We start from the raw sequence: 67,845 nt of genomic DNA on the forward strand, positions 1-67,845 counted from the left end.
CTTAAGCATTGGAAGATTTACAAACTTTGTAAATGAGTCTCGATCAATATTTTCCTAAATGAACCCATTTGAAAGTTTAGACATTGTTGCTTACTGACCGGCCTTTGATTTTGTCTTACCTTGTCATTTTCTTTTGCCTCTTGTTGTGAGATACTGTGAAGACCTCAGGTAGCACAACACACTTAATGCTTTCTAATATGTAAAAAAAAAAAAAAAATATGTGTTTGATATATTTACAGAGAGTTACAAATTAATGATAGTATAGTATTAGATATAGATATCCAATGCGTAATTGAAAAAAAATGCAAGGCTATCGAGTTGCTAAATGTAACTAAAACTAGGGTTGACTATAAAACGTGGTGGTCTCATCGCCCCGATTAAACAACCTGCCCGCGTTGAGGAAACTTCGTCGCAATCCATCGTTGAAGAGGAGAAGCCTGACGTGGAAGATCTTCAAGAGTTCGAGAGGTTTGAGAATACCCCACCCCTCCAAAAATACCAAAAAACCTTGCAACTTTGAACTTGTATTCCTGTTATTGTCCCAATTTATAGTTGCTTTTATCGTCCCCTGCTCTAATGTCTAAAAACCTTAGTAACTTTCTTTGCTTAACAGACCATGTTTTTCAAAATCTCACCAAATTCAATGCTTTCCCAAATCTTGGGTATTTTGAAGTAAAAAAATTGTAAACTTTTTATCTCAACAGAAAAATATTCCAACCAGATGATCAGTGGAGTCTAAGACAATCTTTTATGGAAAGAAATAGAGAGAGAATGCTGTCTAACAAGAGTCTTCTTAGAATTTCTGATAAGCTTGTTAACATGGCATTTATGGGACAGTAGTAAGTATCTTTATAGTATAGACTATTGCATCTGACTACTTAAGGTTCTTATAACAATTAAACTTTAGATACCTTTTATCGAAGATCTCCAAAGAATCACTAAGTTATCTGTAAACTTATTGGTGCAGTTCAGAGACGAGAAAAGACTAATGCGAAGCAACGGAGGTAAAAAGAAAAATTAAGCAATTGAATATCAAGTATTATCAAAATGTTATCTTTATCGTACTAGAATACTTGGTCAACAGTGGACTAGATAACCTTGTTCTTCTAATTTTTCAAAAAGATTGCGATAATATTGAATCTGGTCTTGGTTTGGAACATGATCTCTATAAAAACAAATATTCAAGATTCAGCCAGGCTGTGTGGAGTCTATCTACAACTGAATTTCTCCTCGTCCCCTGCTCTAATGATGTCTATTGTCTTTGCTTTTGTGACCATGCTTTTGAAAATCTCGCCAAATTCAATGCTTTCCTATATCTTCGGTATTTGGAAGTAATTTCAAATTCCAGGATAACTAATGAATGTGTAGGGGAGACCGGACCCACCATGGACTGCCTACCAAGTTAGAAAGCGTTAAACACACTATTCTAGATATTTAAAATAAAATATAAAAAATACATAAATTTTGTATAGAATTTGATTCTACGTCTAATAGACTAAGTAAAAATGATTGTATTAAATTTTTTCATAGAATTTTTTTTAAATGTAAAAATTCGTAAATTTGTTCCTATTGATTTCGTCAATTGCGAGTTAAGAGCGTCCTAAAAGAAACCTTGTCTGGCACCATTCACGGACGGCAAATGATACCATGCCAGAATCGTCACCTTCAGTGGTTCCACAGCCCAAGTCCACTATTTCGATTATGCTAATCATTACACAGTCAACACGAATGGCCTGCGAACACTACCGCTGAAGTTTATTGAACACCCGCCCCTTGCATTCAAGTGTCGCGTTGATGGAATTAACGAATTGTCGAGGCCTTGTTATCAGCTTGCGGGAAGCGATTGTTTGACCGTTTTTGCCTCAAGGTCGTCTGTGGAGTAATTTATGTCCGATTCTTATACCCGGGTGACGTCAATTTGGTCGAGAAACTATGCGTGGATCGAATCCCTAAAAGACCTTGTTTAAAAGAACTGCTCTGAAACTCCGGAAGATCTTAAAGAGAGAGTGAAAAAAGTGTGAAGAAAAATAGTTTTCAATTGGGACTCTATGTGGAAAGCTTCCACCATGGGTGATGAGAAGAATGGTGAAGTCACGCCATACAACAGAACTGAAGCGTATGCTGAGGCAGGCCACTACGGTGCTACCGTCGTTTCTCCCGGTTTCAAGAGCTCTTATGGCACATTTACATGTAACGGGATTTGAAACATTTATTTTTAATACTTAGAAAGGTATAATGGCAAATTTACTTAATAAAAAGTAAGTTTATTTATAGTACAATATTTAAAAATAATCAAGATATTCTCCAAGTCATAATGTAGAATTTAAGTTTGAATTTTATGATTTGATGAAATCCGAAATCAATGTCATTTTGGTTATTTCAGATTGGATTAAATCCAGAAATGTGGCATCTAACCAATCAACATAATCGGAAGATTTATAATTTCATGAAGGAGGTATTAATTCAGATAACGATAACGAAATGCAAGATAATCAATTTCATTTGAAGGAGGATGAATTGTTTTCAATGATGCGTGGTAATAGGGCATCCCGTAATTAGAGTACAGAGAATAAAACTGAAGAGGAAAATTATAATGAAACATCCTAGTTTTAATTTAATGGTTACATAAACAACGATAAATGGAAATCACCTGTTATACAATTTTATAGCGGGTTATCTTTCCATGGTGTTATTATGATTGCAACATGTTTCGCTTGATACTCTTTCACAAATAATGCTTTGCAAAATTTATTAAATATATTAGGATAAATTTTTCCCAAGGATTCACAACTTTCGCGCCTACAACCTAATTGTTAAAACAAAATTCCAAAATGCTATATTGAAAAAAGTTCTTTTGCCCATCGGAATCATTGATTCATTGTCATGAACAAATTATGGAAGAAAATAAAATGTTTAAGTGGCCATTCATTGGGGTGAAGGAACATACAAAATCTTACTTGGCCCTCAACAGATGTTTATATTTCTTCATGTCTGTGGCTGATCAACTGAAGTGTAAATAGGAATTTTTTGGACTTGGGAAGCATATAAAAAGTATTGCAGGAAAAAATAATCCTGAGAACGTAATATCTGACGTCTATGATGGCTTGATAATGTATGCTGCCCAGTATTCTGAAAGACAAAGGGGCAGTACAGAACTTGGGATCCACTGATCCACCGATGGGGTTGTCAGTTTTAAGACAACTAATACGGCAATTTGGCCAGTTCAATTCATCATTCTCTTACTTCCTCCCTCAAAAAGAAAAAAAATCCCTGTTTGAGTAGTGGTTTGCCAAAGGTTAACCTAATTGCAATGCGCTTTTAAGAGGATTTTGCGAAGAAATAAAAAATCTCCATTACCGTTTTCCATGGAAAAGGAATAATCAAATTATGACTTCAAGTCTTCAACAGTTTAACTGTTAGGCTTTTGCTGTGATTGTTCGTGCCTCAGTTCAAAACTCTGTGAAATTTAGTGGCTTTTTTGGATGCAGTCGTTGTGAAAATAGTGGGACGAGGGTAGAAAATAAAACAATTTACAATTAAGAAGAAATTTTAGTATTAAGGGATAAAAATTATGTTGAAGAGTGTGCAAGAAGAGCAAATGAATGTTAATACCAAACCGGGGTAAATGTAAATTCTGTTTTGAGTCTTCTTCTAGCTCAGTTTGACATAATACTTAGAATACTTTTTGATTCTATGCATTGTCTAGACCTTGGGGTTATGAAGCAACTGACATCACTTTGGTTCGATTCCAAAAATTGTGATGAACCGTGGTACATGGTATTATCAATAAAAGATATTAACAATAAATTGTCTAATGTATTTCCGTCTTTAAATGTGTCCCGATTACCTACCAGCCTAAGTCTACGTCCAAGTTAGAAGTTCTCAGAATAGAGAAATGAACTGCTGTCGACAATTTATTTTCAAATGATTTCTTCCAGAACCGTTTTACAATAATTTTTTTTTTGTTCAGTACCTCCATTTACCTACTAAATCAGAAATCTGTTATCCTTTATGAGTTAAATATCCCCCCACTAAATTATTTACTTATTCGTCAAGGATTTCCAAAAATTATAGGGCCTCGGTAATATGAGTTTGAATGTCCATCCCAGAGATAAGGAGATGGGTCACTCTGTGTAAAGTTCTTTTCCCCCCTCCTCCTCCCTAGCCGACGAATTCGACTGCCCTGCTCCTTTCGGCGAGCTCCGGAAGCATTTCCCAGTAGTTCTCCCCCTTCAGGACCGCCCCTACCGCCAAGTAAGGTAAAGCTTCCGGAACTATCAACCAACTAACTATCATCAAGCAATCAACAATCCGAAAAACAAACTTTGTCTATTCAAAAATTTAAACTAAACAAATCAATCTAACTTTTTTTCTCCCAAACACTCAAGATGGTTCTCCCAACAAACGAAGCCTCTTGAAGAGGTGTCAAAGCACACGTCACATGATGGGTCAACCAAATCAATGACGACGCTCCAGTCCCAGCTTCCTCTACAAAGTTGCCAAAACGACAAATCAAGCTCCATTTAAAGGAGATGTACTTGAACGGACGTCCTTCTGGGAAGGGTACAACGCCACTGTCCATAGATTAACAATTCCGGTCAGCAACAAGCCCACTTCTCAATATAAATCTCTTAGCAAAACCAGAAGAAAAGACAGCTCACCTCCGGGGAGAGAAGCAGTATCATCTCCAAGAAAGCCAGCGCTGCCCCGTGTGTTCTGCAAAGAAATGCATTGGACAACAAATTTCCCAATGAAGCTAAAAGAGTAGAAGGCAATCATTACCAATCAGAAAAAGATGCTCCAACTGCTTCGGTCAACACGAAACAATTGAAGGCAGGCAGTTGAAGGCAGGCTTCAGAAGATAGGCAGGAGCCTAGCTTCAACAGAAGAATAGAGCTCTTCGGGGTAGGGCTGTGGCCCGGGCGATGAAAACCCGGGCCACCGCCCGGGCTGAACGAAAAAAAAAAACAACCCGACTCGACCCACCGAGGCATTTTTTTTAACGGGGCGGGCGACGGGTTGAACCCCCGGATCCACGGGCCAACCCAGCGGTGGCGCCATCTAGTAGTCACATAGAGAAGCTCGTTATTCTCTATGCCTGCGGCCTCAAGAAAGACCTAAAAATATTGCCACCAAATGCTCTACGAGAATTTCGTAGCATGAAAAGTAGGATAAGTGGTAGAAAAGGGCGTTCAGGGGTGTTCAGAAGACAGAATTGACGTGTCACTGTTGGAAGAAGAAGATAATTAAGAAATTTAGAGAATTTTTTAAAGTTTGTAAAAAAAAAGTGTGTTTGAACCGATTTTTTACCCGGGCCGTTACCCGGCCGGTAAAAATTTTTTGACCCATGGGTTGGCCCAGGCAAAACCCGTTCACTCAGTTGGCCCAACCCGCTCCGACCCGCGGAAGAAGAAAAACCCATAAAAAAAACCCGCTAAAAACGTCCCGGGCCACAGCCCTACTTCGGGGTTGCCTTTTCACTTACCGAGTACTTTGCAACGCAGCTGCCAATGTCACAGCGCGAAAGCTGCTAGCCAATGAAAAGAGCGCGAAAGGGGGGTCAGCTATGGTGGCAAAATCCACCCGTTAGGGAGGAAGTGTTAGGTTAAGCTTCAAGTGACTTCGCGCACTTCTCTCTCTGTCTCGCGTTGTGACATTGGCTACCGCGTTGCCAAGTATTCGCAAAAGAAAAGGCATAAGGGCTCTTCGTGGTGTGTTTTATTTAGCGAAGCAGATACGGCATGTGTTAGGGATACCAAGGGCATGAAGTATAAATAAAGAAGTGCTCTTGCTTCTTTATTCCATAAAGAAAGGAGTACTCTTGCTCCCTTATATCCCTTATATGCCCTTGGCCTAACGGCTAAGGCCTAACGGCTAACACATGCCGCATCTGCTTCGCCACGCTGCGTTGCCAGATAAAACGGCTAGATAAAACAGACCCCGAAGAGCCCTATAGGCAGAGCCATTAACTATGGTTACCCGACTCAACGTTAAAGGCTTCCATAAAATTTCTGACGACAATCACTGCCACCTGGTGGGTGTCTTACACAAACACTACGTGCCAGGTGCCACTACAACCATTTGAACTACCATTTGAAATTTCTAAGTTCTAACAACGCTGATACGTTTTGGGAAACTATTGCTTTACTACTTAGTCTTTATAGGTTTGATTTACTGTCTTAATTGGTTTCCTCTCAATATTTTGCAAGCTAATTAAAATTAGGTAGCTTTAAATTTAAAATAATAAATTTGTCCTCGCTCCCAGCGAAGACAGCACCGTCCACTATCGATAAGTAGAGTTTTATTATGTACAAACATAAAGAACATTTACTTTAAAACGCTTTTATACATCCATACGCAACGCAACTATACAATATATTTCAAAAAAAATTAAACTTGTAGATTTTCCGAAGAAACTGCAGAAATTGGTGTAGTCGGTGCTGTTGGTACATTTAGTCTGTCGACGCCGTTATCCACGACACGGAATACAGGAAAGAAAATGACTGCAAATATTAGAGCCTCGACCAAACAAAGTGCTGCCTCAATAGCTGTAAAAAAAATAACCATTAACATCAGCTTATAACGTCTAACTTAATGTTTTTTTTTTTTTTGTTTGGTTTTTTTTAAGAGAGTGCATACATTTTCTCATGACGACCGGAGAAATATAAGGTTCAATACAGGGAATAGATCCACCGACTCCCAGGAGCAGCAAAATAAGTGTTTGCACCTTCAAGAGGACCACACAAAGGAACAACACTCTGGCTTTCAACTGACGAATAAAAAATTTTATAACATTAATGTTAAGACTATAGAATTGGCTAACGTCCGAAGTTGCCAGTTCGACTTGGACGAATGGACGTTGACGATTGGACGGTTGACGTCCAAAATCCAAAAATTGGACGTCAACCGTCCAATCGTTAACGTCCACTGAACTGGCAACTTCGGACGTTAGCCAACTCTATTAATTTGTTTCAGTAAACATTCTAACACTCATTTACCGGATAGTTTTTCCATTCCGACAGCTGAGCAAAGCCTACATTTTTTTCAAATAAAAATATTTCATTTCTTGTTGAATCTGTTAAAAATAAAACTAACCAGTAGTCAGAACATTGTAGCCATACATTCCGATAGTAAAAAAAATAATATTGGTTACTCCGAGGACGGCAAAAGCTACATTTCGAATCTAATTGAGAAAATTTCAAAAGCCATTCTTATAAATCTTACAAATAATTAAAACCTTAAAAGTAATCCAAATAGGCCTAGGCTAAATCTATTATAAAATACTCACTACTCTCTCGAGAACACCAGCTGACTCTAGAATGGCCATAATCAAATTAATAACCAATTGAAATAGTGGTGTCTGGTACACCAAGCCCTTCATAATGCGCAGATTTTTTCTTTAAAAAAATTTAAAGGGTTATTTTTTTTAATAAAGAAAACGACATGTTTATACTTGTTATAGGTAATGTTCTTATAGCACAGGCCTATGCAGCACCATGGTGGTCTACAAAAATTTATTGGAATATCTTTATTGGTTAAATCCTGAATGGTATCCCTGTGTCCTCCTTCCATTAGCAGTGACAGGTCGATGAAATGCATCAACACAAATGGCAAATATCTTTTGAAAATAAAAAAAAAAATACAAATGTAATTCGAAAAATAAATAGAAATTAGCTTAAAAAGCCTCATAGAAAAAATTAGCAATACAGAGCGCATAAAAATCTTACGATTGTTTGACTGTTTCACACAATATAGCTGCTCCAGGTACAATGAATGTTATCAAAGACAAGATGGAGACAATCATGGGCATCGAAACAATCCAGGTAAGGAGTCGCCTAATAATTATTTGTACCGGTTTTTAGTTACAACGCTAATAAGAGAGCTAGCTAAATAATCATCTGAACGTTACCTCCACTGCGGTGTACTTTTTTTAACCACATGAAAGATGCTTAACACGAAAATGGCCGTTACCATTAGCGTTGAGACGATTCCAAAAACACTAAAAGCGGTACCGAATGCTCCCAACGCTGCGAATAAATTTCGATCAGTTAAACAATTTGCTAATTTGGTAGTCAGAACATATGTGAAGGATACCTGCGAGATGATCTGACACCGAGACTGGCCCATCGATATTGCTCTGCATAAAATACGAGCAATTGTGTGGCATTGTGTTTTCGGTTAGTGTAGTTCAGGTCTCGGTTCAGAATTTTAAAAAATGGAACTCGCCAACTTCTGTTAGCAACAGTCAAGGCAACAGTGGTTTGGTGAAACACACTTGGTAACAAGTGAACCGTGTCCGCACCATGGTCTTGGCTTTTATATAATTTATTCCTTTTTTTTTTTTTCGCTTGTGTGTGGTAAATGTGCAATAGCATATCTATTGTATACACCATATACTCTAATCCACAGTCGGATATTCACTTTGTTCAGGCGCCGAAACGAGAATTTATTTTATGAAGAGGCCAATCAACGCTCGGCTCATAAGCTCCTTTAATTAGGTTCTTTGTCTAGTGACCTTTCTCCTCGAGAATACAGACAGAATTAATGGCACAATGATACAGAGGTAGACGTTATCGCAGATGTCGTAAACTCGGTGAAACTGTGTGGGAAATCTGTTGATTAATGGCAGCTATAACTTACTTTTGGGCTCGTAATAATTAAACTATGTGCAATTGTCATGGTTGAAACATGGAATTCTCATGTCACAATAGTCTAGTGTCCATAAACAAACTTTTTATTAGCTAGAACAACGGTCGACACAATAGAGAGATTCAGCCGCCTTGTTGCTTCTCCGCTTATTTCTTTTATTTCGATATTTATTGGACCCTATGCATTTAAGCCGATAGAACTTAGACCGAGGGACGGCACGTGTCAACATCCTTTATTATGATGCTCGACCATGTAGCCATGTAGGGCTGAATAATTTACCGCATTCCGACAAAGAAAGGGTGTCGCAATCAGCCGATCGATCGTATAATGGTCAACACCTTTGCATTCTTTTGTTATTCGGAAATGGTTTTTTTTAGTGAGAAGCTTCCGTCAGTCGATTGCCATAGCTACGAAAAGAAAACAAGACACACTTAGACAAATGAGAACTCTGCTGAAAAGAAATGACACGACGTTGTTCAGCAAAAGCCGGAAGTTCGTATGCGTGGGACGTTGCGGATATTTTTACAAAATTACTATTCGTATAATTTGTATTTGGTTATTCTGTTACAGGCACTGACTGCAGTAGCGGGAAACATGTCCGAGTCAAAGGATCGTCTCCGGGTCGCTGTTCGCGTCCGACCTTTCATATCCTTTTCTAAACTAATTCTAATTGTTTGCATGTATTGAATTAAATAGTTTTTGGCCTTAACTTAATTTCTGTGCACAGTCAACGAGAAGTTGCTAGGGGATGTAAGAGAATCGTCGACATGGATGGCGTGACAACGTCTCTGACTCATCCGACAGACCTGGCCGACCGTAAGAGTTTCTCATTCGATCATTCCTATTGGTCGTTCGACGGATTCAGTGAAGACCAGACTAGCGGCAGGAACGTTGCCGATCCTAGTCATCCTAGAGGCCATCAGTACTGCGACCAGGTAAATAATATATACTCTAATTTTAGATATACGTAGGCTAGTTTATTTCTTTTGTTTGCTAGGCTTTATACATATGTGTTTTTGTTTATGCAAAGATTATCCACGTGAACGCAGTGAAGGATATTTCTTTTGTTGTCGGGTATTTACTTTCTGATAAAGGAGCGTTTGTTTGGCGATGTGGGACGGGTAATGCTGGCCGACACTTTTGAAGGTTACAACACCACTTTGTTTTCGTATGGGCAGACGGGATCTGGGAAATCCTACTCGGTTATTGGGTACGGCTCCAATGAAGGTGATTTAAAGTCTTTAAAAAATTCCCCATTTCTTTGTCAAGTTTGATAGTTCCAGAATATACTGGTTATTTTATGGGGGTGCCTACTGTGAAACACAAATCTAGGTATTATTCCACAGTTCTGCCACGAGATTTTCCGTGCCATCGATGAAAACTCGTATACTTCGCCTGTTGATCCTATTCAATTTGAAGTCCATCTCTCTATGCTGGTAGGAAAACACTTTTAATATTTTATTTCTCTTCGTTTGACGCGAATTTTCCATCTCTTAAGGAAATTTACAATGAAAATGTGTACGACTTACTCACACCATCGAAAACCGATAAGGGACTGAAAGTGCGTGAACATCCCAAAAAAGGATTTTATGGTATTTATCTTTTCGTATTTATTTTTTTTTTTTTTTTATGCATGTTCCTTAGAATTCTTAAATTTTTATGTCAAGCTGATGGGCTCTCGAATTTCGTGGTGACCAGTTATGCAGACATAGAACGGCTAATAAAACACGGCACGCTCAACCGGTTAGTCCAAAATTGCGTAAATTTATGTTTAAGGATATAACTGTAAACCGAATGAAGTCTAATTTACGGTTAAGAAAATATTGTGAGCTTTTGGAAACTATTGCTGTAGAAAATCTGATAAAAGTGAATTTGAAAAATTAAATTTTCTGTTAAATAGTACTGTGGTAGCGACAAACATGAATGCTACCAGCAGCCGATCGCACACCATCGTTTCCATTGGCCTCGACCAGAAAAGAACGACTCAAATTGGCGAGGTTACTATTACATCCGTCGTCAACATTGTTGATTTAGCCGGAAGGTACGTCACTATTCCAAAATAAACTCACTTCCACGTTCTGAAAATCAAATGACAAAATCGAATATTAGTTTACTTGTAACCAACTTAGTGATAACTAGTAGTAACTAACCGGTAAAATAAGCATGCACAAATGATGTGGTAGGATAGTTCTGCTTGAAACTGGAACGTATGCGCCTCCTTTAATTTAAGATATATTGTTCCCTTATCATTTAAAGCTTTATTCACACCAAGCTTATTTTCCTTTTTATGCTTTCTTATGCAAATAGGATCTATTTTGTACCAGCTATTTACAAACAGTCTATTCTTCTCAACCATTCTCAACTGTAGTGTGTTGCACAACTATTATTACCTTATCTAACGGGGAACATTTATAACACCTAGCTTGTGTGCTATTGCGTGGTTATGTCTGGGTGTGACGTGTTTGGAATAGCGGAAAATAGATTGTCTTTTTCCCCGCACTTAGCAACAGATAACCAATGCGGAGAATTTTTGGCTTCATTAATTTTAAGTAATAATGATACCTAATGTTTAGTACAAATATTACATTTTTATACCGAGTCTAATTTTATAGTTACTCGCTCGTTAAAAAAACGGAGGATTCACTGGAACAGCATGTATTGAAAAAGACAGTATTTAAACGCCATCAGTAAAATGTTTTGAGAAAAGTTGACTTGATAATGTAAAATTATGTTAACAAAAATAATGGTTGTTATTTGTAGCGAGAGGGTTAGCAAAGCTGGGACTGGAAACACGAGCGGGGAACGTTTCAGAGAGGGTGTGGCCATTAACCAGTCACTTCAATGTCTTGGCCATTGCATTCACGCTCTAGCGGAATCGTCGTCGGCGTCATCATCTAATTTTCCAATGAATAGTCACAGCAAGAACCAACGAATCCCTTTTCGCGATTCTGTGCTCACTAAGTTGCTGATGAACGCTTTGGGAGGTAACAGCAAAACTATCATGGTAATAAAATTAAATTCTAAAATTGTATTTTTAAAAAATATTTATCTTGCAAAATAATTACTTGGAAAAACTTTTTCATTATTATTTAGGTGGCATCGATTAGTCCCGCTGATATTCATTATGAGGAGACGTTGTCAACGTTACGCTACGGTACAGTGTTTATTGATTTATAATTTCTATTTATTATTTATTGTATACTTTTTTTTAAATTCAACGATATAAGCTGATCGAGCCAAGCAAATTCGAACGCGGGCGACTGTCAATGAGAAACCAATCGAAAAAATAGTTCGTGAGCTGAAAGGAGAAAACCAGCGCATAAAAGCTGCATTGACACGCGGTAATATTGATCCTCAGTGGGTAAAAACTGTGGTAAATGGTCGACAGAGCAATCCCAAAAGTATGTGAAATCATCTGCACACATCTCCATTTATGTTTACATTTCCATTAATAAACAAAAAATAAATTTTTGAATTATTTTCAATCTAGCTCTGAAAGATACGAAAAAGAAGTGGGAGGACGAACTTCGAGCTCAAGTAACGGAGAATGAACGTGAAATACAACGTATTCGATCACCGAAACCAAAGGAATTACCAAAAGCAGATGAAGTCGTGACTGATATGGTATACTGCTGCATGATGCTATTCTTTTTTAAATATTTCTAAATGTTTATTTATATAGATTCATGACGTGTTAATTCAATATTTTTAGTTATTCGAAAGTAAACGAAATCACGAAGGTGGCGGACCATATTTACAAAATGTCAACATGGATCCTTTATTGGACGGACGATGGATACATTATCTCAAACGAGGCACTACTTTAATCGGAAAAGCGCAGCCCAGCATATCGGGTATCGAAATGATCGGCCCGGGGTATTTATTATTTTTCAATCGATTCATTATAGTGTTTAATATAGCCAACAATGCGTGATTTTCCTATGGAACTATGCACGCACTTAGGATGCAGCAGAATCACGCAGAAATATCATTCCACGAGAACAATGACGTGGCTCTCCACTCGTTGACGGAAAATGGACGAGTTTTGGTTAACGGTGTACCAATCAAACCGCGGGTTGAAACGGTTCTGCAGCCCAACGATCGGCTGGTTTTCGGTGCCACGCAAATGTGGCTATTCCGGAATCCAGCACTGGTGGACCAAGCGGGTGTTTCTGACAGTCCAATGATAAATTATGATTTCATTTTACATGAAATGGCAACCAAATCAGGGATGGATATCCTTTCCAGTTCCTCGGACGGTAAAGGTGAGCTTTCGTTTTTCCATACTAAATAATAATAAAAAAACAAAATGTTATAGCACCTAATTTTCTTGGGTTTCAGACTCACTACAGGAAGAGCTCGTGGCCGTATTGCCGTCGGTTGAAGAGGCTAATGAGATCAGCGCTGAACTGAACAAGCCAGTCAAGTTTGAGATTGTTCTTGTCGCACCACAAATCTACAATAATCCAGCCGAAAAAATGGTTCCTAGTCAAGTAAGTCGTTTTCAATCAGGCATTTCAAACGCATAAAATAAATTTGCGATTTTTATTCACTCAGGTGTACGTCAAGATGAAGAACTTGGACCACGGAACTGAATACATTTGGTCCAAAGAGAAATTTTTCACGCGTTTTGATTTCATGCGAGAACTCTACAGGCATCACCAAATGGAAATCAATGGAGAAGAAGAAGACGGCAGAGAAATCAGGATAACAGACGTAACAAAAAAATCCTCATTAAAAATAAATCAATTTAAACTTTTCATTCGTGTAGGATCGTGATCCATTTTCTGAATCATCTGATGCTGTCGTAATAATAGGGATGACAAGAATAGTTCTGCGATCGCTTGCCTATTTGGTAATAAAAAGAATTACTAGAGACCAGTTTTTTTTTTATTATTCATTAAAAATTTCAAAAATAATTCCATGTAACATAGGCTACATTGAGAAACATATTTTAAATTCGAGTTTATGTTCTTCCTGGGATAAGGTGGAGATGCAGGATCACGTTCCCATCACTGATTTACGCGGCATTAAGATCGGAGTAATGAAAATTGCGCTGGTTCCTTGCGCCGATAGTTTGGGTCATCAACTTCAAGAGGACGATTTGGTCGATTCATCAGACCAATTGATCGGAAAAAATCTTTTCTTTAAATTCCACATTATTGGTTGTCGCAACCTACCTCCTAAATTTAGAGTTGTATTTGAAATTATTGAGGCTCATTAAGATATGTGTTAATCTTCGAATGGTTTATGTAAAAAAACAACAGGATCTTCACTGCAAGTACAGATTTTACGGCGACAAAGATGACAGTAAGACAAAGATGTATCCTTACTCGTCTAATTTACAATTCAACCACAGTCGGATCTTGAGCTACGAACCAGTAACGAGAGAGGTTAGTTTCCCATTAAATTGTCACCAGTAACTGTTTAATATTGATATCTGTCATTATTCTAACGATGGCACCTGGTTATCGCCTATATTAATTGCTAATTTTCCTAGTTCGTAGATTACCTGAATCACGGGTCGGTAGTAGTAGAAGTCCTTGGGAGACACATCATTGAGCAGAATCATCCTTTTAATAATTCCTATCCTACACCTCACCTCGTGGATAGTAGAGAATTCCTCGACGAAGAAGATCAAGGAGTCTTGTCAAGGTGATAGTATCATTATTACGATGCAGTATTTGTTAAATGTCATTTCGACTAACTAATTATTGAACGCTACTCAGGACGGGCGAAATAATGGCACAGAAGCCCTCCATAAACAATTTCGAAAGTGCATTCAAATCAGTGGACGGAAGAAAACAGGAATTGCTAGCCGAACTGCAACTAGTGAAACGCACACACGTGAGACTTCAACAGCGATTGGATTTCATCCGCCAGATGACCGACCGTTGTCTTCTCACCGGGCAGGAAAGCATTCCAACGGCGTTGCTGGATGCGATGCTTAACGCCAACGGATCGGAACAGGCTCGACGCATCGTTCAACAACTAGAAACCGGAGAAGGTACCACATCTTAATTCATACATTTTCTTTTATTGCCGGATTTTAGTTTTATTTGGTCCCCAGATGGTGACGAATGGGTGGACTGGAACGTAACGAATCAACCAAAAGAACACAGAAGCAGCGTTTGCGTCATATCATAAAACAAAATGAACACAATTGCTGCCCACCCATATACATAGACTAAATTAAACAACTTCTATTACGTGTTAATACATTTCTTAGTAATTCAATTGCCCATGATCAATAAGATTAAGATGGAGACTGACCACATTATCCGTCACATTTATTTTTTCTTAAAGACAGGGCATTTAAACATCACAAACGTGAAAAGATGATTGAAAAAAAAAGAATGGATATTTACAAGTCCGCGTTCTTAGGCCTATGGCAGAAAAAAAGGTCAATCGTTATCTAATAAGGAAGCAGGTTCCAACATTTGGCTTGTATTTTTAGACGATCCTAATTAGCTAATACGCGATCCTTCAACAACAAATCAACAGATGATTTGTATAAGCTCAAATCGTCATCGCAATATTCGATCACTAACTCGCGGACAGGTAAATTGCACAGACTCCTCCTGAAGAAATAACAAAAAAGTTAACCAGTATTCTGAGTAATCATTGATTGGGTATATATCTAACCTGAAAGAGAGATCCATTCGAGCAGAAAGGGCACGTCGAAAAAGTGTTGAGCAGTCGAACAAGGGTTTCCTGTCTACCACAACATTTGTCGACGTCGGCGACTGAGCCTCTCTAGAAGTAATTCCTAGACGAGCTAAGACAGCTTTACCCTCCCAACGCTGGCGTGCTCTGGCAGCTCCAGATTCTACTTTCTTCTCCCGTTTGCACGCCAAACTTGTCCAGTCGACTTCAAGGGCATCTATAGGGGCTGTAAATCGATTCGACACAAATTATAAACTTATTTGTCAAAATGGTCAACTAAAATCAAATACCGCTTCTAGCCTCATCCTCGAGTTCTTCGTCAGAGATTTGTTCGATATCCATCCCGCCTAGCAAATCTTCGTCCGTACTACGACTCTCAATGGCCGAGACAACAGGAGACACCATTTTTGGCGAAGGCTGAATGTCGAGTACTTGAACAACTGGTTCTACGTTTACATTCAATTCTATTTCGGTTGGGGTTTTTACTGGTTCGGACTCCGGCTCCACCGGCACGGCTTCTTCCGTTTTCACACTTTCAGTATCCTGTCAATTTTATTCAACCATGCAAATATTAAATATATTGAGTAAGCTAAAGTTTTTTTAAATAAACGGTCAAATTTCACTAACCTGAAGATCACGATTGAGAATTTCGTCAACATCATCACTGAAATCGCTGAAATTTTCTTCGGCTTCTACTTCTACAGCAGACGAAGACGGCCGAGTTTCTTCTATTTCTTCTACCTTCGGTGCGACAATAGCAGTAGGTGGTTCACTCGCAACCGGTGAACGCAATTCCTCCGTGCGAGTTGCCGGTGTTGGAGGCTTGACAACGGGATCAGCAACTCGGCGGTTTGAGTCACGCGAACGTCGGCCATCTCCGCCGATACGCCTTTCCCGATCTCTTTTGTTATCATCCGTTCTAGAAGATGATTTTGATAAAGGATCCCACGTCGTATTTCGGTTTGAATGGATCTGCTCAGGATAAGAATGGTTGCCTAGAGGCGGTGGTGAATATGACTTCTTCCATGACATTTCTGTAGAGCTCAAGGTTCTGTTCCAACTGATATCTACATTTTATAACAGAATGGAGGAACTTTTACATAAAAGCTTCAAGCATAAAAATTATTAAAGTAAACAAACCGTCAATAGGTCGATTGCGTCGTCGAAATTCAGGATGATCCCAGTCGGGGATTTTGGTTTGATCAGAGGCTGGCCAATCATGTTCGTAATCAGGGTAATCTTTTGCACGGCCACTAATTGGCCGTCTAACTGGTTCCGGAGAAGCCGGTCGCCGAAGTCTACTATCATACAAATCCTCTTTTCTTTCAAGTTTGGACAAGATAGGTTGGGGACTATAAACACGTCTTGGAGGCTCGTATGGCTCGGCTCGTGCTCGTTCCCTGTAGGACGAGCCGGTTGGAGAGAGATCACGAACTGGATAAGGTTCACGATAGACCGGAACTGGTGATCGGGGACGGACAAGATATCCTGGTTCCAACAATCTGTCGCGAGGCTTATCGCCTTTCCCTCGCACGTCGTAAGTGCTGCTACTTGTTGCGGGCTTGCGTTCACGTGATCTACCTCGCAGGGGCGAATGATCATCAGTTCTGCGTCGAACTACTGGGGTAGTTAATTTTCGTTTTGCTTCGGTAGGAGAAGATTCGGGAGATCGTCGCTGCCTGCGATCCCTGCTAGGAGGTTCTGGATCTTTGACACGCGGAGAACGGCTGCGGATCATTGTTGAATATGTGGGAGAATCTCGTGAATGTTTTGCGCTGGTGCTCGGAACTATAGAGAAAACGAGGAGAAAATTAAAACTTAACCACCAAAAAAATTCGTTTAATGAATTACCATGCTGACGTTTGGGCGAGGCATTATTTCTGATTTGTTTCTTGTTGGCAGAAGAAGGATCCTTCTTTCTGGTGACTTGACCAACAGGGGAGAGTTTAGCAATTTTCCTGGCCTTGGCTTTGGCCTTTTCTTTGGCTCCCTGATTCCTGCTAGAAGAACTTTGACTTCTTTTGGTAACCTGATTCACTTTCTTTTTGGTTTTCTTCTCCTTCACCTAAAAAATAAACAATTCTAGTTCAGATTCAAGTTCATTTGTGAATATACTTAAAATTACTTCGCCATCAGAATCTGAAGAGGAGGAAGAACTGCTTGAGGAAGTGACACTAGATGTTGATGATGAATCTGATGATTCTGAAGAAGTTTCTGAAGAGGAGCTACTAGAAGTTGATGAAGAACTTGAGCTTCTTTCTCTTTTCTTAGCTACTGGTTTCTTTGCTTTTCCTTTATGTTCCTGTTCTTCCTGCTTTGCCAGTTCTCTCTGCAGCATTTGTAGTTTTCGTTCTAAGGCCATCTCATCTTCATGCTCAAGTGATTTCTCCCACTCTCCACTGTCAGCTGATTTAGAGCTCGGTTTTGTGCCAGCTTTGAATTTATTGCTGGCCAAATCTTTCCGGTTAGGTGGGCTCCGGCTTCGACTTTTCTTCCTGCCTTCTTTCCCAGATGAGGTTACTGGTTTAAAGTTCTTACTATTGTGTGTATCGAGAAATTTACACTTATTTGAATAGGAGCAAGTACCTTTGTGAGCCCATTGCTTACAATAGTCCTCCGTCACCGATGACGGTTTTGATCCCAATCTTTCGAAAACACTGGGCTTTTTACCACCATCACGATTTTTCTTGCTAGATGAAGACATCAAGAGTTCAAAACAAACTGGATATATATCGCTAGGAGTGTGTGTGCGTGGGTTAACTGTGGTTCTCTTATATTATTGTTGCAACCTAAAAGCTAACTCAAATCTTAATACCTGATAAAACTTCCAATCATCAATCTGAAACTAAACAATTAGGTCCCTAGCTAGAAAAGCTGAAAAAAATCATAACAAGCGTGGAAAATGGCAACGTTCATTTCATCGATTCAAAAATCTTATTTACTGTTTATTGCGTAAACCGATATTTAACTCATTATTATTATTCTTCATTTGGAAAAAAAATATATAAAAAAACTTGAAATATATTTTCCAATAACAAAATGACAAAAACATAGTTTTAAATAAGTATCCGCTATTTCATCCGGCACCTCTGCAACATTGCGTTAAGATTGTTGAGGGAGGGATAATCAGTAATCACAGCTGTTTATTATTTCGACTGTTTCTTTTCAGGTTCAGGTGTATAACAATATTTTCCATTAATTTTTAAAATTGTTTGATTAATTGTATGTATTCAATATTAGGGTGAAGAATGTGGTACGAAGCAATGACTAGTTTGCTGTTGACGACAGTTTTTGTTGGCCTTCCGTACGGAATTATTCCGTTAGTTCATAAGCTGGCGAACAACGGGAATGTAATTTGCAAATCTAGTTATTCATAAATGGAATACACAATTTTAGATATTAAAGAATTTTCTCTTTTAAAGGCTTTCTCGAGGCTGCAAAACTCGACACATCAAAGATTTCTTTACAGAAGAGACACTCGATTGACTGGTAACCCATATGTCTTGAAGGTAACATTGCAAACAACATTTACATGTTTTACAAAAATATACCAAAAATATTTATATCCTAGGGTTTGGAATCTATCCCTGATTAGACAAATCACTCTTGAATTATCAGTATGATGTCTTAGAGGAATTTGAAGAAATAAATTGTATAGTGGAAGTAATTCAGTTCTTTGTCCTTTTACATCTTATCTTAGCAGGGATCTAAACAACATGAGAATTATCCTGTCCCTAACTATGTGTCTACTGTCTAGGAATTTTATGGAAATATCCCATGAGGCATCAGCAGTAAAAATTATGTATGGATAAATGTAAATCCTACAACTTATATATGATGTAGGACTTACATCATAAATGGACTTACACTTATATATGTAAGTCCTACCTATATAATCCTTATTATAAGTAAGTGATTTCTTCCCATTAAAACATTCAACCTGATGGTCTTCTATTAAAATTTTATGGCCTGCTTTAAAAAAAAAAGTAATAGGGAAGTAAGGGAACAGTGTTATTGGTGGATGTAAACGGTGTAATTTTAATAACATAGAGATACATAACAAGATAGTGTAGGTTTACAAAATTACATAAGTTCAATTAATTCCAGATTATTTGGGGAAAACACAGTTATTTCATGATTTTGGAAGACAAATTTGTTTCAATTAGCCTGCTTACTTTTATCTTTGATTATAATTGATATAAGTCTGACTGGCGACACATGAAGTTACTATAGTTCTACATACGTTCTACATACGCCCATATTATAAATCTATGTAACGTTAAGCAAACAACTGGGTGATTTTTTCTATGTACCGTCAATTTGGTCTTCGTTTTCATTTCCACTTACAAGTTGGATGAGACCATCAGCCTGTTTGACGATGTAGTTATGCTCAGCGCCGAGTATTAAAACTAGGCACGGGATTAATAGATGCGTATTATGCTTTTCATTCATTGTTTCGCAATTCTCGCAAATATGAACATTGTTACAATCAAGACACTTGTAGCCAAGTCCCATCGTCACCATCTGTCCGCAACCATCACATTCACAAGTAACTAGATCTTTATTAGTTGCGCATTCCTCTCTTACAAACGGTTCCGTGGCTTCCGGTAGCGAAGAAGACGAAGAATTCTCTATGATCTCAAGTTTCAGTTGTAAAGGCAACGAACTTACCGGTTCAATTGAACATTTCTGTTTGTGTAATTTTAAAACGGTTTCAATTTTTTCGTCTGAATCTAAGATTGATGAGCTCCCTTCAACATCTATCGTTCATAAATATTAAAAAAAGCTTTTTTTATTGTGCCTCGTAAATTGAAAATAAGTGAGAATTATACCGGCAAAGGAAAAGAAGAACGGTTTGTCCGGAAGGAATCGATGAAAAACAACACCGGCTGTTTCCTTCCAGTCGTCCAACTTATTCAAATCGGAATTGAATGGGAGACGGCGAATAACTGTTGTGCCATTCGTCGAAAGAGATCCAATCACATCGAATTCATTTGTAGATGTTACTGTCGAAGCACTGCCAATTCTCATGGCTTCTTTGTCCTCTATCGGCAGAGAATTCAGTATTTGGAGCAGACTCGAATCCACCGCCATGGTGGAACGTCGTTTGATTAATGTTAGCGCGCGCTATCAAGAATAACCGAGATTATATTATCTCAACGGAAGCGTAGCCCCGTTGACGTTAAGAGTCGGACTGAACTTTGATCGTCTGTTAAATTGACACAACTCCACTTGTATTGCCACCCATTCTGATACACACGATCAAGTCTGATTACAATGATACGCACACTCACACACACACACAAGAAAAAGTGAATAGTGGGAGGGACACAGGGGCTGGCACGGTGTTGATACACTATATATAAAAGGGAATATACGGCTCCTGGAACCTTAAATTAGACTAAATCAGAAAAAAACAAAACAGCACACATGCCGGGCACCTTGTTGACGAGGGGAATGTAAAGGAAGCAAACAAAAATTGGCGGGAGAACAAAAGACGTTTTTTTTTTTTTTCTAACTAGGCCCAAAAATGCTGAGGGGAAAAAAATACTCACTAAATCTTCCCTTTTTCATAAAGATTAGAAACAGGAAGGCCAGGGGTAGAAAACTCTTGGAACAAGAGTACGAGAATCTAGCGGGATGATGAATCACTCGATTCTAGAAAATTTAATTTAATAGACGGGGGATTCTTGGGATTTTATTCAAGTTTATGATTCTTGGGCAAGTGTACCGAGATTCTTCGAGTTTTCCACCCCTCGCATGAAGGTCGGTCATCTGAGTAAATCATTGTCAGAAACACTATTATCTACTTAAATCAATACACTTTAAAAAGATAGCAAAATGGTTGGCAAAACGTCAATTTAAGCTTGTTTTGCAATTGTCGCCTGACTTTTAATGCGGTTCTTGATGGCTTGGCGAGGAGTCGCAGAAGCCAAATGTTGCTTGCGTGATTGCAATCGTTGATGATAACTTTGAGCTAGTGAATTGACGATTGAAATGACGAAATATATCACCATAACCATCACGAGCTTTTCGAAAAGTGAAGCCAGCAGGCTTCCTCCTTCAGAAGGTACCACACCTTCTTTAACATGTAATTTGGCTTTTTGGCTCTTGAACAATTGCTCCAAGGGCTCCTGTAAGCGCGATCCTATTAAAGGAACCTAAACAAAATACCCGAAATTCATCTTTTAAAAAAATTTGTATTGTCAAAAAATTTAAAGTTAGTACTCACATTTGCCAAAGAAGTGAGCAGTTTGTTCACCAGGCTCTCGTTGAATGCTACGATTACAGTCAGTTGTTGCAAATGCGTTTTGACGATGGCCTTGCCGATAAGCGTGGCTCCAAAAAAAGTCCAAAACGGCACTAAAAAGTGACCACAAGTAATTCCAGCAAGATCAAAGAGAGGATTGGGAATCTGGTAAGACAAATTGAGAAAACAAAAAATTTAGTACGCAACCAGTTGGTCAATTATTTGCTTTCTCACCGATGCACAAGCCAAGATCCCAAAAAAGCCAACTTTTTCTACCAGGCGCTCCACGCCTAATTTAAGGCGATCAAGAAAAGTCTGTAAGAAAAAACAAAACATACAATTAGTCAATTATCAACAAATAGAGAACGTGAAATTATACCATCTGTTCTGGATGTTGTTGTTTGAGTTGCAGGGCTTCAAACTCGATTAATTTTTCGATGTCGTCACCCAATTCGAGACTGGATCTCCTCCGTCCGCGCTTACCTTTAGTGCCCAATGTGGACAGCCGCGCAGCCCTGGCCATGAAATAAGGTGGAAGCTCGCCCAGAGCTGTTCCAGCACCCCACATCATTGCTTCTAGTCGGACTTTCGCCATTATGGACCAAAGGGTCACAGGTAGCTGTGATGAACTCAGTGCATCATCTTCCGGACAAACAATGCTGCAAACAAATTGATTCGTAATTAAGATAGATAAATTTTAACGCAAGAAATGTATGCGGTTACCTGTCTGGATACGGCGGAGAGGGAAAGTTTAATGTACCACACTCATACGCGGCAAGCGTAACTGCCGCAATATGAGGACCTAAATACAACAAGAATGTGTGTAACCCTGTACCAAGGCCAACAGAGCTGAGAACACCAAGTCCCAGCCAATAAAGGCACCATATGACTTGCTTCTCAACCGAGACAATAAGTTCTTGATGAGGTCCAGGAGTATGATATGCTACAATACTCAGCATCAAAAAGACTATGCTGAATAATACTGTGATTTTATAACCCCACAACCTATTAGAACAGAGGATTAACATTTTAATTTAAATGGAACATATCACAAAAGGTCTGCATTTACTTTTGGGCATATTCTTGAATATTCAGGCACAGCTCCACAGAAAAATAGTGAAGAGTTGTGAGTGGTTTCTTCCAAACCACGATTCCTTCCCTCTCTTGGCGCTCTTCATCTCTCATTTTCTTTAACTGCATCAACTCAGGACTGAGGGATGCCACACCATTTCTTTCGTTACCAGATTTGGAAATTTTACGAAGTCCTCCTTGGGCCTGCATCAGATATAGGATGAAAATGTACACTACTTGACTAAGTTGGTGTTCACTTGGGTTAGCAAGCGAACTAGCTAAGGTGCTGCTTATGAAGAGAATGGCTTACCTCGTTCTCTCCTCCACTCTGAACTGAAGCACTAGTCCTGTGTTTGACTTTTCCGTTTGAAGTGTTGCTCAATGATCTGTCGTTGCTGGTACTATCACCTTTGCCCTTTTTATCGGCTTTTTTCTTGGTAGAAGTTGGAGCATTCGAGGAGACTGTTTTCGTCTGTCCGTTACGCGACTTGGCTGATTTCGTCATTGCTTGTTTACGATCCAACAGACGAAAGAAGAGATAACCTTGATGGAAGTATAATTTTCTAATAAATAGCTTTCTAAAATGATACAAAAAATCCCACACATGTGAAGGAGATACTGATAGATTATAAAAGCCGGCCAAAAAATCACCATGCAAAATGGTAGTCCACTCTGCCCTCTATCGGCAATAATTTCACTACGACTCGGTGGCTGCTCTAACACCACGAATTGAAATTTTACAAGGCTTCCATATCCTGTCATATCTAAAAAAAAAAGTCAATGCCTCCTCAATCCTCAGTGGTTATAGGGTTCTATGAACTATGACTCTGCTTTGACTTTCAAAACTGTTATTGCATTTAGGATTGATATCGCCTATGATAAAAAAATAAATTTCGAGCACAATTGGAAAATCTATTTTCAGACTGCTGCAATCCTCTAGCCAACATAAACCGTTCATTACAACGTGCCATGGGAAAAACACACGCAATATTAATTCTTGAGCGCTAGGTTCTAAAGGAAGTAGAAAATCGTCGTGTCAATTGACCGCTTAACCGTTTTTCTAGAGAGAAAAACCAAACGTGCCAGAGGCATAGAACGAATGTCTCTAGCGCGTTTTATAAATTGCTTCTTATTACACCAACAAAATTTAAGTTGCCTGTTTCCTTTCCCATTGGGGTTAGTGTGGGGTGTAACAGCCCTGATTCTTCGTTTTTCTTAATTGGCAGTGCCCTAAATCCATCTTCATAATGAAATAGTTTAAATTTTTATTGCTGGTCTAAGATGTTTGAAAGAAATGTAGCTATTCGTTTCATGTTATACAAACAATCAAACATGTATAATAATATTTCACGAGTTGATGACGACGAAGATCAAAAGACAAGTAGGCTAAATCTGTTCTGACGTACGTGGTGAGAAATATTCCAGAGTTGAACACGACCGACGTGGAGATAATTGAAACAATACTGTGTGCGTGCATCTTCATATTTTGTTTGGAAAACGGACAACGGAAGTAAAGACGGGCAGAATAAACGCGTGCATAATGTATAAATCAATATTAGCTGGCCAGAGAAGAAGTACACACACACACATGTAGGGCTTACGCATTTTTCTTTGGATGAGCTGTGAACTTTTGCATTTTATACCAACAACACATTATTCAGAATTTCAATTCATTTACAAACGAACTTCCTGGGATTTGTCTATGTTCATCAAACTAAATTCGTGTTTTAACTGAGCTTCTCCCAATGATCTGGATCGTTGTTGGACTTGCAGTTGATGCTGCATTTTCGACAACAAATCCTGCATCTTTCGGATTTCGTCCTCTTTTTGTTGCAGGATCAAATCCGCAGCGTTGTCGTCGTCCGGCAATTCGACCAACATTGAATCTCGTTTGAGCTTACTGAAGAAATAAAAGAGAAAATATTTTAGGTTCCAAGTTCAATTTGGTTGAAATAAGCAAAGGAAAACGAAGGTATATGTACCTTCGTTCTCTGTGAGGTTGTTGAATGGTCAAATTATGAGTGAGTCTGGTTATGCATGCCGAACGGAAGGCTTCATAATGGATTTCATGGGTTTGATCCCGGAGATCGCTATTAAAAAATTGGATTATTAGTTTCGTCTCGGCATATATTTACTAATTTAAACTTACGCTAAATGAGTTTCTATCAGCATGGATCGAAGTTTTTGTAGGTCGCTGTGCAAGGGGCTCTCCACTGTTCAACAACATTTCCAATTCAAAATGATTAGACATTCACGTGGCTGGCATTCGTTATAAATTATAATCCTGTTTTGTGTACACACGCACACACTGAAACAAGCTCAGAGGTGTATATAGTATGCATACCTTCGACGACGCCCCACGGGTATATCCTTCCTCGGAACCTGCGACCGTTGACCTCTAGAATTTGACACGAGCCCGAGACAGCAAAAGGGACAGCGTCCTTTAATTCCTTGTCCTGCTTCTTGAAAGCTTCGTCCTCGTCGGGATCGCACTCGGGGAACTGGTAAATCTAAAAAAACAAAAACAAACAAAAAAAAGAAGACCTCATTTTTCAGTTTTTAATTGAGAAAACAGACAAACCTGAATTTCGTATTGTTTCAGTTCCTGGAGAACTTGTGATTTGAAGCGACCGAGTTCTGCTGTCGTGAGACTATCTGCTTTTCCTATTACGGGGACTAAGTTGACCTTTTTGTGTAGCTTTCTCATGGCTGCGACATCCAACATTCGTAATCTGGCAACCGAGATTATTAAGGCCATGGAAACATAAGAAAAAAACAGGTTTCAAAGACTTGTTTGGTTTGAACTTTAAACCGATCACTATTATTACCCACGACCGTACGGAGGAATAAAGTAGAGGCAACAATGAACACGGTTGTCGACAATTGATTTGCGGTGGAGTCCGCTCTCGTCTTGAAAATATTTCTTGAATTGGACGTCGATGTAGTCGGAAAGCGCCTGGCAAGTTTCCTCAGAGTTAAGGGCATCTCCGAAACCTAGAGTCAATTATTTCGAAGCCAATAGGAAACGTCATTCATCTTGTTTAACTACCGAGAAAGAAAATAAAAGGAAAAACATATCAGGAAGAAGCAAGTATTACCAGGAGTGTCGACAATTGTGAGCCTCAATTTAATTCCCATTTCCTCAATGTCAGCCGTCCGCACTTGAATGGCAGTCGTCTTTGTCAGTCGTTCTGAAACCATCACGATAATCATCATCATCTTTATGATTGCAGTTATTTCACGTTGGTCACGTCTGGCTGACGGGGAAAATGACACACGGTACGTACCTTCAACAGGAGGAATCACACGATCTTGGTAGAGGTCTGCCAGGAAAAGTGTGTTGACGAGAGTAGATTTTCCCAGTCCCGATTCTCCAGCCACCATCAGCGTGAATTCAAAACCTTTTTTAATCGTTTTCCGGTGAATCTGATCCGGCAAACTGGCGAATCCAATGTACTCGCGGTCCATTTTTGCTTTTTCTCTTCTTCACATCAGCCCTTTAAATATAAAAGGAAGAGATAAAAGTTTTCAAGTGTCTTGGTCTCGTACTCGTCCGAGAACTACTGCAGGCGTAGAAAATATGCGCGTTCGGCAGCTGTGGGAAAAAAAAACGAAAAAAAAAAACGAGGCACACCGTTCCACTAAGTGATTTTGTTGTAAAGTCCAAAAATTCCGATTGTACTATTTTGGGTTCTCGTTTTTCTTCCTTATGTTTCTCTTCTTTTTTACCCACAGGAAACGAATGTTGCCGAGTGTAAACAAAACAATGACGTTATATACACTACGACAATAAGACAATTGACGACGGGTTTTGAAAATTGTTGGCTGAAACATTCACGTTCGTTTCACAAGGGCTGTGGAAAACAACGGAGAAGCGACAAAGTATGACGATTTTTAAACTTTTTCGTACTCGAAAAGTGTCTTTGACACACAATAGATCGCTTTAAAGTGAATTCTACATACCTGATGAGATTATGAGAAGTGCTGGAGAGAGTCGTCGATCAAGCAGCCTTCTCCCAAGTCTGCATGCGGTTGTGTGAACAAGTGCCGTATGGTCTACTGAGCTCTTCTACAGGAAAACCAAACAATCGACACGGTTACACATTTTCGTTTTTTTCGTTTTTTCACCGTGCTGAATCGTGAGTTGAGAACCCGAGTGGACGGAGGCGGTGCCTATGCAGTTAGAGATGGGCGGGATCGGAGATGGTGCAGTGTTCGCGGGAACCGAATGCTGCCCCCATGAATATGGGTGAAAAAACACAGACAAAAAATTCAAACGAACTTGATATCTAGCGTTGAGTTTCCGATTACCAGCACTTTTCAACTGAGCTAACGAGTTTGACAGATGACGCCCCTAAAGAAAACGTCCGACGGAAAATCAACATGTATAGAAATAATCTAGCGAGTCTCAGCTACTGCATTGACTACCGTATGAAAGCACTACTCTTTTTTTCTCGATTTTCATTCGAAACCGAATGTCTATCCCCCTTTAAATCCACGCACGCATAGCCGCGAGGGCAGGGGAGAGAAAAATAAAACATTTAAGTAAGTAAGCTTTATTCGTCGATCGATATCGTGAGCGCGCAGGCGCTGTTTTGATTGCCCTCGGGCTTTGTGTTGAAATTATTCATAGATGGCGCCCAAATCACAAATTCAGTAAATATTATTAATATTATTTGATGATTGTTATAAATTCTGTTATTTTTGTTATTAGATTTAATGATTAAAACGCATACATATTTTGATTTCAGTTTCAATGTAATTGATCAATAATTGTTTGGCAACCCAGGTGACCGATAGCAGAACGAGAATTCTCTAGAAGTTTCGGAAATTTCAGCAGATTGCACATCCGTGATCACGTTGGTAGGTTGCGTAATTCTCTTTCTAATATTTACTCACGCAAGAAACTGCGAAATATAGATCATTCGATTTTTGCTAAGCGTCCAGTGTTCTTCAGTGCATGTGCATCTGGTAAATTCAACAAAGATTGAGAACTTTTAAACTATTAACAATTGTGATATAAAGTTTCTAGTCTCGATAGTTATAACTCGTTTAGCCATTGCGTCATTCGTATCGTCAACCCTTCACATTTTCAAGGACGTTTTTATTGAATTGAAATAATTAGTTTTCTCAATTTTCTTTCCATTAAATAGTTTTAAATTCTACTGCCTAAACAATGCCTCGTCAAGGAAGATCACGTGCTGCTCCTGCCAGGGCAGCACCTGCTAGAGCTTCTCCTCCTCCTGCTGCCAGGTAATCACAAATGGTTTAGAGAAATTATTATTGTAATTACATAATTCATTTAAATCAGGGCTGCTCCTCCTCCAAGTGTTCCAGCTCATGCGCCCCAAGCCCACCCCCCTGCACCTATGCAGCAAATGCCCCAACAACCATCAATGTTTGCCCAGATGGCAGCCACCGCTGGAGGTGTTGCTGTTGGTTCGGCTATTGGACATGTTGCAGGACATGCTCTCACTGGCATGTTCAGCGGAGGATCATCTTCTGAAGCTGCCCAGCCTGTACAGCAACAAGCAGCTGCTCCTCAACAATATGGAGCTGCTCAGCCTCAAGAGCCCACTGGACCTTGTTCATGGGAAATTAAACAGTTTCTTGCATGCTCACAAAACCAGAGTGATTTGACTTTGTGTGAAGGATTTAATGAGGCACTTCGGCAGTGCAGACAGAGCCAAAGTATAAATTTGTCTTTATAACTTTTCTTTTGATTGTTTTGTTATTAATTGTATTCCTTCTTGCTTCTAGGTACCTACATGTAAAAAGGAAAAACCAACCCATGGGCCATGATCCTGAAAATGAATTAAAGTGAATTAAAGTAGACTAATAGTAGATCACATAACGATCTCCGTTAGTAATAAAATTGGTGGTTTCACAATTGAAATTTATTGCTTAAATTTTTTTTCAGAAATATTTATTGATTTTGTATGTTTATACATATTTCTAGCCAGAATATAGGATTATCCAATGCAAATTCTACTCAACGGCTAATGATCAGAAACGGGTAGTTCATAATATTCAATCAATGAGGGCCAGTAAAGCCAATTGATAGGATCCGGAAGTATCGTCCTTGAAAAAAAAAATTATCGTTAGAATTTCTTTATGCTGTGATTCTCTAGTAAACTCAAGAGTATTTGCGCCAAACAACATACCGTGACAGCAGTATTCAGTGACATTCCGTAGAGTGACTGATATGCAATCTTAATGTTCCCAAGATCAGTCTCGCAACGACTGATAGTTAAACGCATCAAGTCGCGATCAGCAGTGCCAGCTCCAGCGATAGTCGTGTAAAAACGTGAAGAAAAGTAAACCGCTTTATCGCGACTATATTGCACTAGTTCAACATGAATCGTAGGTAAGTCGTCGTCTATCATGAAATTTAAAATATTTTAAAACAAAGCTCTTACGAATGGATGCAAGGGCACTTCCCATTTCGTTCGCAAACTCTGTGGTGACTACATCACTGAGCGGTGTTCCGTACGTAGCCTCGTAAAGGTTTGCAACTTCATTCAAGTGAACGAAATTGCGATTGGAAAAGATGATGATGTAAGTGCTCTCAAGTGTTCCTTCCATAGCTGGGCCTGTTTATTAATAGTTTAAAGTGAGTCCACATAAAACAAAAATTATGAATCGCCATTACCTCCTTCGTACAAACTGATAACATCGCTTTGGACTAAAGTTTGATCGACCACATTGCTTTCGTCTCTGTGTCCCTATCAATGTTATAGGTTAGATTTGGTTGATGATGAAGGGGTTAAATTAAATACCATTGCCATCTCAAGCAAAAGTGTCTGGTAAGGAGCAACAGTGTCTGACTCAATCTCAGATATTAGTGTGTGTCCGTAATCTAAAATCGATTTTAATGGATAGGCTGAAGTATTACGTCGAATCATTTTTGACAAAAAAAAACTACATTAAGTTATACTTACAAGCAGAGAAGAAGGTGTCAATTTCTGACAGTTCTTGATTGGTTCTACTCACTAATATTTCAGTTAATGAATCTTCTTCTGTCCCTGGTCGAGCCATTGTTTCGTGGAGTTCAATGGATAGGAATTTTGTCATGCTATGAGTTAGCATAGTGGAGAGAATTAAAAAGTTTCCAGACAAGTCCTCCTCTAAATCTGCGACCAAGCTCTAACCAAAAAATAATTGTACATTTTAACACATGCTGATTCTTAAATTTTGTTTCGAAAAGCGCTCTGGATCTTTACCCCGTGTTGATTGTTGTATGTTGTCGTGATAATATCTCGTTGGAAGGCAGTTCGATAACAAAGAACACTGATGATTTTATCTTCTTTCGTTCCCAATCCGTCCATAGCATCAAATAGTCTAGCGGCGTCATTATTTGGATCGAAGGGATCAACCGGTAACAAAGTCGGTATATCCTGTTGTCGATTAGAAAATTTCGGTACATCATGGCATTATCAAGAGAAAGAAAAGTGAGAACGAATTTGTTATTTACTTGTCCTGAAGCAATAGAGCCAGCTGATAAAATTGTGAAAATTAGTAGAAACCTCATCTTTAAAAAAATGAGTAGAGGACCTTCTAAACGTTGCTTGCTTCACGCTTGCTGTAGTGCGTTGGCTGATATTGACGGCAAATTTATATCAGATCGTTATCATTAGTTTTCATAAACGTCCAGTAGCTTAGTTCCATTGGCTTAAATAATCACCTAATGGTGGGCCTTTACAATTTATTATGGCAATAAACTAAAAAACGCCGCCAGTTACAGGTATATATTCTAAAACTAATCTGTAAACCGGCATTTATAGCCTCGCTCTATGCCTCTATAGATGTTATACCATTGAAAAAGTAGTAGTCGAGCAAAAAATCGTGTGCAGTTTACGCCGATGCGCACCACAGCGGCCGATAGCAGAACCTAGATTGTTATTACGCTTGACAACCTGTATAGTCAAGATCCTTTGTTCGACAAAAAGGCCTTGTTCGACAAAGGATCTTGACTGTACAGGTTGTCAAGCGTAATAACAATCAGGTTCTGCTATCGGCCGCTGTGGTGCGCATCGGCGTAAACTGCGCACGACTTTTTGGCATGGGTACTACTTTTTCATTGGTATAACATCTATATGACCGAAATTATGTTGTTAGCCGGGGTTTAATTCGGCCATATTAAATTTGGATCTAGAGTTGGGAATAATCCAGCTTTGTCTGAATGTTTTTAGCTCTGAACTTAGAAATTTCAAGTTGGGATCCCATTTTTTTGATCAGGTGAATATCTCTCTTGCGTTTAAGATGTCTCTTATTTTGGCACCGTGAGGAATTCGCCGTGAAAGATTTTCATAATTTTTATGCGCATCCTATTGGGGTCCAGCAATGTCGCGCTCTATATGTTAACCCTTAACAAATAATAAAATATATTTTTTTCAAATAAACTTTATTTATATTATAATTTTTTTCAGTAAGCGAGTAAAACCCTTCTGGAAAATACGAATTGCACAAAAAAAATTTTTATTACAAATTTGTTTAGGCCTAGTATAAAAAATGATATATTTACTTAAATATTTGGATTTAAAAAATATGTGCTAATAGAAGATGCCTTAATCCATACGTATATCAAGTTTTGTATATTTTGGTTAATAATTAAATTTTTAAAATTTTTAAATTGTTGGAAAAATCTGCACGGCCGAGTTATTCGACAAATATTCGAGGCGTGTCTCGTGGCGATTATATGGTGGAAACCGCAAATTATTAAAAAAAAAATTCCTGTTTCTTAACAAAACAACCCGCCGAATCGCCGACCCCCAATGAGTTTTATTTTAAAGGTAATTATATTTATATCTATATTAAAATATTTTTACCTATCATATGATAGTTGATAGTAATATACACCCGCTTGGTTGGCCGGCTTGGCGTATAGCTTTGCAATAAATTGCAGCGGCTAGAAAAAAGTTCCGCGTAATTAATCAATAAAAGTTACAACACAGTTTTTATGAAATTTTTTATACATACTGTAGCTAGGCTATTTTCACTATCGTGACTCGTGTGAGGCTTTGAGTGTTTTGAGGACGTTTTAGTTTTATAATGACTTTCAATCTTAATCTTACGTAATCTAATCTATAGGGCTCTTTCACATCTGTTTTATTTAGCCGATTTATCTGGCAACGCAGCATGGCGCCGTCTTTTGGTAGGGCAAAAACGGGGAGAAGAGGGAGAATGGGAGGACGCCCTCCTCCCTCCCATTCTCCCTAAGAGCCCTATAGCCATCATAATAATTACTCTATTTCACATTCTAACGGACAGGAACAAGTCTCTCATCTTCTTTACTATACCCCAATGCCCAATTCCAGGCCGACACCTAGTTGGCGTATAAAATCCTCATGCTTAATAGATTTTTGTTTGATTGTAAATCAAAAGGAAAGATAAATTCGGACAAATTCTTTATTACGACAGTTAATTCCAGAGCAGCCAAAACAATTCCCAAAATAATTCTTGTTATACCTGAATTTATAATTTCTTCTTACAGAAAACAAAAGGCGTAGAAGATATGGCAGGCCACTTATATATATGTTATATAATGTCTTTATATACTGTACGTATGAAACTTGTATATTAAGATAAGATTTGATTGATGCGTTTTTAATCTATCAATGCCAGCAAAGCTGTACGATAAGATCCAGAAGTATCATCCTGCAGTTACAAAAAAAAAGCCAAGCCATGAAACATAATCAAACTTATATAAAAATGAAACAAAATGTACTTACCGATACAGCGGTACTTAGCGATACGCCATAGATGTTTTGATATGCAATCTTAATGTTCCCAAGATCAGTCTCGCAACGACTGATAGTTAAACGCATCAGGTCGCGATCAGCCGTGCCAGCTCCAGCTATAGTCGTGTGAAAACGTGAGGAAAAATAAAGTGCTTTATCGGCACTATATTGTACTGCAAACGAAGACAACATACGCAGTTCGTGAACATTGATACAGTAACTATTATTCAATTGATCTCAAACTTACAAATAGAAACGAGCGCGTTTCCTATGTCCTTTGCAAACTCGGTCGTCACAACCGTATTAAGCGACGTTCCGTAAGTTGCCTCGTAAAGAATGCTAACTTTGTTTAAATGGACAAAGTTCCGCAAGGTAAAAATGTTTATGTATAAATTTTCGTCTGTTCCATCTATTGCTGGACCTTAACGGAAGTGTTTAAATACGGAAGCAGTTTTTTTTTTACAATTCGTAAAAAAATATTATATGTAGCTATTTGACTACAGTATACCTCCTTCATATAAATCGACGACGTCTATCTGGACTGCAGTCATATTTACAAGCATGGTTTCGTCCCTGCGTCCCTGCACATCAATCAAATAGAAAAAAAATTCTATATTTTTGTATGGGAAATAAAAATTAGGCAGTTTTTAATAAACGTTTATTATATTTACCTCTGCCATCTGAATCAAAAGTTGACGGTAAGAGCCGGTGGTATCTGCCTCAATCTCTGACACAAGAGAGTGTCCATAATCTAAAATTATGCTGTGTGATGAAATGCTATAAAATACTTTTACGGAGCACCCACTTACAATTGTTAAAGAATGTTTCAATTTCGTCTAATTCTTGATTAGACCTACTCATTATTACTTCAGTCAACGAAGGCTCGTCTGTCCCTGGTCGAGCCATTGTTTCATGCAGTTCAATGGAGAGGAACTTAATCATTCCATGAGTTAACATGATGGATAGCGTTTGGAAGCTACCAGTTAATTCTGACTGGAGATCTTTGGCCAAACTCTAAAAAAAGAAAGTTGCCTTGAAAATTGCGCACGTGCGTAACAGTCACTGTTTAATATTGATTTAATAGAAATTATTCTTCTCTACGCCGTGCTGATTGTTGTATGTTGTTGTAATGACATCTCGTTGCGAGGCAGTTCGATAGCAAAGAACGCTGATGATTTTGTTCTCGTCAGTTCCCAAACCGTTCATTGCGTCGAACAATCGAGCGGCATCGCTGTTTGGATCAAACGGAGCGGCCGGTACCAACGTTGGTAAATCCTACAGTTGGTTGAAATAAAACAACAACAAAAAATTACAAATATTATCTACAAACCCGTTACCCACACGAGAAAATCGTAATCAAACTCAACCTACTTGTCCAAATATGGTTCCAAAGCACAAAACAAAGAAAATGAATAAGAATCCCATGGCAGTGAGTTTCACTTTTATAGTATATTCCTACTTGTGCCGTTGTGTCCGTTTCACTATAAGACTACCTAAACGGATCACGCTGCAATTAAATTTATGTGATTCATATCATCGTGACTTATCTATGATGTTTTGCATATCATGATTCATGACATACATTTTTTTATCTCGTATGAGTAATAACACACTGATTTGGAAATGATCACCAGCGATCGCCAGCATTTAGGAAGATAAGAAGTCCGTATGATGACTGTGTTGGCTTCCCTATCCCGGTTTCAGGGTAAACGTAAGCCGATTTTCAGAGATTTTAGGGGGAGCCTGTCAGAATTGTGATTTGGAAACATAAAAAAGAGCCATCTAGGCTCTCAAAAGTAGCTGAGCGTAGTAGCTGACACACTCACTAGAGTCGCTTTTTAAAGTTTCCAAATTGGCTTACTTTTACCCTCAAATGAAAAAAATTATCGTGAAATTCTTTCAGTAGAAGACCCTAAAAACAGGGAAATAAAAGGGAGCAACAACTCTACATTCAAATGCTTTTCACGGTGAGATATCTTAAAAAACGAGATGTGAGAATAACTTTGCTTGTAGGCTTCATTTCTTGTATTCTTTGATTAAATAGTACTCGCTTCTTAATGTCTAGATACAAAGGCTTCGTTTAGTGTGTAGCACTGATCCGAAGACCAATGAGAATCTTGATGACACCTTCACAAAAACACAGAATGAAGGTGATCCGAAACACAAGCCTTAACGTAGTAAAAAGTGCAAAATTACCATGAGTGGTGACGGTTCTTTTATCTCATTCACAATTTTTCCAGTACGTAGCACAATGTATTAGAAAACCTTACATACTTCTAATATTATTAGAAATGACCTTAGAAGTTCATGGGCCTACGGGTATCCAAAAAATTTGGGAATGATTAGCTTGCCATTGCTTATACACTCCAAATCTATGTTGGCCATGGATATGGGCTTTACAGATTCCGTAAAAAACTTTCCGTATTCCGTAAGATTCCTTGCAACCACAATTTACGTAAATTAGCTATCCGCAAATAATAACATGCATTTCAGATTTTCTAATACTATATTGATAAAAGGTTGCAAAAGCTGATAAGTTTATTTGCGATTGCAATAGAAAATTTACGGAAGATGTATAATATACAAATATTCTAGAACGAATTTTTGAGTTAACAGTTGTGATCGCAAATAACTTTACTAGCGGTTGTAATCTCAAATTATCAGGAGATATGATACAACAACTTTTTTTAATACATGTTTAACTTAAAAGTGAATTATAACTCCTTGACGTTTATTCCTGTACATAAAACCTCGTTGGTCGTTGTGGTTCACTCTTTTCGTTTCAGGTAGATAAATTATTATATAATAATTTCCATTATCTGTATGCTGACAAAATTTATGAGCGTAGAGCGAGGTGCTGGACTTGATTAGATTGCCGATCGTCGCGAGCTGGCAGCTCCTGCTTCTGTCACCACCACGGTATTCACCATCACCTCCTCACATACAGCCACTGGTCTGCTAATTTCCAGGGCTTCTAGCTGCACGGCTCCTACTCCAAGGCTTTATGGCCACTCATCTTCTCTCATCAGCAGAAAGGCAGGTCCTACTAGGCTTTGGTGGCCCACCGTCAGCTCGCTCGCTTCTATTTCTCGTCTAAGGTCGTCAGCGGGGTTTAGTTATGAAGGAACATGACGTCAACTGGACGGTGAGACGGCCAATATCTGTTCCTTGTGGCTGCTGATGAACTGTGCGTACAGCGTAGCCTCCGAACACAGCCAGTAAAAAACGTTATTGGAGTGTGACCAACACCAATGCGACTAGCAAGGAAGCTGAAGTTGATGCAGGTACGGTTTGATGTGCCCTGCTCCTAGCAGAGCGGCCATTAGCTCCAACCGAGTCAATGTTTGTTCTTCTACCGGGACCACTCTTGATTGGACTGCAACCAGCCGGAGAGCGATTTTTGCAGCACTCGCTTTGCTGGATCAAGCTGGCTCCAATGTCGGATAGTGAGGCATCGCAGAAGAGGTGGAGGTAATTGTCGTGTAGCTATTGGGAAACGAGGCTGGTCAGAGACAACGTGGTACCCGAAGGCCCTGAAAGCTCTCCAGGCTCATTGCGAAGCAGAACCGCTCTTGCAAGGCCGGTGGTAGGGGGTGGTTCCACTCCAGTTTCTTCGGACGCCGTCCGTCGGGCTGTAAATCATGACCTAAATGCCACCCATCTGGCAACAATACCTTGGCGGTAATTGTGACTGCCGCCAAAGATACCATCGGGTCATACATCGCGGATACGGCGGACAGTAATTGTCTTTTCGTCATCGCTGTCGGTATGAAGAGGGGGAAAAAGAAATGGTCTCCTTCACCGTTCCATTCTAGTCCGAGGGTTCGGTGAACCGGGAGGGCGTCCAGGTCTACAGTACCTACCTAAAGTTTGGGAACGCACGATAGAACCTTATGGAAAAAGGCGTTTTTCTCGGCGTTCCAAAAAAATGCAATTTTCGTTGAAACACAACAGTTTTTTTTCTGGCCGTAGCCATCATGGGTAGGATAATGCTGTTTTTTTTTTTATTTTTCCGATCAAGAGACAGATAAGTTTTTAATCTAGCCGCTATATGCAAATTAGGGTACTTTGATGGGGGATAACTGTAGAACGGGTTAAGGTACTGCGACGCGGAAAACTGTGACATGAAGATAATTACAAACTGAACAACGTTCTTTATTTTCATAAGTCTAACTTGTGGATGCCAGTTTGAAAGAGGGTGAAGTAATAAGACTATTGTGAAGACCTCGTATTATAATGAATTGTCTTCGTTTTCTATTTGGGTTCCAGTCACTGCTGCATCCTTGACAAGTCCCTATTCAAGATCAAAAGATATCCATCGCCTCTCTGTTCCTGGTTGCCCGGTGATGAAGAAGATATCGACATACCGCGCTTATAGAAAACGTCAAAGTCAAACGTCAAAACGTAAAAGTCAACGTCAAAGCGTCAAACGTCATCGGCAAAATTTTTCATCTTCAAACGTCATGACTTAAGTCAGAAAAATATCACTTTCATTTAATTCATGTATTTCGTTCCTTTTGCCCAGTATTTAGCATTTTTAATGTTTCTTGAAAGACATTTTAAGCAATAGAAATATTTCTAATAAGATTTCAGGTAGCCTATTCCGTCTCACCGTAATTACTAATGCGGCCTGACTAAATAAACGCTCAACAAGCACACTGGAAGGAATTGCCGGGTTGTATTTATTGAAAAGTTTTTTAATTGTTGGATATTGGTTCAGCATCTTCATGACAGTTTCTGGATCTCTTAAAAAGAAATCGACGACGACTGGTTTTGTGTGCTCAGAAGACTGGGTGAAATTGAGAAAATTTTCTGTAATAGAAGTAGATCTCTTTTCACTGATTGGAGAAACTGAATCACTGCTGAACAGTTGTTTCAGCTGCATTCTTGCATCTCTTCTCTTACCCTCATCTTCGATCCAGTTAGACTTGGAAATGGGATGAGTGATTGCAGCCAAAACTGCTAATGGATCTTCGAACAATTAAAAAAAAACTAGATAACAATTCCAAAAAATGTCTGTCAAAATAATGTTACATATATATTACTGGGGAAGACACTATATCTCACCTCAAGTCAATTGACGAAATAATAAGGTCACGGATAGCTCCTAGATTTGGGAAAACTCTCTGTTTCAGTTGTTTTTAAAGCTTGGTCAGCAGAGGCAGAACTATTCCCAATCATAGGAAACACCCCTTTTCGCCCTAAAAATATCAAGTACTCCTGCAAAGGGCTTCATGACAAGCATATATTCATTTAACAGTTCAATGTCTTCCAATCCAAGTACACTAAATAAAGTGTTAGCTATCTCTAATCTTTTGTAATTACTGATGAATGACCAAAGGCTATCATAGGTGGTATTCAACCTTGTTGGACATGGAGTCTTGATAGCTACTCCTAAATATATGTATCATATAAGATCAACTATTCACGACATCTTAATATTTACTCGACAAACTAAAAGCTTCTCTTGCCTGCTTGGCAGCTGTAATCGATCGTCTAGTCTTGTTCCACAGGCCAGTTATTTTACTCATTGCTTTCCTTAAAGCATTCTATTTTGGAAATGACTTAATATCAATGTTTGTGAGACAAGTGTCGGCACTTGCGCTGTAAAATTGAGAGTATGAGAATATGAGATGCACACCTGAATACCAAACAATTTTCAATTGTATCAATTTTAATTTCAAAAGAAAAAAGAAAATATTTAACCTGATATGTGTTCGAAGTATTACATATGGATCATATTTTTTCAAATTGTAACAAATCAAATGTCTCTGTTGTTCGTGAAGCGGACTCATTTATCTCATTTACTTCATCCTCCATGTCATTAATTTGTGAAATTAAAGCAATAACTTCGTCATCCATGTCAGAATCTTCATCTTGTAAGAGATTATCTGTAGCTTTTTGGGCCATATCAGCCTACATTTCAATTATGAAAAATGTTAAGTACAACTTATGCAAAGAGCAAATGAGAATCTACTTACAAAAAATTCCTTAAATGCCTTTACAAAATTAGATCCATTACCAGTGACTATTTGGTGGACTTAAGTATGTAATGCAAATTCCTCTAAAATCGAATCTATCATTTTTGCAATTTTGTCGTAAGTGTGGGTACCTAACTCAACAAAGCAAAGGTTCACGAATCAGCAAAAAAATGAGAAAATAATATTTGTACCTTGAATTCTCTTGCAGGCAACACCTGCCGATTTTCTATCTATTTTACCCTTATTATCTGTTATTAGCCAATGGGCCGTTATATCCACGAAACTACGCTTATTGGAACCCCAAATATCGACAGTCAAACAAACTTCAGTGACCAAATTAATTCAACTTTGAGGTTATCTTTAAATTTGATGTAGGCTTTTGCAACCATTTTTTTTGGTCGGAACACTGCAAACCTCTACTCTTTGATCTATTTCCTTGAAAGGTCACGAAAATAACAGGATTTTACTGTGGAAAGAGGCCGCCCATTAGCTACTAGATAGTGAAAAATTCGCTGGTTTATCCGATATTGAACTTCAAATGGCAACATCTTTCTTTTTTTGTTCTTTCTTTCTTGAAATCGTTACTGGATCCAGAGTTTTCAATATCTTTTCTTTATGTAATCTTTTAGAAGAAGGCAAATAAAAAGAATCTGGTGAACGGTCTCGTTTCTTTACTGTGCTTAACTTCACAATGTTCTCCTTATATGTAGTATACACTCTAACATGTTTCTATTTCGAAAATCAAGTATTAGTTTTACCATTTCTTGAGAAAATATATAATATCAAACTTACGGATTTAAGATGTCTGACCCAATTAGACGGATTACCATATTGCACACGAGATTTCAACCCACAAGTTTTACAATTTCCATTCACATACCGTTGAGCCAAAAACTTTTTCTTTTTGTCGCAATACAGAACTGGCATTTCGATCAATAGTGAATTCTTCAATCACTTCAGGGCTCATTGGGAAAAATTAAAAAACCCCACATTCAAACCAAGATCCATATATTATAACTCCAAATTTGCGTTAGCCATTGTAGCACCAGATATAATTTTATGTAAGTAGCAGAAAATAGTTTTCTGCTATAGCCCAATAAAAATATGCAAGTGTGGTCAGATTTTTTTACGTTGACTGAAAAATTGCAATTTTTCGCTTTCTTGAGGTCAAACGTGAACGTCAAAACTCAGCAAACTTTTTTTCATACGTCAAGGTCAAAGTCAACGTCAAAATCTAGGAAAAAAATTACTTTAGTCGAAAAATTAATAAAGTAAAAAATTGACGTTAACTTCACTGGTGATTTCATACCAAGAAAAATTTTGTCAACAATTAAAATATCTTCACGCTTAAACCCGTTAAACTTGGCTCCATTGCTGGAAATTGGAATTGACACTAAGAAAAACTAAGTGTAATGACATTTTGGTAAGTTCAGCATTTGGTATTCAGCAAACAAGTTCAGCACCTAGCCCAAACACCTAGCAATGAATTTTCCTCTTAAAAACCAACAAATTCTTGGCTGATTTTTTCTTGACCGTCTTACCAATCTTTTTAGTCCACTGAACAATAGTTTTTCTATTCAAGTAGTTTTTTTCTTTTTCTTGTAGTGTTGTTGTCAATTATGTGTGTAAAAATATAGAGTAATAGATTTGAACTGAAACGATGCCATTTCGGATTGCAATCGTTTATTTTTTATTTATTTTTGTGAGCTTAAAAAAACATCTTACAAATTCTGATACAATAAAACTTTCATTTGTATGGGTCAAATTCAAAATAACAAAACTACCGAGTACTGAATCATTGTAAAAAGGCAATTAGATCAGAACACCAGGTAATAAGCATGTAAAAATTCCGATTACTTGTACAACAAGGTTTTCTTTTTTAAATATTTCGATAAGGATAAATTAAAGATATGTTCTTTATAATGTAAGCAACATATTTTGGAGAAGAAAGTATGACAGCTTTTCTCTGTCTCCCTATTAATATGTTAAGGTCAAGCACAAAGAATCATTGAACCTGTCATACCATTTTTTAAACAGGTTGGGTAAAGAGCCACATTCTCTTGGTTAAAAAAATTTCTATGGCAGCTAGAAACAGAAAATCAAATATTTATTTGGCAATTGTTAGTGTTAATGTAAAGGTTTTGGAATCACTTTCGACAACTGCGGAACTCAATGTACGGTTACCTGTCATATTTTCCTATATGACTGGATTGCCATCGGCCATCGGCAAATTTGGCATCGGAAGAGGTCTTGTACCAGAAAATGGCAGTGTTGATTGAATCGAGTAGGTTTCTGTAATTTCCATATTGATAGATAAGAGATGATTTTATAGATATAACTGATATAGAATTATTTTATGAATTACATAAAGACAAGCATACGAGCAAAATCGAAACGCCGTTAGTGACAATGTTACTTTTGCCACCGATGACCTCCTGTTGGACGAGGATATCTTTTTCGTTTTTTTTTCAGTGCTTGGGAGTGTAGCTGTAGATTGCTACTGCACTTGACACTGTTTGTATTGAACATTTCTGAAGTAAATACCATGAAGCTGGATGTTGATACACAACCGTTGTACTGTGGCATCATTGCTGCGTGATCTATGGAAAATATCCACAATTAACAAGTGCAGACAACAATTAACCGATATTCAAACACAAATGGCTTACCTGCATGAGACACTGAATAATTGCTCTCAAATTGCATGTCCTGCTGCCCCATCATCACCGATGCGTAATGGTTATTATTTACAGAAATTATTTTTTTAACAGGATTATCTTTTTAGACAATAAAGACAAACATTAAAAATGTGAAGTAAGCCTTTGAACCATGAAGCAAATAAAAGTAAAAGAGCAGCCGAAAGGTAGAAACCACATGGAACATCACAACGAAGAAAAATCTGATAGCAGTTCTGTGTCTGCTTCCATTCCAGATCTTGAATGCAGCACCAGTGAAAATGAAGGTGAAGACTATTTTGAACACGACAATGTCTTTCCTTCTGACAGCATCAGTACTCTTAATGTTGTGAAATACACTGAACTACAGGTAAAAAAATATTTGCGATATTTTTGGATAATACTCGTACTAAAATTGATATTCCATATCTTTTTGTTTCTAGTCAAAGACAATTCATTGTCAATGCTGCGAAGACAAAATTCATCTTCTGGAGGTGCAGCAGGATGATCTTAATTTGTACATGAACAAGTTTTTGTGAATTTAACATCTATAAAAAGGAACAAAAAATTATAATTATTTTTTTCTTCTTTTTGAGACTTGAACAACCTTAAGGATTATTCATTTCTTGCTGCTCATCTTTATCAGAAGCGAAATTTGTCTTTATCGTTTTGAACTACTACATCTTTTCTGTAAGAGAATAAGCCGTCAGAAACTTTCATTTACCCTCTCACTGACCGTCTGCTCCTTTATCCATAATTCTTCTTTCTGTTCAACACCTATTCCTCCTGAGGCTAACGAGTTCAGCGTAGGTTTACAATTACCATGATTTTTATTGTAATTATCGAACTATTTTCATATTCATAAAGGATTTTGATGGTCTATTTACAGAAGAAAAGATTCCGAACTTGTGTCGGCGTCAAAATGTCCGTTTGGACTAGGAATCTTTTCTCCATAGTGTTCCGAAAAGAATACTTTAAAAAACACAAATGACAAGTAAGGGATACGGTGATAAGGAGCCCATGACTGAACAAGATCTTAATATGATTATACGCAAGTTTAATTTTATTAATATGTTGTGTGCTGCATTCCAACTCTAATTTTTATTTCAGATCACGTCTATAACAGAAGTGGCCTGATAACCGCCCATCTTCTCAAACTACAAAAATTCTCCAAGCATAATTAATAATAAAAAAATGCCACTGCGTGTCGGCCTTCGAGATTTTATTCTTGTGAGAGTAATTCGTAGGCCTATTAAAAATGTTGAGATCTTGGCGCTTGTTTTTTTTTTTTTTTAACAATGGGGGAAACTCCTCGTCTATTGATTTTTCCATAATAGGGATAAGAAATAGGAAAAATCTATTGGTCCGGGGGGCTAATAGCCAAAATAGCTATTGCTGCCGCCAGGGGGACTCGGGGAAAGGATTCCGCATCACAGCAGCAATAGCTATTTTGGCTATTGGCCCCCGAAATCCGGGGGTCAATAGGCACGGGGAAATATAATCTATACATCGACTAAATGATTCGGGTCTCGGACGTTCCGGCCCTATACCATTCCGGCCCTACCATTCCGGCCCCAATTTGGAAAATCACAGGTAGGGCCGGAAGGGTGTCCTTTCCGGCCCCAATTTTTGAAAACCCTTCCGGCCCCATATTTGAAACTATACCGTATACTAAACTATACCTGCCATGTCTTTTCCATATAATCGAAAAGGGACCGGGTCAAAGCTCCGCGAAATTGTGTTTTTAGATCCCGAAATAAGCGCGGTATAAAGCGATGGGGCAGTAAATTTAGGGCCATAAGTTTACGGCAAATTCTTCTAATTCTTTCATTTCTTCTATACAAGTTAGCTAACCCGCACTTTTGAATTTGTCTAAAAACCGCTTGGGAGAAATGGAAGCTGCAACCACGAAAACTGACATTAGGAAACACAGTGGAGAAGGCTCCCCACAGCCCTGACTCAAAATCAAGACTAACAGCTACTAAACGTAAAGTGCCGAATGGCCCTAGAAGCGAAACAAGTGCGCGTAATAACTTCAAATATGCTATTTTGGTTTTACAGGACATCAGGGCAAACGTGAGAGCATGCTTTTGACTTCAGAGCACCGTTTTGACATGCTTACCTTTTCTAATCGAGGTATGAACAGCAAAAAGCTGGTAAAAGGGATCAGGGACAATTTGAAATGTGGCATCAACTTCCCATCGTTTTTCAACCCCCAGTTTTTTAAGTTGGGTGTCGGTCGCCATGATTACAATTCTCTGTAACACCCCTTTCCCGTCAAACCACCTGATGTCCTTTCGGATAAACTTTTTTGGGACGTGATTTAATTCAAAAGTGAAGTCCAAGTTAGTGGGGGTTTTTGGTCTTAGGCCTTGTCTAGCCCTGTTAATAGCACGTCCAACATTCCCCATTTAATATTTAGACATTATTTGCAACATTGCCACTAATAAAAAGGTATATTGTGAATACTCTATTTCTAGTAAATATAAAGATGGGGCCGGAAGGGTTTTCAAAAATTGGGGCCGGAAAGGACACCCTTCTGGCCCTAGCGTAAATTTTCCAAATTTGGGCCGGAATGGTAGGGCCGGAATGGTATAGGGCCGGAACGTCATAGGCCCCAATAGTAGGTATTGCGAAACTAGCAGGCGTAATTATTGTCCTGTTCCTTTTTTGTGATGTAATATCCTGCATTGCCAGATCACGAAATAGTCCGTATCACACTCTGTCAATGAAACTCCTCCCATTTCACGAAACTCCTCCCATTTCACACATATAAATATTCTTGTAAAATCAACCAAATCAGATGTTGAGATAAAATCTAGCACATTATTTGAAGAATTTGATGGGGAATCGGAAGGAATTCACGCAACAACAAACAAACTTGGAATATGAGTTGCAGCTATCAAAAACGTTTTTTCCCGCCCCTTTTGCACGTACAATAATTCGTAACTAATTAACAACTTTTCTTATCGTTATAAACTTTTGCGCGTTAGTTGGACAAACGTCTAAGGAATCGAATAAAGTTTACGACAAGGGCTCAAGTCAATACATGCGAGCCAAACCTGTGCCACAATCTGTAAACTGGTATTCAGCCAATCACAGAGCGCCATTGATTCCCTTGGGTTTAAATAATAGTTTTTGGCCCTGTGTTCCTCCCCGCCCATTTATGCCGCTAAAAGCCTTCTATATTTTCAATCAAGTTGAAAATCTCTCAGGGATAATTATCCTTATCATTGTTTATGTTGACAGATCAAGAATATAATCTTGATATAATACAACTTATCTCGCAACAATTCTTTTGTATTTTCTTTTCTGTAAGCAGGCTTTTGAAAACTAAAACTATTATGTAGTAACAATGCTCTTTTTTACGTTTGTCACTACACATGTATATGTGTATATGTATATGTATCCATGCCTTTGAACCACAACGATAGCAAAGTAGTGTTACTACTATTTGAAATTTGATGCGCTTGGGCTGGTAATTTATTTTGACGTTTGCTTGCTCTGGGTTCTGTATTAGTTGGTGATGGAAAACGTAGATCATCTGCTTCAGGATACTCAATGGGTAAAACAAGAGCTGTTCGAGAAGTGTTTAACGATCTCTCAGGAATATCAGATCTTGGAGTCACGTAGGGAGTCACGCAGATGACTCAATCGGGAGTTATTGGGAGCCTCGTGACAACCAGCCTTCTTGAGTCGGCTTTACCGTTGTTCTTGTAAACGAGATTAAGCTGATCACAGATGTTAATGATCTGGTGGCGTTCGGCTAAACAGGAGGTATCCGGGAAGATGAATTTATCTTCTTTTCCACCTACTCCATCAGCAACTCCCGGAAGTCATCGGTGTAGTTATCTAGTTCAGACCCTGATGAACCATAGAGTTCAGGGTGGGCCTCTGGAATATGGAGGTGGTGGTCGCCTTGCGTGTATCCAACTTTGACACAGTCGTGAGCCATCTTAATAAAATCAGCGAAAGTTTTACCTGGCTCGCCAGCCAGCTGCCGTTTTAGCATGACAGTAGCCAGGTATCCGTACATGTATAGTTTTGGTCGTCCTCCCTTAATAAAATCCCGTTTAGCGTAAGCACACATGCCGTCTACTGTATTGGTATGAACACCGGTAACTGGATCTTTTTAGAATTGGTAGTGATTTACAGTGTTGCGTTCGTATCCCTCTAGACTGTAAATAAATAAAAGTATAGATAACTGCAATCAAATTTTTAAACTACCCTCACTTTAACTTGCTATTACCCATCCAGGAATCTGATAAAATAAGTGTGTTGGGCAGATTAAAATAATTAATGATAGGTATAAGAGTTGACGCCTTGCTGTTTTTCACCGAAACTAAAAAACACCGATTGGCCGTGTTGAGTTTTATTTTCTAGAAATCAAACCAAATAAATGTATCCAAAACAATAAAATAAACAGGTCCCACGTTCCACAACCCCCAAAACCCAGACACCCTTCCTCATCTTTCCTCTGTTATATTTGCCTGCGAGATTGTTATATTGAGATGCGAAGTTGTCCAAAATTTGTAGCCTTTTACTAATAACAATACTTAAACTAGTTTTATTACACGATTATAAAATTTCACTTTAGTATTTCTTCAAAATTTCTGATTAGAGTTCTCAGAAGACAAATGAATCCCAATCACTTTTTCGTTGACAAGGAATTTCGACTACATCTACTTCTCGTGATATGAATTCGGTTAGTTCTATATCTTTGTAAGTTTCTGCTTCTTTAGCTACACCATAAAAAGAACTTAACCTTCTGTAATTAAGGGTAGAGATTATTGCGCCACTAAATTCAGACATTTACAGTACCTAATCTCTCAGTGGATTCGTTGTGATGAACCAAGTAAATCATGCCAAAGTAAACAATGCTGACATTGCTGATGATGTAGCTTCCATATTTAAAGTTTTTGTTTTGCTTTCAAAACTTTCGACAAATCCTTTGTTAGCTCCCACTACTAATTAAGAACACCAACTTATAGAAGTATAGCGATTAAGTATTAGAAGAAATGGCTGATAATGTGTTGAATCTGAGGACGTTTTTGATTAAGTAGATCGACAATAGCTTTGAATTATACCTTTGGGTTGATTGTCGTAACGCTACAGTGTTCAGAGGGAGACTTAATATTTTGATTGCGATTAGCATTTTCAATGGCAAAACATCCGTGTCGACAGCTTTAGTCAATTCAGGATCTTCCTGATTCGGCGAGCAAAGGAGTTAAGGAAGGTGTGGTTGCTGCCTAGTCTGTAGAAGCATGTTGAAGTGGCGTGATCTTTTGCATGGTGCCATGGGATGATTCCTGGTTTGGTTTTTATTTGTACACATGGTTTTTTTGAAGCTCGAGAGGTTGTTAAGGAAGTCATTTTCTCAAGTTAATCTAAGAAATGATGTTATTTCACCCTTGCATAATTTTTTTTTGATTTTTTTTCCGGAGATAGAACGAGACTAGGCGTTGACCAGTTTGTCCACAGCATCGTTTTCGTCTATGCCTACATGGCTGGGGAAACAGTAAAGTCTCTTATGCCATTTAAAAATCGGTTGTTAGGTGGTTGAGTGGATGTAAGAGCTTTAATTACTGCACTGGAGTCAGAAAATATGGAGTTCCAGAGGAATTTGGTCAAGGAAATAGATGGTGGTTACGGCTTTGTGGATGCCGTAAAGTTCGGCCAAGAACATGCGGAATCCTTTCGTTAGTTTCCAGTTCTCTGAAACGTCTATATTGGAGATGTAGGTAGTGCAAGTTGAGATCGATGCCTTCATCGAGACGGAGCCGTAAGTGAAAGTGTTTATGTGGGGTGGGCAAATATTTGCGAGAAGAGAGCTGAAAATGGCAAAAACTGCTAGGTTTTTTTTAAGTAGCTTGAGTTTTGTTGATGGGAAAACATTCAATGTAAAGGAATAGGGGGAAGGCAGGGTGGGGGTTAGGGAAGAGATTGGTCTGGTATTCTTGATGGTAAACGATTTTAATGGTGGTGGTGGTATATAAGATACTGGTTCAAACGCTCTTTTTATTGCATGATGGTAGTGTTCACTTAACACCTCTGCAGTAGTTTATCATTCACAAAATTTACTATCATCTTATCTCTGTGTTTCTTAGAAATTGTTCTCCCTTCTTTTTCGAATGCTGCGACCCAAAAGAAGAAGGCATCGTCCTTGTATAAACAATTTTGTGCAGAATTTTACGGGAAATTTAATGGTGAAATCCGCAATATTCAAGCTAGCATTAAGTTATTAAAGAAAAACTAAGGGACCCCCCCAGAAATTGTAGTGTTTTTTTCTGATTTTTGACATCACTTTTCGGGCAAACCAGACATAAAAAAAAAATCTAATTTTTCGAATGGAATGGCCAGAATAAAAGATCTTTTGGCCGAAGAATAGATCAATATTTCTACAACTGGATAGCTGTTTCTCGTTATGACTAGTTGTAACTTGTCATGTGCATTCATTGCGTGTAATCCGACTCGGGAGGGAGGAAGTTGAATGATCTAAACTGCATCTATTGCTGAGGAACCTATACCCCCCAGGACATTCTTAGCCAATTTATTATTAACTGCGCGCTTCGAGATGGCTGTGACGTCACTCCGCGTGCCAAGAATCGCTCGGAACATGTAAGATGGCGCTAGTAATTAATGCAATAACCCCTCCGAGACGGAGGTCGAATGGCTCGAATTTCCGGAACAAATCCGCCACATCGCTTCTCTCATCAAAATGTGAATCTTTTTTTTAATTATTATTCTTTTGTGTCATTGTTAACTGATGCGCTGCGCAGCTTATCGTTTTGAAATAAAATAAATGAAATCTTGGAGGAGAATCAAGCGGGAGGCTAAATCTGTTCAGTTGAGACGATTATATCTTGTGAGGAAGGTCGAAAAGAACTTCTAAAAAAGGCCGTTGGTATTTGTTTGAGGACTATAAATAAACAAATAGTCCACCCCTCATTCAAACAAAAAAAAATTTAATTTAAGCCTATTAATAATCTTGCAATTTAAGTACTGCCTTTGCCAGATCAAAAGGTTGAAGTAGCTGTCAAGCAATAACTTTCAACAGCAACCCAAAATTTTGGAAAACACAATGGTCCAATTTTATCATTGACTCGACGTTCTCCAATCGTTGGCAGCCTAGAATCCCACCGAATCGATTTAGAACTTGTGTATTGTATCAATTACAACTATAGGCCGCATAGGCCTACCGTAAAAAAGTGTTGAGCTTAAAGATGCCAATTAAATATTTGATTACCCCGCCGAGTATACGCTCTTCCGTTCGCTAAATACCACTAGTTTTTTGTTTTTGTTTTTTTAAATACCCATGGAGTGTTATTCATTCAATTTTCACTTCTACACACTTTGGGCTAGTGAGCCTCCCTGAAAATTGTATGGGTCTGCAATTCTCATCACGTATAGCTTTGATTGATCTGCCTAATGTCAAGTGATTCAAGTTGCTGTATAGTCCTTATGTAGCGGCGCTCTACGAGTCGATGCTCTCTTCCGTCCCACACGTGACGGGATGATGTGTGCACTCTTTTTTCCCGAGTCGAAGAAAAGCTCGAACTCTAGACCAGTATTAATAAAAGAGACGTTTCTTTTACGCTAACTCATTCCGTCCTTGAGTTTTCATCTAGAAACCCTTTTCAGACTTATGAATATACATCCGGAAATATATTTTTACCTTAATACGAAATCTGTTTGTGTTTTTTATTGTTGTTGTTTTTCCTCGGGTGACGTTTAAAGAACAAAACGTAAAAAGTAATCGAGACGGAAAACCCACTTTATTCCATCGCTACTAGTTGAAATAAAAATTATAACAAATAAGAAAAACACGTGAGTTGCACAGTCACAGAGAAATGAGTTCAATAGACGTCCGAAAAGGTGCGCTCCTATTTCAAGGGAAAACAAAAAAATGTGAACAAAAGAGCGCGCATTCAAAACACATGTTATGACGAGAACCCGGTGCTCCGTTGAGAAAGTTACACATGTTTAGTCTCCTTCACCATACATAGGGTATCTTTTGTCAGTTCAAATTGTAGAATGAATGAAAAGAAAAGAAAAACTCGGAAAAAATACATCTTCCTGAGCACCTTGCGTCGCATTTTATTTGTTGAGCCAAGGGAAAATTTATGCGCTGAACCGGTATAAAATATGAAAATAAAATTCAAATATTCAGCTTTTATTATTATTATTATTATTATAATTTTTTATAATTTTTTATGATACGGTACAAGATTTTTGCAGTGAAAAAGAGGATGGGTTCTATTGTGAAATTTTCCAGTGGGCGGGTAAAAAAAAAATTAAAATTGCGCCACCTTTTAGCTCAAAGGCATTTACCTTTACACAGCATAGAGGCCTGACAAGGCTTCTCACCTGCACCCGCCTGCCCCGAATTGACCGTACTAGTATCAACGTAACACACATGTATTTTTTTTCGTCTGTCGTGAGCTCATTGAACTCGGATTAATCAAAATTTTCAAACAAGTCAGCCGTTGAGCAATTCGCGAGGTAAAAATAAAATTGGAATTTATTTTCAATTTAGCTATAAATAAAACAAATTCTGGTGATTAATTGTGTTGACGACAAATTGCAGACGTCAGAAGATAGAAAAAGAAAAATGGCCATTCTATAAGCCGGATCTTAATGAGGAATAATCTTAGCTCAGGAATTCCTGAGCCACAGAAATCAGATAAAAGCAAAGTCTATATATTTTTTCAGACTAAGGAACCTATCAGCTAAAAAAGAAACAATAAAAAATTAAACCTGAGATTAAACCGAGTTTTATACAGTTTTGCCTGTGCAAGGTGCAACCACTGACCCGGACGAACATCTCTGATTCGTCCCCATCCCAAGTCGTTCAAGTTCAGAACCAGTATGTCCCATATCCTGCATTACAATTAAATGATATTTAACTGCAATTTTCATAGCTACTTTCGATAACTTAACATGATAGACAACACACGAACGAGCTTTCACTCGTTACACAGTATGAAGCACGTGGCTGTAGAACACATACCATCAACTGCTGTGCGGCAGGACACACCAATGCACTCACTGTACCAGTCCCTCAAATATTCAGACGCTTTAACCACAAGGCTACGAGGGTTTGACAATGTGTCACTTTGAAAGTCTAATACTCAATATAATATGTAGGAAAATGGTTACATGGATCAACTCCACTCTAAGTGTCTGCTCCGTACTTTCTAAGCTCTGAATGAAATTAACATTAGCCTACAACTTTCAATTTAAGTTGGTCATGAATTTTCATTTTGTATGAATTTATTTGTTTAGATTTTATACGTTCGATCGTTTGAAGCCGACTTTTCCTTGCTCAGTTGCTCTCACTTGCCAATCGACCAGACAAGCGCTTAATTATTTGATGTCCGTGGATGCCTTAATGAGAGCAGATAGAAAAAAAGAAAACTGGTAGTACTTGTGCATTTGAATAAGCATTGTATTCTTCTTCAATCTTATACAAGGGACATTCCGGTACTGAATCTAAATGAATCCATGGACGATGCGAATGCTCAGCATCTGTTGTTTTTCTTAAGGATTACGACGACATTTTTTGTAGGAACACCCAACGGAGGACGATTGTGTTGTTATGGGCAATGTTGATTTTAATTTTTTAATTTTAGTGTTGTTGATTTTAATATATACCGGTGTCCGCTCGAGCGCGCGTAAAACGAAATTCCCGCGCGTTTCAGTAGGATCCCACCACACGCCTTAATTCTTTAACGGAACGTAATAACAATGTCCGGCTGGAATGCCGTGCGATTTTGCGCCTGTGGAGAGAACTGGAGATCCGACAGGTCAGTCCGGATGCAATAACGCCGATAGAACCACAATCCGAACCGAGTCGTTTATGTAAAAATAAAATAAATAAAATAAAAGTTCCAACTTTTGTTTTCCCTCTTGAAGAAAAACAACCGAAAATAAACGCAATAATAAAACTAATCATTTAAAAAAAATTACAATACAAAAAAAAGTCTTCTCACTATACATAATAATATGCTGAACCCAAATGAAAAACTTGGCGTGTTGTGTGTTTTGTTGAATTGTTAGACTGAGAAAAAGATGGAAGAATAATGGACACATGAAAGGCGATTGTTGCAGGATGGCACTGAAAACAACAGCCGGCCCCATGACATTTACGTCATTCCTTTTCTGGGGGAAATTTTGAAATTATTTTTTTCAGCGGAAGGATATAAACGAATGATTCAGTGGAAAAATAAAAGATGGTGTCCGCCATGTCGAAATGTAATAAAAAAGAAAACGAATTTATTTAATAATCCATTTTAAAAATTGCCGACTAATAATGAGCTGATCTAATAATCAGATTTCAAAAATTAAAAAAATAAAATAATAACAGGTAATCTAGCGCGTGGAACATAAAAATATTATTTCTGGAATCATTTAATTATTAAAAAAAAAAGTGTACTGTTGGTATCCAGCCGTAGAATAACACTGACGACGTTTCTAGTAGTCGATTCTTTCATTGGCGGGTGGAAATGTGTAGTAAAGCAGACAAAATTAATTAGGGCATTTTTTGAAATAACAAGTTTTCTGTTTTTTGTCGCAAGTTCTGATAAAAAAATTGTATATTTTTCTAAGGGCTTGTAAACCCAAAATTTTCGCACAAAATGAACTCAGTGAGGCCAGTTTCATCTGCATGGGTTTATCTATATGAAACTTTGAACTCTGATGGAAAATGTCAAGTATAAATATTTTGTTGTTATTTGTAGATGTATTTCATTACTCTTGTCTCACGTTACCCTTTGAATTTTTACATGCAGAAGGAATTAGACAGAAAGGAAAATGAAGGATGTGCAGAATTCATTGTTAACCATGATTAGTAGACTTCACCAAGGAATTGGTTTGGCAGAAGCTCTTCAATGACACACGAAATAGAATAACCCCCAATTTGTGGTCAAGATTTGAAGAATTCTGGTTATGAAATTAACTATAGAGAGGCTGTTAAACACTGACGTAAAAAGCCTTCAGCATTACTTCTTCTTGTTGGATCGCCTGTCGGGAAATGCCATGCCAAAATCATTTGACCAATATCCTCAGTGCAATTTTGCTGCCTCGGATTCCACCAAAAATTGAATGCTGTGTGAATTTCTTCTACAGACAAGCTTTCAGAGCATTCATGTCTTTAGAACAAAGGTATTTTAACTTTGGTATTATTATTGTTCTAAAGTAGGTAGAAGAATTGAATTTTGTAATTACTTCTTTCTACTCAAGATGGAGATGAGTCTGGTGATGTTATCACTCACTGTTCAGGGTGTGACCAAGAAATTGATCAGCGTGAATGTAATGTCATTCTAGACAATTGTCATAACAACCACAAGTAGAAAAAAAAAACATTTCTTTTATTATGTTTCAGTACATTTGATTGTATTTGTATTTTTTTTTGCCAAAACTGCTAATGGATCTTCATACAATTTTGAAAAACTAGATAACAATTCCAAAAAATGTCTGTCAAAATAATGTTACATATATATTACTGGGGAAGACACTATATATCACCTCAAGTCAATTGACGAAATAATACGATCACGGATAGCTCCAAGATTTGGGAAAACTCTATGTTTCAGTTGTTTTTAAAGCTTTGTCAGCAGAGGCAGAACTATTTCCAATCCTAGGAAACACCCCTTTTCGCCCTAAAAATATCAATTAATCCTGCAAAGGGCTATATTCGTTAAAAAGTTCAATGTCTTTCAATCGAAGTACACTAAATAAAGTGTTAGCTATCTCTAATCTTTTGTAATTACTGATGAATGACCAAAGGCTTTCATAGGTGGTATTCAACCTTGTTGCACATGGAGTCTTGATAGCTACTCCTAAATATATGTATCATATGAGATCAAATATTCACGACATCTTAATATTTACTCGACAAACTAAAGGCTTCTCTTGCCTGCTTAGAAGCTGTAACCAATCGTCCAGTCTTGTTCCACAGGCCAGTTATTTTACTCATTGCTTTCCTTAAAGCATTCTATTTTGGAAATGACTTAATATCAATGTTAATGAAACAAGTGTCGGCACTTGCGCTGTAAAATTGAGAGTATGAGAATATGAGATGCACACCTGAATACCAAACAATTTTCAATTGTATCAATTTTAATTTCAAAAGAAAAAAGAAAATATTTAACCTGATATGTGTTCGAAGTATTACATATAGATCATATTTTTTCAAATTGTAACAAATCAAATGTCTCTGTTGTTCGTGAAGCGGACTCATTTATCTCATTTACTTCATCCTCCATGTCATTAATTTGTGAAATTAAAGCAATAACTTCGTCATCCATGTCAGAATCTTCATCTTGTAAGAGATTATCTGTAGCTTTTTGGGCCATATCAGCCTACATTTCAATTATGAAAAATGTTAAGTACAACTTATGCAAAGAGCAAATGAGAATCTACTTACAAAAAATTCCTTAAATGCCTTTACAAAATTAGATCCATTACCAGTGACTATTTGGTGGACTTAAGTATGTAATGCAAATTCCTCTAAAATCGAATCTATCATTTTTGAAATTTTGTCGTAAGTGTGGGTACCTAACTCAACAAAGCAAAGGTTCACGAATCAGAAAAAAAATGAGAAAATAATATTTGTACCTGGAAATCTCTTGCAGGCAACACCTGCCGATTTTCTATCTATTTTACCCTTATTATCTGTTATTAGCCAATGTGCCGTTACATCCACGAAACTACGCTTATTGGAACCCCAAATATCGGCAGTCAAACAAACTTCAGTGACCAAATTAATTCAACTTTGAGGTTATCTTTAAATTTGATGTAGGCTTTTGCAACCATTTTTTTTAGTCGGAACACTGCAAACCTCTACTCTTGGATCTATTTCCTTGAAAAGGACACGAAAATAACAGGATTTTACTGTGGATAGAGGCCACCCATCAGCTACTTAGATAGTGAAAAATTCGCTGATTTATCCGATATTGAACAGATGGCAACATCTTTCTTTTTTTGTTCTTTCTTTCTTGAAATCGTTACTGGATTCAGAGTTTTCAATATCTTTTCTTTATGTAATCTTTTAGAAGAAGGCAAATAAAAAGAATCTGGTGAACGGTCTCGTTTCTTTACTGTGCTTAACTTCACAATGTTCTCCTTATATGTAGTATACACTCTAACATGTTTCTATTTCGAAAATCAAGTATTAGTTTTACCATTTCTTGAGAAAATATATAATATCAAACTTACGGATTTAAGATGTCTGACCCAATTAGACGGATTACCATAATGCACACGAGATTTCAACCCACAAGTTTTAACTTTTTCTTTTTTGTCGCACTACAGAACTGGCATTTCGATCAAAAGTGAATTCTTCAATCACTTCAGGACTCATTGGGAAAAATTAAAAAACCCCGCCTTCATACCAAGATCCATATATGATAACTCCAAATTTGCGTTAGCAATTGTAACACCAGATATAATTTTATGTAAGTAGCAGAAAATAGTTTTCTGCTATAGCCCAATAAAAATATGCAAGTGTGGTCAGATTTTTTTACGTTGACTGAAAAATTGCGATTTTTCGCTTTCTTGAGGTCAAACGTGAACGTCAAAAGTCAGCAAACTTTTTTTTCATACGTCAAGGTCAAAGTCAACGTCAAAATCTAGGAAAAAAATTACTTAAGTCGTGACTTAAGTCGAAAAATTAATAAAGTAAAAAATTGACGTTAACTTCACTGGTGATTTCATACCAAGAAAAATTTTGTCAACAATTAAAATATCTTCACGCTTAAACCCGTTAAACATGGCTCCATTGCTGGAAATTGGAATTGACACTAAGAAAAACTAAGTGTTATGACATTTTGGTAAGTTCAGCATTGGCAAACACCTAGCAATGAATTTTCCTCTTAAAAACCATCAAACTCTTGGCTGAGTTTTTCTTGACCGTCTTACCAATCTTTTTAGTCCACTGAACAATAGTTTTTCTATTCAAGTAGTTTTTTTCTTTTTCTTGTAGTGTTGTTGTCAATTATGTGTGTAAAAATATAGAGTAATAGATTTGAACTGAAACGATGCCATTTCGGATTGCAATCGTTTATTTTTTATTTATTTTTGTGAGCTTCAAAAAACATCTTACACATTCTGATACAATAAAACTTTCATTTGTATGGGTCAAATTCAAAATAACAAAACTACCGAGTACTGAATCATTGTAAAAAGGCAATTAGATCAGAACACCAGGCAATAAGCTTGTAAAAATTCCGATTACTTGTACAACAAGGTTTTCTTTTTTAAATATTCCGATAAGGATAAATTAAAGATATGTTCTTTATAATGTAAGCAACATATTTTGGAGAAGAAAGTATGACAGCTTTTCTCTGTCTCCCTATTGATATGTTAAGGTCAAGCACAAAGAATCATTGAACCTGTCATACCATTTTTTAAACAGGTTGGGTAAAGAGCCACATTCTCTTGGTTAAAAAAATTCCTATGGCAGCTAGAAACAGAAAATCAAATATTTATTTGGCAATTGTTAGTGTTAATGTAAAGGTTTTGGAATCACTTTCGACTACTGCGGAACTCAATGTACGGTTACCTGTCATATTTTCCTATATGACTGGATTGCCAAATTTGGCATCGGAAGAGGTCTTGTACCAGAAAACGGCAGTGTTGATTGAATCGAGTAGGTTTCTGTTATTTCCATATTGATAGATTAGAGATGATTTTATAGATATAACTGATATAGAATTATTTTATGAATTACATAAAGACAAGCATACGAGCAAAATCGAAACGCCGTTAGTGACAATGTTACTTTTGCCACCGATGACCTCCTGTTGGACGAGGATATCTTTTTCGTTTTTTTTCCAGTGCTTGGGAGTGTAGCTGTAGATTGCTACTGCACTTGACACTGTTTGTATTGAACATTTCTGAAGTAAATACCATGAAGCTGGATGTTGATACACAACCGTTGTACTGTGGCATCATTGCTGCGTGATCTATGGAAAATATCCACAATTAACAAGTGCAGACAACAACGAACACATATTCAAACACAAATGGCTTACCTGCATGAGACACTGAATAATTGCTCTCAAATTGCATGTCCTGCTGCCCCATCATCACCGATGCGTAATGGTTATTATTTACAGAAATTATTTTTTTAACAGGATTATCTTTTTAGACAATAAAGACAAACATTAATAATTAGAAGTAAGCCTTTGGACCATGAAGCAAATAAAAGTAAAAGAGCAGCCGAAAGGTAGAAACCACATGGAACATAACAACGAAGAAAAATCTGATAGCAGTTCTGTGTCTGCTTCCATTCCAGATCTTGAAAGCAGAATAAGCCGTCAGAAACTTTCATTTACCCTCTCACTGACCGTCTGCTCCCTTATCGATAATTCTTCTTTCTGTTCAACACCTATTCCTTCTGAGACTAACGAGTTCAGCGTAAGTTTACAATTACCATGATTTTTATTGTAAGTATCGAACTATTTTCATATTCATAAAGGATTATGATGGTCTATTTACATGTGTGTTCAAATGTGTTGGGTTTTTAATCATTTACCTCAAACTCTTCTACAGAGACGATCAGGTGATTGTTTGTCATGTTAAAGCAGTAAAGAACTTGCTCCCTTGAAAAGAGTATCAATGTGTAAATTGGAGCTGACGGTGGCTCGGAAGCTAAAAACAACTGCAACCTCCAAGTTATTTAGATCCATTCTTTGTTATTTAAGTTTTTCTAATTGACCTAGAATGCCTCTACAATAGATGAAGTCGTTGACGTAACGATGAAGACGTTTGTTTACAGTATTCACTCTGTATTCCATATATTACGACCTTCACGTTGTCAACGCTGATTTCCACACTAGTCCGAACTCAAAATCTTTTTCAGATTCTTTTCTTTTTTTCACTTGTAACCAAATTGGAGAGAAATTAATGAAATCAACTGGACAGGCGAAGGTAGTGTGTTCTTTTTCCATATTTTGTCAAAACATTTGACTTTTTTCACGCCTCTTGCATATATTTTGTTTATTTCGTGTAACGATTGGAAACAAATCTACAAAATTTTCTTACTGATTAGATTAACCTTAATTTCTGTACGAAATAACCTCGTTTCAGCCAAAATACTTATATTTTGATAGTCATGAAAGAAGAGTTAATTAGTGTCCACTTCAACCTGGTGAATATGGATGAGCTGGTCAATCCCATCAGAATTGGAACGGAATCGGAATCTTGAAATCAACGGAAACTTGTTGCCGGCCCGGACAACCATTCTTCGGCGTATCACTAGAACCTTGATCTCTCTCCTAATGGTTTCAACCTCTAATTTTTGCTGTATTATAATCAATGTGTCCAGAATAGACGTTGTGAAAGTACACGGCCTAGCAGTTTCATTGTTATTTTCTTCATCCTCAAGTGTAAGTACGGCCCGACAAGCCAAAAAGAGTATTCATATTTAACACTGGCTATCTATCTGTGTAACTTGTATAGTGGAATCAAATTAAAATTTAGTTCAGTATATGTTTGTGTGATTTCTAAAATTATCCGACGGAGCTCCGGAAGCATTTTCCAGTAGTTGCCCCCCCCCCCCCCCCCACGTTTTGAAACATACCACTCATACCGCTAAGTAAAGCAAAGTTTCCAGATCTCGCCGAAAGGAGCAGCGCAGTCAAATTCGTCTGCTAGGGAGGGGAGGGGGGGGGAAACGTGATGCGTCGCTTAACACCACGGACTGATGATCCAAAACTGTTGCAGGTTCTTCTTCCTTCATAATCAAAGTTTAAGTCCAACAAATCTAGAAAGTCAATAGAGTGAACATCCGAGGGGAAAATAATGCCTAAAGTGTATTTCTCTTACTATCTTTTGGTAGATATACTCCGCATAACACTTATTAAAACAAAATATATTAGTTAGGTTCATCGAATCGTCTCTGCACTATATCTGTGTGAATTACCCTCCACAGTGGTTTTTTTATAATTTGCATTTGAAAAATTCTGCTCCACGGGATTAAAGTGTGGTTTTTGCTGAAAAAACTTCGAAAGGTCACCGTATGGTATATGGCCCAAAAGATAGAAGAGCAGATACCAGCGTCTCCATAATGGAATAAATTTCTTGCAAAATCTAGCATTGGAAGTTCACTTAGTAGTTCAGTATACTAAGGAGTTCTAAATTCATAAGAGAGTTAGCGTTAAAGAGTAACGTTGGCTTAAAAAATGTTGCAATACATTGTTGTGCTATTTTTACTCACTAAGGCGTCCTTCTGTAACTCTAATTCGTGCAAAGGTGTAGTGATAAAAATTCAGGGATATTCAGGGGAATTTTCGAGTGTCCAGGTAAACAAGATACAGTTCTGGCAACTAAGATACTTACACAAACGTGTTTCTGCAGTTTTCATTGTTATTAAACGTAAAAATTTCAAATATGGCACACACACACTCACAGATGGGTAAAGATGAAGCAGAATATTTCAAAATGTTTACCATCTGTTTCAATTCTTCCATGAAATATGGTTTATTGAAAAGATTTTTATGAAATGAAATCTATGAATATGAAATTGGAAGTTTCTTTCAAGTGAAATAAATTTTCCATCTTGGAAAACTGTGAACTCATCCATAAGGCGGGTACGAGTTACGGTAATTTTTTATTCTGGTTGACTTTCTATGATTAAATCAACAAAAACAACGGATGGATCTTCTGAAAGTTCATCCTTTAAGAAAATATAGGAAGATTTGGTAAAATTATGTTTTAGGTTTGCACAACAATTAATTAAACGATATTATTAAACATTTCGAGCATGGGTTGCTGCGGGCAGACTCAGGCCTATTACCCATTTGCAATAAAAATGAACCTAAATCACAAAAAAGATCAAAATTTAGTACAAACAAAACAGATAAAGTAATAAGTTAACAATCGTGACATGTTTTACAACGGATTTCATTAGTCATCCCAGGTTTCGACATTTTTGGGTTTCATCTTTTTTTGGGTACCTCATTTGAGCGGAGCAGTTCAAATATTGGGCATATTACATGCCAATCAGGATGATAAGTAGTGCTGGCGGCTTCTTTAAATATTTATAAACCAGATCCAATCTTTATATCTAATAGATTATTTTGTTTTGCTATTTTAAATACCTTCTACTTAAGCTTACTTCACTTATTCTTTTTCTTTAGGTTGATCTACCTGTATAGTCAATTTATCCTGCTGTGGTTCAAAAGATGAGCAGGGAATTTTTTTCAAATTCCACTGTTTCCCCTGAAGAGTCAACTTCAACAGAGTTTTCGGCATAGTTTTTTTTTCTCTCCCGAAGAAGACTCAACTGTCGTTTCAAGTGATTAAGGGTCGTTATTTCAATGTTTATGTGGTATGACTTATATTCTCAATAGCGTAGTAAAGGGGTGAGGCAAAGGTGGTAGAGCTTAAGCCCGTTTTAAGTAAAAAGTTCTCCGAATTGCCATAGAAAAACATTTTTTCCAGTTGTTGAAAAAGGAAGTGTGTGATGAACTGCTTCTATCCAAATCCCACCGGAATTCCTACAGATCCTAGACTCGTCAAGGAAAGTTTGTGGAATTGTAGATTCCATAAGTGCTTTGGCGATAAAAGGCATTGCTTTCTGAAACACTCTGAAAGCGTCATCGACAATTTCTTTCCTTAATTCTCCTTCTCCATCTGTGGAGTTCAATGTGTTGTGGACGTCGTCCATTTCTTCCGTTAACTTTTGTTCCTCCTATAAACACATTGTTTTTCCGTTATTTAAATTAATGCAGTTATGGTGTATTATGCTAGGATGGGCTATCTCATATTGTTCTTCGTTAATTTCTTCTAAGATTTTCTTTTCATGGTCATCAAGAATGGAAAGTCTTGTGGACACACACTTACTAAAGCTTTTGAAACGAAAAATGTAATAAAAAACGCAACATGATACTAAAAAACAAGTTGAATAAAGTAAAAAATGAATTGGTCATAGCTGATAAATAGATAAATGGGCTGGTAATTTATTTTGACGTTTGCTTTCTCTGGGCTCTGTATTAGTTGGTGATGGAAAACGTAGATCATCTGCTTCAGGATACTCAATGGGTAAAACAAGAGCTGTTGGAGAAGTGTTTAACGATCTGTCAGGAATATCAGATCTTGGAGTCACGTAGGGAGTCACGCAGATGACTCAATCGGGAGTTATTGGGAGCCTCGTGACAACCAGCCTTCTTGAGTCGGCTTTACCGTTGTTCTTGTAAACGAGATTACGCTGATCACAGATGTTATGGATCTGGTGGCGTTCGGCTAAACAGGAGGTATCCGGGAAGATGAATTTATCTTCTTTTCCACCTACTCCATCAGCAACTCCCGGAAGTCATCGGTGTAGTTATCTAGTTCAGACCCTGATGAACCATAGAGTTCAGGGTGGGCCTCTGGAATATGGAGGTGGTGGTCGCCATGCGTGTATCCAACTTTAACACAGTCGTGAGCCATCTTAATAAAATCAGCGAAAGTTTTACCTGGCTCGCCAGCCAGCTGCCGTTTTAGCATGACAGTAGCCAGGTATCCGTACATGTATAGTTTTGGTCGTCCTCCCTTAATAAAATCCCGTTTAGCGTAAGCACACATGCCGTCTACTGTATTGGTATGAACACCGGTAATTGGATCTTTTTAGAATCGGTAGTGATTTACAGTGTTGCGTTCGTATCCCTCTAGACTGTAAATAAATAAAAGTATAGATAACTGCAATCGAATTTTTAAACTTCCCTCACTTGAACTTGCTATTACCCATCCAGTAATCTGATAAAATAAGCGTGTCGGGCAGATTAAAATAATTAATGATAGGTATAAGAGTTGACGCCTTGCTGTTTTTCACCGAAACTAAAAAACACCGATTGGCCGTGTTGAGTTTTATTTTCTAGAAATCAAACCAAATAAATATATCCAAAACAATAAAATAAACCGGTCCCACGTTCCACAACTCCAAAAACCCAGACACCCTTCCTCATCTTTCTTCTGTTATATTTACCTGCGAGATTGTTATATTGAGATGCGAAGTTGTCCAAAATTTGTAGCCTTTTACTAATAACACTTAAACTAGTTTTATTACACGATTATAAAATTTCACTTTAGTATTTATTCAAAATTTCTGATTAGACCTCCATGTTCTCAAAAGACAAATGAATCCCAATCCCTTTTTCGTTGACAAGTTATTTCGACTACCGAACTTCTCACCATATGAATTCGGTTAGTTCTATACCTTTTTAAGTTTCTGCTTCTTTAGCTACACCATAAAACGAACTTGACCTTTTGTAATTTAGGGTAGCGATTATTGCACCACTATATTCAGACATTTATAGTACCTAATCTCTCAGTGGATTCGTTGTGATGAACCAAGTCAATCATGCCAAAGTAAATAATGCTGACATTGCTGATGATGTAGCTTCCATATTTAAAGTTTTTGTTTTTCTTTCAAAACTTTCGACAAATCCTTTGTTAGCTCCCACTACTAATTAAGAACACCAACTTATACAAGTTAAGCGATTAAGTATTAGAAGAAATGGCTGATAATGTGTTGAATCTGAGGACGTTTTTGATTAAGTAGATCGACAATAGCTTTGAATTATACCTTTGGGTTGATTGCCTTAACGCTACAGTGTTCAGAGGGAGACTTAATATTTTGAAAATTGGACAATTTTTGGACGCTGTGTGTGTATGGGGCAGACGATCAAGACGCGGTTAGCATTTTCAATGGCAGAACATCCGTGTCGACAGCTTGAGTCAATTCAGGATCTTCCTGATTCGGTAAGCAAGGGAGTTAAGGAAGGTGTGGTTGCTGCGTAGTCTGTAGAAGCATGTTGAAGTGGCGTGATCTTTTGCATGGTTCCATGGAATGATTCCTGGTTTGGTTTTTATTTGTACACATGGTTTTTTTGAAGCTCGAGAGGTTGTTAAGGAAGTCATTTTCTCAAGTAAATCTAAGAAATGATGTTATTTCACCCTTGCAAATTTAATTTGGATTTTTTTTCCGGAGATAGAACGAGACTAGGCGTTGACCAGTTTGTCCACAGCATCGTTTTCGTCTATGCCGACATGGCTAGGGAAACAGTAAAGTCTCTTATGCCATTTAAAAATCGGTTGTTAGGTGGTTGAGTGGATGTAAGAGCTTTAATTACTGCACTGGAGTCAGAAAATATGGAATTCCAGAGGAATTTGGTCAAGGGAATAGATGGTGGTTACGGCTTTGTGGATGCCGTGAAGTTCGGCCAAGAACATGCGGAATCCTTTCGTTAGTTTCCAGTTCTCTTAAACGTCTATGTTCGGGATGTAGGTAGCGCAAGTTGAGATCGATACCTTCATCGCGAGGGAGCCGTAAGTGAAAGTGTTTATATGGGGTGGGCAAATATTTGCGAGAAGAGAGCTGAAAATGGAAGACTGCTAAGGTTTTTTAAGAAGCTTGAGTTTTGTTGATGGGAAACCATTAATTGTAAAGTAATAGGGGGAAGGCAGGGTGGGGGTTGTGGAAGAGATTGGTCTGGTATTCTTGATGGTAAACGATTTCAATGGTGGTGGTGGTAGATAAGATACTGGTTCAAACACTCTTTTCATTGCATGATGTTAGTGTTCCCTTAACACCTCTGTCGTAGTTTATCATTCACAAAATTTACTATCATCTTATCTCTGTGTTTCTTAGCAATTGTTCTCCCTTCTTGAATACCTTGCAGTTTCACCAGGCCAACTTCTTATTATTGGTGATCTCGAGTTTTTACGGTTTTTTCCATCCAATTTCTATCTTTAATCAAAGTTACCTTGTGTAACATATTTTTGGTTCAACCCACCGTCACGGTCATACTCTTGAACTTGTAATATCCACGCTACCAAAAATCCCATCTCTGTATTGTTACTGACCGTATGATTGATTATTTTTCTCTCACCCCTCTTGTTCGAGTGCTGCGACCCAATCCCCCAATTAAACCCGTTAAATTTCGCTTCATAACTACAATTTACCTGAAGAATTTGTCTGATGACGTTGTCAAGCTGCTGCTCATTGCTGATTCCTATGCAACATTGGATTGTCTTCTTCACTAATACAAAAATGGTCTTTTCTTGCTTCTCGGCCAGCATACTGGTTATCCCGAGAATAGTATCGCTTTGTGACATTGCTCTTGACATCGCGGAACTTAGTAACACTAAACATCGTTCTCGTAGTGTTGAGAGGAAATGGCATGTAAGACACCCTCAACTTGCTTCTATCTCTCTCATTTCTCGTACACTTGCCCCCCTGTTTTCAATTTCAGCTGAATAATATTGCATCGCTCCATTCATCGTTTCAATAAAGTCATCTTCCAACAACGAGCATCTGAGATCTGTAGCAATATTTCTGAGTTAGCTGATTACCAACAAGTCCTGCTTCCTGTCATTGTGAATCATCTGCTCATCAAGCCTGTACTTGAATTGACGACTTTCGACTCCGAAGACGACTTCTCTCTCAACAATTCAGCCATTACATTTTGAAGATATTGATGGATTCCGTCATATTTTAGACGGGATCTCTTCGTCTCATTACGTCTCAGAAGCCATTTTCGTTTAAATTCCTGAATAGATCAGAAAATCTTTATACTTAACTCCCCGGCATTACAATAATCCAGCGAATAAATCGCATTTCTTCCTACCCTAGATAAACTAATTAATATGAAGCTTGAGTTATTTAGAGAGACGCTAAGTGTTAAACTATACATGGGGAAATCTGCTAAGTCCATTAATGGCCCAATCATAGCTGCACATTTTGCCTCAAACGGATGAGTGAAACTTGTGAATAGAACAGAAGTTTGCAAATCAGTCAATATGACCAAGTGGTTTTAGTGTTTCTTAGTAGTTTAGTGTTAGTAGTTACAGGCAGAATTTTCACTACAGCTAAGAAGCGTCTGGTCAACCCCAAAACACAGGATTATTCATTTTAAGGTGATTGAATTCGAGGTGATTAATTATATAACATTAATGGCATCATAACTGGAAGAAGTAACAAAAATTTAACTACCTCTACTATAACCATAACAATGACTATAGCTAAATTAGCAATTCAACTATCTATAATACCATAAAAATTACAGGGAACATCAGGCGCCGACACATAGTCTGTAATACAAACACTATGTGGTACATAATTATAACTACAAACTATAAGTTTTAGCAGAAAATTTATGTCGGGCTGTCGGCATCAGTCTACCCAATAAGAATTTGGTTTGAGTTTTCGCCAAGAAGGATTCCAAATTCAGTAGTTCCTGAGAGGTAATAAAGAATTTGTTTTACTGCACTCCAGTGTACCCTACAGGGATTTTGGAAATTTGTGTGACTTGATTTACAGGATATGAAATGTATGGTCAGCAGGTAATAGACAAATATAGAAGACATCCGAATTCTCCACGATAAGTTACGTGTGGCATATCAAGTTTCTGCTCTTCGAAAGTTGGTGACATCATTGAAGTAAGGCGAGTGAATGATTCAGCAGGAGTGCGGGTGGGGTTACAACTGTCCATTTTGAACTTGATGAGAACTTTCTTGATGAAATCTGGCTGGTTTAAAAAATTTTTTGTTGTTCTTGATCCCGATGGATGTCACGGCCAAGGAAGTTGGTTGCTGGTAGGCAGCGTATATCAAATTACCTTGAAAGAAAGCTGATGATATGGTTTACAACGGATAGGTTGGATCCACAGACAATACCATCGTCTACAAAGATAGCGACGATGAGTCTCCTCTTCGTCTATAATGCACGCAGGGATTGGATTCACATTTTAAAAGTCCAAACTCGGTAAGAAACAGGTTGAACTTCTCATTCCATACTCTAAGGGCTTGTTTCAAGCCGTAAAGAATTTTCTCCAGCAGGCATACATGATTTCCTTTACCAGCTACTGCATAACCTTTGGGTTGTTCCATGAAAACTTTCTCTTTCAGCTTGCCATAGAGGAAAGAAATTTTTTTGCATCTAACAGAGTGACTTGTCCGAAGAGAATAATTTTTTAGAACAGGAGCAAAAGTTTTACTATAATTAATACCCTAGCTCTGGGCAAAACCTTTTGCCATTAGTCTTGCGCTTTGTATCTTTCAGAATCACGTACCCAGGATACCTATGTTTTATCTTGAACACACATTTGCAGCCAATGATGTTTCTGTTGTCAGGCCGTTTTACAAGTATAAACGTTCCATTTGACAAAAGTTTTCTTTTAAATTCAATTGTATTCTTCTTCGATAGTCTTGGACCGTAGTTAACCTTCTTCAATTTTCATTGCTTCCTAATTTATAGCTTTTCGGCTCAAGATTTTCAATTTGGGAAAAAGAGGTTGCGCTTCCATCCAAAATTACTTGATTTCTGATTTTCTTTGTTATGTTCTTTCTCGTCCATTCTAGAAAATCTCTTATTGTGGACTGAAACTGGGGATGACTGACGTCGTCGTGTTGCTTGCTGATTAGCTGGAGTTCTATCTTTCATGTGCTGATTTTTCTGAACTTGAGGTTTGTTCTGTACTTGTGGATTTTTCTGTCTGACATCTCTTTTTTGTAGATTCAATTTCTTCAGTTTGAATTTGTTGTTCGGCAACTTCAGTTGGCTTCTTAGCTGCATTCGATTATATCCTCTGTTGTTTTGTATTTCAGCTTTTATGTCGTCTTGTGAAACAATAAGATGGTCAAATGGCGTAGATATTTGTTGTTTGTTTACCTCAAGAATGACTCCATTGAATTCGTCTTATATGACGTTTTGAGTGATTTTGACTTTTCTCTTTGATGGGAGCTATATTCGATAAGCTTTTGTAGACACGCAACATCCAGCACAATACCTTACACAGCCTTAAGATCAAGTATCCTTTGTAATGCATGAGGAGTATGTTCAAAAGAAACTTAGCCAAAGATACGTAGGTGTGATGTATCCGGCTTTTCTCCATGTAGTATTTCACAAGGTGTTGCGCTCCCAGTTCTTGTTAAGATCTGGTTTGTACGTAGACTTTGAATAGGCGCCTAACTGCTTCGGCCCATGGGTAATCAGGAACCTTCCATGCAAGATACACACTGCGTGCTGCTTCCATTATGGCACGACTTGCCCTTTTTTAGACACCGTTCTGTTCTGGGGTATATGGGGCACTGAGTTCATGGTTGATTCCCAATTTATCAAGCTATTCTTCAAATTCTTGATTTACTTATTCCCCCAATTGTCTGATCGTGTGCGAAGCTGATGATTATGTTGATTTTTCGTGACAGCCACAAACATTTTTAATTGATGAAGAGCTTCGTTCTTGTGTTGAAGAAAATATAACTCTGACCAGCCACCGAAGTCGTCCTTGAATAAAATGAAGTAACGGGATTTGTTTTTACATATCGTGTACTAAATAACCCTCGGTAAAAACAATACTTTCTTATCTATGACTCTGATTCCCCCCCCCTTTTCTTCCTAACAGTGAATAAATGATTCATTTTTTTATTAACTAATTTTTATTTCTATTCCCAATTCAATCTGGTTAATTTTTAATGAATTTTTGTTTGTCACTGTTTTTTTTTGTCTCCTGTGGCAGAAGAATTTCGTTCGTAGCATGGACGATTCTGTCTAGAAGAGTCTGGTAGGGGACACCGGGGCTATGTGGGACATTTTTTTTATTTAAGCTGCCTTAAAAAAAATAAGAATTGAGAAAAAATAAAAGTATAGTATATCTATCGTTCGGAATCTCAATTCAACGATAAATCTCATTCAATCACGTGGCTACACACGCCACTTCCTCGACTTCAACTCGCCCATTCTAATCTACATGGCAGACTCTATTGGTCTCACCGCATCACGTGACGACAAAAACTCTGCTGCTGCTCATCTATTGAAATTCTCTTTTTCAAACTGGATGTCTCCTACGTCATCTTTGACGACTATTAACACAATTATAACAACTTAATGTCTGCCCTTCATCTTCCTCAAGACAGCTGTAGCCTCAGTCTGTTCTCATTTTGCTACTCCACACGCTAACCGTTTAATCTACAATAGCTCACTACTAGCGTTCATCACGTCTTGCTTTCGTTGTCAACGATGTCACAAATCACATCTTACCATTCTTCACGACACAAACCCACTGGAATAGATCCGGAATCTATTAGGAAACACAAGAAACTTCCGTCCAAGGAATATGTCGGAAATATCCATTTCGCTCCGAATTTCTTAACATGTTGCAACGTCGCACCTCATTTCGCTACCATCTCTCACCCTTTTTTCTAACCCCCCCCCCTTCGTTCTAGAAATCTATAGAAGCGACCTTGGCTCCGCCGAGGTAGGTCGCAGCTTCTCTCGCTCTTGCCCTCTGTTTTCAGACGTCGCCTCGCCCGCATCACGGCAGGTTGACTCTCTCTTTCTCTCTCAGTTTTCTCTCTCCGTTATTTTTTTCTAAAGAAAAATGTCATGTTTAAGCACGTTTAAAATTTGGGGCATCACTTCTTCTTTTACGTCGACGGATGAACTGGGCAAAACTTTTTGGTTTGTTACATATAAAAAGAAAAGTAAATATGAATATGAAAGAATGTGTGAACATAAATTATTATAAATTACCGTTAGTAGCTTCACCCCTAACTCGAACTTTCAAAACCAACGCTGGTGCCTTTTTCCTTTGGCAAATGCGAACAATGATTTGATTTCAAATAATCTTTGCTTTTTCAACGGTTGTTGGCTTTGTTTTTTATATTTTATTTTTGCCTGCAATTTTGGACAATTTCTCCGTCTCAACTAACGCGAATCACTATAGAGCAAGACGAACTGAGAGCCGCTCGAACTGCTGAAGAACGACTTCGAACGAACCGAACGAACTTCGAACGACAAACGACTCGTCTCTTATTTCGTTTCATTA

General features: G+C 37.9%; 9 protein-coding genes and 1 long non-coding RNA gene across 21 annotated transcripts; 3 read left to right on the top strand and 7 right to left on the bottom strand.

Moving 5' to 3' along the window:
• Nucleotides 1–6,284: 6,284 nt before the first annotated feature.
• Nucleotides 6,285–8,295, bottom strand: LOC124198796. The gene is made up of 9 exons (XM_046594838.1): nucleotides 8,095–8,295; nucleotides 7,910–8,027; nucleotides 7,728–7,835; nucleotides 7,454–7,618; nucleotides 7,289–7,397; nucleotides 7,096–7,183; nucleotides 6,999–7,033; nucleotides 6,640–6,769; nucleotides 6,285–6,548 (listed from the first exon to the last, which is right to left on the bottom strand). The coding sequence occupies exons 1-9, from the start codon at nucleotides 8,165–8,167 to the stop codon at nucleotides 6,391–6,393; spliced, it is 984 nt and encodes a 327-aa protein (XP_046450794.1). The 5' UTR covers nucleotides 8,168–8,295; the 3' UTR covers nucleotides 6,285–6,390.
• An 838-nt stretch (nucleotides 8,296–9,133) lies between these two features.
• Nucleotides 9,134–14,921, top strand: LOC124198331 (kinesin-like protein KIF28P). 6 transcript variants are annotated; one of them, XM_046594151.1, is made up of 22 exons: nucleotides 9,134–9,294; nucleotides 9,375–9,584; nucleotides 9,744–9,876; nucleotides 9,982–10,085; nucleotides 10,148–10,241; nucleotides 10,317–10,392; nucleotides 10,550–10,690; nucleotides 11,262–11,336; nucleotides 11,410–11,653; nucleotides 11,743–11,803; nucleotides 11,877–12,050; nucleotides 12,140–12,273; nucleotides 12,362–12,525; nucleotides 12,613–12,914; nucleotides 12,991–13,142; nucleotides 13,207–13,365; nucleotides 13,421–13,504; nucleotides 13,637–13,846; nucleotides 13,917–14,042; nucleotides 14,150–14,304; nucleotides 14,379–14,656; nucleotides 14,720–14,921. In XM_046594151.1, the coding sequence occupies exons 1-22, from the start codon at nucleotides 9,148–9,150 to the stop codon at nucleotides 14,794–14,796; spliced, it is 3,300 nt and encodes a 1,099-aa protein (XP_046450107.1). In that variant the 5' UTR covers nucleotides 9,134–9,147; the 3' UTR covers nucleotides 14,797–14,921. The 6 variants fall into 6 exon arrangements, with proteins under 6 accessions (XP_046450107.1, XP_046450108.1, XP_046450109.1 ...); XM_046594152.1 differs by having other exon boundaries at nucleotides 13,637–13,843; XM_046594153.1 differs by having other exon boundaries at nucleotides 12,149–12,273.
• Nucleotides 14,922–15,105: 184 nt separating this feature from the next.
• LOC124198332 (zinc finger CCCH domain-containing protein 13-like) lies at nucleotides 15,106–18,230 on the bottom strand. 4 transcript variants are annotated; one of them, XM_046594159.1, is made up of 9 exons: nucleotides 18,131–18,230; nucleotides 17,902–18,005; nucleotides 17,441–17,835; nucleotides 17,167–17,380; nucleotides 16,456–17,103; nucleotides 15,943–16,382; nucleotides 15,606–15,858; nucleotides 15,295–15,541; nucleotides 15,106–15,230 (listed from the first exon to the last, which is right to left on the bottom strand). In XM_046594159.1, exons 1-9 carry the CDS (start codon nucleotides 18,148–18,150, stop codon nucleotides 15,113–15,115), a joined length of 2,439 nt encoding a protein of 812 aa, XP_046450115.1. In that variant the 5' UTR covers nucleotides 18,151–18,230; the 3' UTR covers nucleotides 15,106–15,112. The 4 variants fall into 4 exon arrangements, with proteins under 4 accessions (XP_046450115.1, XP_046450116.1, XP_046450113.1 ...); XM_046594160.1 differs by having other exon boundaries at nucleotides 17,441–17,814; nucleotides 18,131–18,229; XM_046594157.1 differs by having other exon boundaries at nucleotides 17,441–18,005.
• Nucleotides 18,231–18,384: 154 nt separating this feature from the next.
• On the top strand, nucleotides 18,385–18,982 carry LOC124198339. The gene is made up of 4 exons (XR_006876551.1): nucleotides 18,385–18,490; nucleotides 18,556–18,665; nucleotides 18,738–18,824; nucleotides 18,887–18,982. It is a non-coding gene; the product is annotated as an uncharacterized LOC124198339 (long non-coding RNA).
• A 347-nt stretch (nucleotides 18,983–19,329) lies between these two features.
• On the bottom strand, nucleotides 19,330–20,409 carry LOC124198337. Its single transcript, XM_046594167.1, has 2 exons — nucleotides 20,148–20,409; nucleotides 19,330–20,075 (listed from the first exon to the last, which is right to left on the bottom strand). Exons 1-2 carry the CDS (start codon nucleotides 20,407–20,409, stop codon nucleotides 19,621–19,623), a joined length of 717 nt encoding a protein of 238 aa, XP_046450123.1. The 3' UTR covers nucleotides 19,330–19,620.
• A 118-nt stretch (nucleotides 20,410–20,527) lies between these two features.
• Nucleotides 20,528–23,327, bottom strand: LOC124198334 (vacuole membrane protein 1-like). Its single transcript, XM_046594162.1, has 7 exons — nucleotides 22,947–23,327; nucleotides 22,635–22,840; nucleotides 22,289–22,570; nucleotides 21,945–22,224; nucleotides 21,800–21,880; nucleotides 21,548–21,730; nucleotides 20,528–21,476 (listed from the first exon to the last, which is right to left on the bottom strand). The coding sequence occupies exons 1-7, from the start codon at nucleotides 23,139–23,141 to the stop codon at nucleotides 21,177–21,179; spliced, it is 1,527 nt and encodes a 508-aa protein (XP_046450118.1). The 5' UTR covers nucleotides 23,142–23,327; the 3' UTR covers nucleotides 20,528–21,176.
• A 560-nt stretch (nucleotides 23,328–23,887) lies between these two features.
• LOC124198335 (septin-5-like) lies at nucleotides 23,888–27,142 on the bottom strand. Of its 3 annotated transcripts, none has more exons than XM_046594165.1 (10): nucleotides 26,948–27,127; nucleotides 26,600–26,867; nucleotides 25,924–26,133; nucleotides 25,735–25,827; nucleotides 25,465–25,630; nucleotides 25,218–25,368; nucleotides 24,981–25,146; nucleotides 24,786–24,849; nucleotides 24,619–24,726; nucleotides 23,888–24,536 (listed from the first exon to the last, which is right to left on the bottom strand). In XM_046594165.1, exons 3-10 carry the CDS (start codon nucleotides 26,102–26,104, stop codon nucleotides 24,311–24,313), a joined length of 1,155 nt encoding a protein of 384 aa, XP_046450121.1. In that variant the 5' UTR covers nucleotides 26,105–26,133; nucleotides 26,600–26,867; nucleotides 26,948–27,127; the 3' UTR covers nucleotides 23,888–24,310. The 3 variants fall into 3 exon arrangements, with proteins under 3 accessions (XP_046450121.1, XP_046450120.1, XP_046450119.1); XM_046594164.1 differs by having other exon boundaries at nucleotides 26,600–26,705; nucleotides 26,765–27,127; XM_046594163.1 differs by having other exon boundaries at nucleotides 26,600–27,142.
• A 273-nt stretch (nucleotides 27,143–27,415) lies between these two features.
• On the top strand, nucleotides 27,416–28,532 carry LOC124198338 (coiled-coil-helix-coiled-coil-helix domain-containing protein 10, mitochondrial-like). 2 transcript variants are annotated; one of them, XM_046594170.1, is made up of 4 exons: nucleotides 27,416–27,499; nucleotides 27,790–27,889; nucleotides 27,948–28,327; nucleotides 28,397–28,532. In XM_046594170.1, exons 2-4 carry the CDS (start codon nucleotides 27,813–27,815, stop codon nucleotides 28,408–28,410), a joined length of 471 nt encoding a protein of 156 aa, XP_046450126.1. In that variant the 5' UTR covers nucleotides 27,416–27,499; nucleotides 27,790–27,812; the 3' UTR covers nucleotides 28,411–28,532. The 2 variants fall into 2 exon arrangements, with proteins under 2 accessions (XP_046450126.1, XP_046450124.1); XM_046594168.1 differs by having other exon boundaries at nucleotides 27,447–27,607.
• A 22-nt stretch (nucleotides 28,533–28,554) lies between these two features.
• LOC124198336 (annexin A4-like) lies at nucleotides 28,555–30,253 on the bottom strand. The gene is made up of 8 exons (XM_046594166.1): nucleotides 30,111–30,253; nucleotides 29,860–30,033; nucleotides 29,578–29,782; nucleotides 29,416–29,495; nucleotides 29,289–29,361; nucleotides 29,056–29,229; nucleotides 28,801–28,982; nucleotides 28,555–28,717 (listed from the first exon to the last, which is right to left on the bottom strand). Exons 1-8 carry the CDS (start codon nucleotides 30,165–30,167, stop codon nucleotides 28,667–28,669), a joined length of 996 nt encoding a protein of 331 aa, XP_046450122.1. The 5' UTR covers nucleotides 30,168–30,253; the 3' UTR covers nucleotides 28,555–28,666.
• Nucleotides 30,254–32,030: 1,777 nt separating this feature from the next.
• Nucleotides 32,031–33,906, bottom strand: LOC124198340 (annexin B11-like). The gene is made up of 8 exons (XM_046594171.1): nucleotides 33,748–33,906; nucleotides 33,478–33,651; nucleotides 33,186–33,390; nucleotides 33,048–33,127; nucleotides 32,885–32,957; nucleotides 32,624–32,797; nucleotides 32,368–32,549; nucleotides 32,031–32,293 (listed from the first exon to the last, which is right to left on the bottom strand). The coding sequence occupies exons 1-8, from the start codon at nucleotides 33,799–33,801 to the stop codon at nucleotides 32,243–32,245; spliced, it is 993 nt and encodes a 330-aa protein (XP_046450127.1). The 5' UTR covers nucleotides 33,802–33,906; the 3' UTR covers nucleotides 32,031–32,242.
• Nucleotides 33,907–67,845: the final 33,939 nt, after the last annotated feature.

This window comes from Daphnia pulex, chromosome 7 (assembly GCF_021134715.1).
Source record: "Daphnia pulex isolate KAP4 chromosome 7, ASM2113471v1".
Lineage (NCBI taxonomy): Eukaryota > Metazoa > Arthropoda > Branchiopoda > Diplostraca > Daphniidae > Daphnia > Daphnia pulex.

Coding starts and splice junctions, on each gene's coding strand:
- LOC124198337 (XM_046594167.1), bottom strand. CDS start 20,409: ATGGCGGTGGATTCGAGTCTGCTCCAAATACTGAATTCTCTGCCGATA. Junction 20,076..20,147: donor GTTCTTCTTTTCCTTTGCCG/GTATAATTCTCA, acceptor TATGAACGATAG/ATGTTGAAGGGAGCTCATCA.
- LOC124198332 (XM_046594157.1), bottom strand. CDS start 18,150: ATGATTGGAAGTTTTATCAG. Junction 17,381..17,440: donor CTTCAGATTCTGATGGCGAA/GTAATTTTAAGT, acceptor TTTATTTTTTAG/GTGAAGGAGAAGAAAACCAA. Junction 17,104..17,166: donor CTCGCCCAAACGTCAGCATG/GTAATTCATTAA, acceptor TTTTCTCTATAG/TTCCGAGCACCAGCGCAAAA.
- LOC124198338 (XM_046594170.1), top strand. CDS start 27,813: ATGCCTCGTCAAGGAAGATCACGTGCTGCTCCTGCCAGGGCAGCACCT. Junction 27,890..27,947: donor TCTCCTCCTCCTGCTGCCAG/GTAATCACAAAT, acceptor CATTTAAATCAG/GGCTGCTCCTCCTCCAAGTG.
- LOC124198336 (XM_046594166.1), bottom strand. CDS start 30,167: ATGAGGTTTCTACTAATTTTCACAATTTTATCAGCTGGCTCTATTGCT. Junction 29,496..29,577: donor TGACACCTTCTTCTCTGCTT/GTAAGTATAACT, acceptor AATCGATTTTAG/ATTACGGACACACACTAATA. Junction 28,718..28,800: donor CACTGAATACTGCTGTCACG/GTATGTTGTTTG, acceptor TTTTTTTTCAAG/GACGATACTTCCGGATCCTA.
- LOC124198334 (XM_046594162.1), bottom strand. CDS start 23,141: ATGACGAAATCAGCCAAGTCGCGTAACGGACAGACGAAAACAGTCTCC. Junction 21,881..21,944: donor AACAACATCCAGAACAGATG/GTATAATTTCAC, acceptor TTTTTCTTACAG/ACTTTTCTTGATCGCCTTAA. Junction 21,731..21,799: donor GGATCTTGGCTTGTGCATCG/GTGAGAAAGCAA, acceptor TTGTCTTACCAG/ATTCCCAATCCTCTCTTTGA.
- LOC124198331 (XM_046594151.1), top strand. CDS start 9,148: ATGCGTGGGACGTTGCGGATATTTTTACAAAATTACTATTCGTATAAT. Junction 9,295..9,374: donor CTGTTCGCGTCCGACCTTTC/ATATCCTTTTCT, acceptor ATTTCTGTGCAC/AGTCAACGAGAAGTTGCTAG. Junction 10,393..10,549: donor AAACACGGCACGCTCAACCG/GTTAGTCCAAAA, acceptor TCTGTTAAATAG/TACTGTGGTAGCGACAAACA.
- LOC124198340 (XM_046594171.1), bottom strand. CDS start 33,801: ATGGGATTCTTATTCATTTTCTTTGTTTTGTGCTTTGGAACCATATTT. Junction 32,798..32,884: donor CGTCGATTTATATGAAGGAG/GTATACTGTAGT, acceptor ACTTCCGTTAAG/GTCCAGCAATAGATGGAACA. Junction 32,294..32,367: donor CGCTAAGTACCGCTGTATCG/GTAAGTACATTT, acceptor TTGTAACTGCAG/GATGATACTTCTGGATCTTA.
- LOC124198796 (XM_046594838.1), bottom strand. CDS start 8,167: ATGCCACACAATTGCTCGTATTTTATGCAGAGCAATATCGATGGGCCA. Junction 8,028..8,094: donor GGTGTCAGATCATCTCGCAG/GTATCCTTCACA, acceptor ATTTATTCGCAG/CGTTGGGAGCATTCGGTACC. Junction 7,398..7,453: donor AAGAACATTACCTATAACAA/GTATAAACATGT, acceptor ATTTTTTTAAAG/AAAAAATCTGCGCATTATGA.
- LOC124198335 (XM_046594163.1), bottom strand. CDS start 26,104: ATGGACCGCGAGTACATTGGATTCGCCAGTTTGCCGGATCAGATTCAC. Junction 25,828..25,923: donor TGTGATTCCTCCTGTTGAAG/GTACGTACCGTG, acceptor TGATGGTTTCAG/AACGACTGACAAAGACGACT. Junction 25,147..25,217: donor TGAAACAATACGAAATTCAG/GTTTGTCTGTTT, acceptor TTGTTTTTTTAG/ATTTACCAGTTCCCCGAGTG.